Source organism: Heterocephalus glaber, unplaced genomic scaffold, assembly GCF_053883595.1.
Source record: "Heterocephalus glaber isolate CG9 unplaced genomic scaffold, H.glaber_assembly_v1.0 deba00001460, whole genome shotgun sequence".
NCBI lineage: Eukaryota > Metazoa > Chordata > Mammalia > Rodentia > Bathyergidae > Heterocephalus > Heterocephalus glaber.
The window spans coordinates 10137464-10209552 of NW_028258307.1; the positions used below are offsets into that span (position 1 = coordinate 10137464).

At 40.7% G+C, this 72089-nt stretch overlaps 1 long non-coding RNA gene and 1 pseudogene across 2 annotated transcripts; both read right to left on the reverse strand.

Annotated features, from left to right (window-relative positions):
• Positions 1-262: 262 nt before the first annotated feature.
• Positions 263-34813, reverse strand: LOC147826899 (uncharacterized). 2 transcript variants are annotated; one of them, XR_015453390.1, is made up of 4 exons: positions 34629-34813; positions 34263-34330; positions 15213-15281; positions 263-6333 (listed from the first exon to the last, which is right to left on the reverse strand). It is a non-coding gene; the product is annotated as an uncharacterized LOC147826899 (long non-coding RNA). The 2 variants fall into 2 exon arrangements; XR_015453391.1 differs by lacking the exon at positions 15213-15281.
• Positions 34814-64744: 29931 nt separating this feature from the next.
• On the reverse strand, positions 64745-67526 carry LOC101700044 (DDB1- and CUL4-associated factor 6 pseudogene; annotated as a pseudogene).
• Between the last annotated feature and the right edge of the window lie 4563 nt (positions 67527-72089).

A 72089-nucleotide genomic window follows, 5' to 3' on the forward strand; every position in this document is an offset into this window, starting at 1 on the left:
ACCCACTTTCTCTTCTCTTTCTTCCCTGGATTCTTAGGACTATTTCATCGTTGAGGAAGTAGAGAAGTTACTGAGATCTATTGTTTTAACTACCTCAGCTGTCAGCTTCTTCTCTTGGTTTAGAAATTTATTTTCTCTGTTCTAAGTTGCCTTGATTCTTGCACACAGCAGGTTGATTTGAACATGCAAAGCTATGACAAAAAGTGCATGGGGAAATATCTTTAAATTACCTAAAGAAAATGTCAGTAAACCCAAAGGCGGCTTTCTTTTTTTTTTTTTTTTTTTTTTGCTTAAATTCTTTTATTCGTACATTTTAGGTATACAATACGTTTACATTTATCATTGGGTGCTTTTATCTGTACATGATGTATCTTAGTTCTTATTTTTTCCCTATTCCCTGTCCTTCCTTCACCCCCTCCACCCTTCCCTATTTACAAAGACTTTGTTTCCGTTTTTTCCTTTTCTCATAATTTTTCCTTTCCCTTCTTTCCTTTCCCCTTCCCCTCCACTTCTCCTAACCCTTTGGACCTTTTCTTCCTATTTTAAATTATCAATTATTCATTTTAATCATTGTAATACTTATTTACACTTTCAGTTTCTCACACCAGAGAAACTATTCGGTATTTACACATGTGCATCCTATTTATTTCACTTAAGAGTATGGCCTCAATGTGCATCCATTTAGCTATAAATGTCTCTAGTTTCTCATTCTTTATGGCTGAGTAGTACTGCATTTTATAATAAAACCACATCTTCTTTATCCAGTCTCCAGTTGATGGGCATTTGATCTGTTTCCTAGCTTTAGCTATTACAATCTGTGCCACTATAAACATGGGTACACATAGATCACTGTGGTATGATCCTTTTAATTCTTTTGGAAAGATCCCCAGCAGGGTAATAGCTGGGTCAAATGGGACCTCTAGTCCTAGTTCTTTGATTTCCACAGTGGTTGCACCAGTCTGCACTCCTACCAACAATGGAGAAGGGTTCCCTTCTCCCCAAACCCCCACCAGCATTTGTTATTGGGTGATTTCTTGATAGCAGCCATTCTTTCTGGGGTGAGGTGGAATCTCAGCGTTGTTTTCATCTGGATCTCTTGAATGACCAGTGATGAACATTTTTTTCATATATTTATTTACTGCTTTTACTTCTTTGTCTGAGAAATGTCTGTTCATTTCAGATGCCCATTTTTGAATTGGGTCTTTAAATTTCGGAGGTCTGATTTTTTGGAGTTCTTTATATATTCTAGATAGTTGTCCCCAAAGGTGGCTTTCATCCTCAGGGATAGTTATGTCCTGAGGACTCTGAGAAAGACCTAGAGCTGGCTTCTTCCCAGGGGTCTGGGGCAGCATTGGGTTACCCCACTTAGGTCTTAGAATGGGACCTGATGGGACCTTACAGCCTTCAGGAATGAATTAGTGGATTACTCCATTCATAGATTAATGGGTTAGTGGGTTCGTGGACAAAGGAAAAGTGGTTTTGCTGTAAAATCAAGTTCTCTGTCACACTTCCTCTTTCTTGCCCTCCCACCATGTCATGACCCTTACTAGGTGCCAAGCAGTTTCTGGTGCCATGCTCTTGTACTTTTAGAAGCGTGAGTTAAATAAGCCTCTTTTCTTCATAAATTACCCAATGTGTGGGATTCAATTCTAGCCACAGGAAATGAACTATGACACCAATCCTTTCCTATCCACTATTATTAGAGCTGTGTTGTTACACATTGCAGAGAAAGAGTCAACGTCCCATGTCAGATAGAGGGGAGGAGTGGAAAATCAGCCTTTGGAAGTCTTGGGAGGCTTTTCTTCTTACCCACATAGCAATAGCAATAGGCATGCTCTAAAAAAGTGATAAAGCTGTTGCAAACTAGGAATTGATGAGTGAGTAGAACTTGTAAAGTACATGTGTTGTTAGACCTCATTAATTCTGGGCGAGCACAGTGGCTCTGATGAAGGATGGGCTAACATTTGCATGGTGATTATTGAAAAGGGCTCTTGCCATGAAGAAATGTGAACAAGATGGCAGGCTGGAGGTTCAAAGTACCTCAAAGGGATGAAACCTATTTTTAAGCATTGTTGAGACTAAGGGAAACCCAGGAAGATCCAACTACTAAGGGAATTGATGAATAATTCCTATTTATACAGTAAAGTCTCAAAAGGAGTTCTTTCAAACCATACTTGCAGGAAACATCACTCTAGGTAGAATACACTTTTCAAGTTAAAAAACTGGATTTCCTTAATTTCTTAAAAAATACATTCATAAATGTAGACAGGCCTTTCCTCTATTGGCTGAAAATGCTGAGTTGGGTTAAAGTGAGATTGATTCCTATCTGAGGGTCAAGTCACGCATACAATGGGGCAGCGGGTGTGACTGTGCTCTGTACGAGAGCAAACTATCCTGCTGGGAAGACAGGAAGTAAAACAAGAGAAAAGGAAGTTACTCAGCAAAAAATTTGAAATATTATCTTAGACAGCTCAGGAGGCCAGAGCAAAATACTACCGGTGGACAGCTTATTCAACAGCAATTAATTTTCTCACAGTTCCAGAGCCGGGAAGCCTGAGATCAAGGTACAACATGGTCAGGTTCTGGAGAGGGCCCTTTCCTGGCTTGCAGATGGCTGCTATGTCTTCATGCACTCACATGGCCTTTCTTCAGGGCAAGCTTGTAAAGAGAGAGAACGTGCAACAAGCTCTCTGTATCTTCATGTAAGGGATGAATCCTGTCAGAGCAGGAGTCTGCCCTCATGACCTCATTTACTTTTAATCTCCTCCTAAGTTCTCATTTTCAAATACCATCACAGCAAGTAATAAAGCTTCAACATGTGAACTGGGGTGTGGGGCATAAATTTTCAGTCCATAACAATACTGAAGATTATAATTTTAGGAGATGACTGAAGCGAAAATCACAGAAAACTTATGAAATAGTTCAAAGGAAGGTGAGATCCCTTGGAGTGTGGGATGGTACTGTGGAAGCCAGAGAGTCTGAGCTGGAATCCCAAGGAAGAGTTGGGTTTCACTGGGGAAAGAAGTTCAGGAATGCATCTTAGGCACAACAGATGCATATGCCTCCAGGGAAAGCCTGGTTTACTAGAGAGGTTTGGACCATGGACAGAGAAGAGTAGCGATGGCCAGGACAGCAATAGCAGTGAAGTAGGAAAGAAGCATCATGTTGTGCAGAGGTGGGAGCCAAGAAAGGAGAGACACCATGATCCTGAGTTATAAGGACCCTCAACGGCTAGGTTGGGTTAGGCTGTTTTTTCACTGGTCATAGGGAAGGGAGCTCATGAAGATGACTGTCCAGAGAAATGGCTTGGCCAGGGCTGTGCAGGGTAGATGAAGGGGGCCTCAGGAGACAAGCAGATTGGGAAGGAGGCTACAGCTGTGTTCCAGCCCCCAGGAAAACAGATCTGGAATCAGGGTCTTGGATATTGCCATTACTTTTGCCATGTTGGGGGCACAAATTTCTGGCTTCATTTTGTCTCTCAGAATTGAAGGTGTTCCACAATCTGGTGGAGTGTGCAGAAATCCAAAGGACTTTCAAAATCCTTGTCTTGTTTGGACTCAGGAAACGAGAGAACAGCAAGAGGAGCGCCAACAAGAAGCCTCAAGACCAGACAGACCATGAGCAAATGCCTTCAGGTGTTGGAGTCTTGAGTTCTGATAAGCTGTGATTGAATTAGAGTTTACCACGGAAGCACATGGAAAGCACCCATTAGTGGAAATCTGTTTTTTCCTAACTACTCGGAAGCATGAAGACATTGAATCCTCCTATGCCTTCTTCCCCACACAGGAGAAGTGACCAAGGGAGGACAAAGGGAATTAGGATGATTTTGTAAGATTCACTTTTTCACTGAAAAAAAAGAAATCCCAAACCCAAACAACAACAATGAAAAACAACACTCATTTTCTATCCAAACGAGATATCACTGGATAGTTCTCTGAAAATCGTTTCACAATTCACATTTTTGGGCAAATACTCCTAAAATATATGACAGTTCTGCCCTTGAGAGCCCTGGTAAAGGAATTGCATTATAGTTGGCAAAGAAAGCTAGACACATCCTTTTAGGTGAAAGAGGACCTGATAAAGTCAGATTAGCCAAGCCCTTCACACAGTCCAAATCAAGAAAAAAGTCCAATCCAATAGCAAGTGGTATCTACCTTGGTTTTTTCTGCTAAAGTCAAAGTCTGTTATTTCAGTGCCCTAGATATAGCAGCAACATCGACACTCCTGAGCCCAAATATGGTGACTCCTGGGCAGTGATCCATGGTCCAGTCAGCCACAGACAAGTGGCTGATAACCATCTGGCTCAGGACTTGGGTACTGCTCTCAACTTGGCTTATCAGAAAAATACCATGATGAATTACCCCGTTCTACTTTGTGTTACAATGTATTCAGACTGAGACTGAAAATACTCTTTCTGCTATCTCTACGAAAGGGTCTGGAAGCATATTCCATAGTGGGGAGGAGAACAGCGGTGCATCCTGTCTGTCACTTGTCTCCTCACGGGTCTAAAATAACACTTAATACCACAGAGAGAGTCTCCTCTGTCTTGAGAGAGGTGGAGATTTGGAATAGGATATGTAAGTGGAAGCCAGTGATGGGAAATAATCATATCATCTCAAATTTACATGGCACCTGTGGTGGTTAATTAATTAATGGTCAGCTGGGGAACACCAGCTGAATAGTTAGTGTGGTTCTGGGCATGCATGACCCATTTAAGGAGGGTTGTTGTTGGGATGCTATAAAAGAACAGATGGGAAGGATTTCATGCTGATTTCCCTCGGAGAAGCTCTGGCTGAGCTCTGCCTTTGCCAAGGATAGCTTTTGTTCTGGTCTTTGCCTTGGCCTTGACCATCGCCTCCTGACCTTCAGCACAGACAGTTCAGCTGGGGGCTCTCCCCTTGGCCTTTGCCTTGGGCATCATCTCCTGGTTCTCAGAGCAGATTCTTTGACTTCCATCCTCAGCCCTTCAGCCAGCCAGCCCTTGGACTTTCCAGTGCAGACTCTTCAGTCTTCCATGGCAGATTCTCGGCCTCCTGATATGGACTTGCATGGGACCTTGCTGTGGGCTCCAGGCCCCTGGCTGGATTCCTTGGCTCTTTATCTTGCAGACAGATCTCTTGCACTATTCTACATTTGACTCTGTGGGCAAATATTGTAAGCTACTCTTCTACATCTGACTCTAGTAAGATACAACATGTAGAAACCCCTTCACTTGATCCCATAGGGAAAGGGAGGTGTTATTCATTCCACTTTGTAGATGGAGACAAAGACATTCCCAAGGAGGTTCAGTGTTCTGCTCAGGTCACATAACTTGTGAGTGGCACAGCCAGATGCAAGCTGAGGTCTTCTGATTCCTGTCCACAGTCTTTCTGAACATTAAAAAGAAGGCTCTGTAAAAAGGAATCTAGTTCCTTCTCTGAGTAACTGTAGAAATGGTTGTTTTAACAGTCATATGTAAGACTGTTTTATCTGATTTTGATTCAGGTGACAATCATTATTTATAATTAAAGATTCCTAACTTTCTGCTACTTCCAGGGCAGGCCGAAGAGAAAAGGAGAGAAATTCTGAGCTGCATTATAGCCTGGCTCTTTCATTCCTTCACTGTTCTACTTTTTAGGATAAATTTCTCTTCAAGTCCTACTTCTCCCTCAGGTATGCAAAATATATGTGAAACTGTTTCTAAACAATTTACCTACGTGTCATATTTTAAAAATTAATTTTATTGGTACATTTTAGGCATACAATATAATGACATTCATCTTTGGAAATTTGCACCTTTACATAATCTGTCTTGGTTATTTTTTTCTCCATTCCCCTGCCCTCCCTTCAACCCCTCCACCCCTTCCTATTTACAAAGACTTTGTTTCCATTTTTTCATTTTCTCATATTAATTCCATTCCCTTCGTTCCTTTCCCCTACCCCTCCCACTTCCTCTTCCCCTTTGCCCTTTTTCTTCCTATTTCACATTATCTATTTTATCTTTTAGTCCTCATTTACACTCCTAAATGTCATATTTTAAAACCATTTACTAAGTGAATGCTCATTTATCATCCCCCGCCATTCTGAAGGAGGAAGGGGCAGGTGAGGAGAATGCGTAGCCAGACCTGTCATTCTCTTACCAAGTTCACAGAATTTGCTTCTCTTACAAGTTCTGTAGAGAGAGCTCTGCTTGCTCTCCAGCCAAGAGAAGAGTGGCAAGCATGAGCAGCAGGAGGACCTGCAGGATGCAGAACTGGAGAGGCAGTGGTGAGGGCTTTCTGGAAACTCCACTTCTCAGGTGAAGACCTCCATGAGGAGATAGGCTTAGGGGTGCATGAGCCCTCCTGGCACCATCTGGAAAGGTTCATAAGAAGTGACACTAGTGAAAGATTAGCAGATTCTATGAAGTGTTATTTATACCAGTGTTAACTGTCAATGTGATCATTGTACTGTGGTTATATGGAATATTAATGTTTGATGAATCTGGGTGAAAGAATTCTTTTACTAATTTTGCAATTTTATGTAAGTAGGAAATAATTTCAAAATGAAAGGTTTGAAAAAGGAAAAACTGTAATGTTAAAAACCTACAAATACTGTAAGATTCCCTAGGGTACAAGAAATAATTGGGGTAGGGTAAGGGAAGTGAGGACATCTTCATAGAGAATGGGATAATGAAAAAGTCCTACAGGCAGAAGCAGATACTTGATATTGCTGGGTAAATACAGCATGGGTTATCCACATGTGCTTTATATGGTTATTTTGAGTTTAAGTGGAGTTGTGCATATAAAATGGCTACAACAGTTTGGCCCATATTAGGGACATGAAAATGCTAGGCACTGTCATTGTCATCTACATTGTAGACATGGTTGTTGAAGCTGGGGAAGCAGAGAGGTGCTCTGGTTGTATAAACACATTCCACTTGGAAATCTTCACATCCGCCCATACTTTATCCCAGCGAAAGACCTCTCAGTGTGTCTTATACTCAGCTCCACCCCAGTTTGTTAGGAAATAAAAAAGAGGATTAAGAATACCAGAAAGAGTGAATGAATTTGAGTTTAGTAAATTTTGGATAGAAGAGGTGTTTGAGAGCAGAGAAGTAGCTGAATCACTAGCGAAAAGAGGAGAAATGTTTTGCATAGAACTGGAGTGGCTCAAAGAGCAGCTAATGATTTTCCCCAAATGGCGCTTCTCTGGAGAGAACAGCATTCACACCCAGGGTGGCCCCCTTATCTCGCAGCAGCTAGTCCTGCACTGCACTGCCTGCCTGCTGTCTAGAGTAGACCCAACAGGGAGGCTGCATAATTTAACTTTGAAAATACATGAGGTGCTAAAAAACAATTCACATGCATTAATTGCTCTAGGATAGCTACACACATAGAGTAGGAGAGATGGTGCAAAGCAGGATACACCACTGCCCTATCTGCAAAGGGTTGCAGTAGGGTTGGTTCTCTGCTGGTGCCCACTCAGCTGGTAGGCAGCTTCTCCCACACAGGCTTGGGAGTACGCACACAGCACAGGCAGAGCGACTGTTGCTCTGCACACCAGTTTCTCCCTCTGTGCAGCCTTGGCTCCCTGCGGGGGAGCGACCAGCCTTACAAGTCCCCGTCTGATTGTGCAACTCCATTTCCACTGCCCTTTGCACACCCAGCACTTTCTACCCTCAGTTCCTGCCTCTCCTTTGTGGCGGGGGATGGAATTGGTCCAGTGCCTCAGATACTTTCTGCTGACGGTGAGAGAGAGGTACCTCAATGCCCAGCACTCCCCTCCCCAACACTCCCCCCCTCCTTCATTTGCTGATCTTTGAAATTCCTTAGTAGAAGAAACAGACATGGGGTAGGCCAGACATTGAAAAAAGAACAATGAACTTGAAAGGCTTGGATTTTTGTTTTTCTCACTTACCCTGGAGAGTCATTTGACTCTCCCAGGGATAGGCTTTGCTTGTCTAGAAAAGAGACTGAAACTTTCTCTGAGTGTCCCAGGAACCTCTTTGATGATTGGATGACCTAACAATGTTTGGTGGCATCATTATCATGAGAGCCTTAATCGAAGTACTCATTCTTGGCACAGGAATATGCTGAAATTAAAAAGATTGAAATAAATCAATCTGATGGGACAGAGAATTGAATGCTGGCTCTATCACTCAGTGATACAGTTGAAATAAAAGTGAAAATGAGAAAAGACTGTAGTGTTTTTATGTTATCAAACAATTAATCTTTGGTGTTGCTTATTGCTGTGGCTTGGGTAAGTGTCTCCTAAAGGCCCATGCATTAAAGGCTTGGTCCTTGGCCTCTGGTGCCAGTGGGAAATGGTGGGTACTTTAAAAGGCAGGGCCTAGTGAGAGGTTTTAAGGTGACCAGAGCAAATCTGAGAAAGGAACTGGGGAACTCTGGCCCCTTCTTCTCTCTCTTTTGGGCCCTGGCCACAAGGCTTTGCCAAGACCTGCTGCCATTATACACGGCCTTGCCACAGTGACAAAAGCAATGGGGCCAACCATTCATAACCTAAAACCTTCAAAGTTGTGAGCCAGAATACACCCTTTCTTTTTATAAGCTGATTTTCTAATTATTTGTTACAGTACTGAAAAGCTGATTAACACACTTTTAAAAATTGGGTTATGATTGATCCTTTTTTCCTGCATCCCACAAACTCTATAAGAGAGACCAGGAAAATAAGATCAGAGCAGATGTCCCCCCAGTTCCTGGCTTCTGGAGTCTCTTGTTCACATTTATGGGAGGCCAGGTTATAGTCATGTCTTAATCCCTGCAATAAGAGGCTGAAAAGGAAGTGATATATATGAATCGGACTCACCACACAGATGTTTGAACATGGGAAGTTTACTATGAAGAGTTATTAACTAGAACAAGACATTGAAGCAAATGTGGAATTGGTTAGTACAGAGGAAAGAGAATCCTAAATAATATGGGATTTATAGGGAAAAGAGAGGCAGACCTGCAGCTGAGGTACCTAAGACAGTCTGCAACATTGCACAAGGAACAAGGGCTCCAGACCTGGCCCTGTGACTCACTAGACACAGACATCAGCAGGTCCTCAACCCTCACAGCTACATAGCAGAGAGGATTTTGAATGTTCCCAATACAAAGAAATGATAGCCATCTGAGGTGATGGATAGATATGAACTTACCCTGATCTGATTGTTACATGGTATGCATGTACTGGAATGTCACACTGTGCCTTCTACATGAGTAAATACTGTACACACACACACAAACTTCCATAGCTTCAAATTGAGATGTATGTGCTCCTCTCTCATAGGCCATTGTGAGATTCAAATAAAGAAGATGAGAATTGTGTGAATATCGGTAAGAGGAGCAGCAGCGTCAATACAGTGTCATGTTTAAAGCATGGGCTCTGGTGCGTGGCCTTGATTTTCCAGGTGTAATGAAAACAATTCATTACCCACCATTGTGAATAGTCAGTGAGAACCCCACTCTCCAAGTTCGGCCACGTATGCTAATTGTTGTCATTCACTCCTACTGCAAAGTGGCTTCAGATAAAACAGTTGAGTGTTTACTTCTCCGTGGCTGTGTCACTCACCTGTCTTTGGAATACTCACTACTCTCTGCTCACATGGTGTTAAGTGTGGCACTGGAGGCCTAGGGTGGAGATCACTCGGAGAAGCGGGGATATAATCCTTCCAGGGTGTGGTGCCTTGGAAGGAAATGCCCCTTTTTCCTCAAGAGCAGAAAAGCTGCCTGCATTCTGTCTGATTATGGCTGCTGTAAAGTCAGCCCAGTGTGCCTTCCACCCCTACATTTTATTGCTCATGCTTCTGAGTATTCACGTTCTGAAGAAAGTTTTACTTTTAAAGAAAACTTGACAGCCTGAATTTCTCAAGCATTTTTCTGGAGGAAAGGATTGAGGTTTTCTCTGTTTGCCTTAATACAACTAAGAAGTTTGCAAACCACTAATAACACTTTGTTCACAAGGAATGGGGATGGGAGCCAACCCAGGACCCAGTGGGCTTTGGTGGCTCCATCTGTGTTTGCATTGCAGACTACGGGGAGGAGACAGCAGCTGGAACCAGGGTATGGCTGGAGCCCACGGTGCCTGCAACAGCCTTTGGAATGCTTTGAGTATGGTCTCTGTGTCTTTAATCTTTCTCATTGAAGGATGATGCACCCTGGACTATTGACATCTGCTGGGTCATCTCTGAGTGGGGGCCTGTTCTTGCTTTGTAGGGTGTTTAGTAGCAATCCTAGCCAATACCCATTGGATGCCACCTCCCTCTCCATGGGTAAAAATGTCTCTAAAGTTGTCACATCTTTGGGGACAAAATTGGTCCTGGTTGAGAACTGAATTATAAACATTAAGAAACTTCCAGAAGTAAAACTCTCACCAATTTAAATGGAGCCCAATCTCTTGACCAGCACTCAAGACTCTTCACCAACATCACTCCTCTTCCAAGGCAAAGCCCAGTCCCATCAAATAGAAAAAGGAGCAATAAGCATGGACAAGAATTTCAGAAAGCAATAAAGTAAAAATATGAGCATGCTTTGGAAATCAGCCTATTAAGAAAGATAAATGAAAACAGTGATCTATTTTTATCAGAAAATTTAAAAGATCAAAATGTTAGTTATGAGAGCTATAAGTATAGGGAGGTAGTACACTATCTTTTTTTTTTTTTTTTGGTACCAGGGATCGAACTCAGGACCTTGCACTTGCAAGGCAGACACTGGAACCACTGAGCTAAATCCCCGGCCTACACTATCTCTTGCTACAAATTAAAGAAAGAACAACTTCACAACCTCTTTCTAAATTCTAAATGCATGTATTTGGCCACTCCATGTACAGGAATATGAAAATATCCTATAGATACACCCATAAGACGTGTAAGAAGAGGGGTGTGCAAAGATATTCACTAATGTGCTTAGTTAGCAAGACCTGAACCCTCACCCAACTCTCTATCAGCGTGAGGAATGGGCAATTAAATTGTGCAATTGTATGGAACACTCAATAATGGACTAAAATACAACATAGTTAACATATGTGGGCTAAAACAGATGGATTTATGAGATCTATGAAGAGAGAAAGGAAGATGTAGAGCCGTGTTTGTGGTACGTGTCTCTGAGTGTCTTTGTGTATATCCATGAGCATATTAGGATATTGCTGGAAAATGACATGCAGGCTTCGCTAAGTTGGCATCTGAGGGAGGAACGATTGGAACCTTAATTGCGAAGAGAATTTTCTTTGTCCTTGGACTTAAAAATGTACATAATATATATATAAATATAAGAAATTTTATTTATTAACTATATATAAAACAACACATGATATAGTTGTAAAATATTGTATCTTTATATATAGGACATCTAAACATACATATGATATATAACATATACATACCCGCAGATTTAAAAAATCACATGTGTTGTTTTTACTTAAACAAGACATTAAAAATAATCAGAAAGAAGCCTGGAGGAGGATTCTTGTGACTGTGTACAGGTTGCCACTGTCCTCTGGGTCCACCGTGTGCCTCACTAGTAGTCCCCACTTTTAATTATCAAATTAAAAATTATCAAATTACTCACCTCTTGTGAGTTCATGTTTAATTATTCATGTATCTCTATTCTTCCAACTAAATTCTTGAATGATTTAGACTTTTGCTTTCCATATAATTCTTTTGCAGTCTTAAAAATAGTAAAGGCTCATGTGATGTGTACATGGAATATGTCTTCTTAATAATGCTGATGTGCTGAGCAGAAATGATCAAATTCTCCACCATACCCGGCACCGAGAGACTGAGAGCTGAGAGGAAGATTATCAAGGGGAAGACTGGACAGCAGGAAGAGAGGCCACTTCCGGACTCTCTAGGGACAAAAGTGAGGCCCAGGGAGACAGAAGGAGTCACCTCCAGAGCTTGAACTCCTCAGCAGTAGGACTGGGACAAGAACCCAAGCCTCAAATAGCAACAGCAAAACAGTCTCTACCCTGAGGAGGGACAGAAAGAACAAGTAGATAAAATTATTGGAAAAGGGATGTTTTTGTACACTTGTCAGGTACTATCAGAAAGTGCAGATCTCATAGTCCTGTAACTTTCCCTAGCGTGTAAAGTGCATCTCCTTCTGTCATCTCTCATAAGAATTCCCAGTTTCCTGGGAGGCACAGGAATCTTAGCAGTTTGTATTTTTTTAAAAATAAGCAACTCAAGTAAATCTTATAATTAATTAATCTCACAAAATGCTGCTTCATCTTACTACAATCTCAAAACAAGCCATTGAGGTAAGTCAAATATACAGTATATTGTTTATCCTCATTGCACAGATGAGGAAACTGAGGCTCGCAGAGTTTAAGGGACTTTTTCTTAATAGTACAATATTATCAGTGAGCTTCCACATTCTTTTTATTAATGTAGCTCTCTCTCTTTTGGAGTCTAACAATAATAACTTTCAAAAATTAGAAAAATAATGCATGAATGCTAGAATATTTACATCTTAATTAAAATTGGGAAATGTACTCTTGGATGAAGTCCTGTTCTTTAGGTCATGAGGAATGAAGGTTACTGAGTGTGGAGATGAATAGGAACCTAATTGCTTACGTAGATTCCACCCAAGTCTTCCTGTTTAAGAATAAAAACAGAATGAAAAGGAGAAGGGAGAATTTTGCAAGTCAATAAACTCATCTTGATCTGCCACTAATTTATTTTTTCCTCAACTAACAGGCTTTTTCTAAGACATTGTAGGAGGAAGTAATTGTATGAGTCACTCATCTGAAAATAAAAAGGGCATTAATAATGAAAACAATTATTTAAGGAGAAAAGGGGAAGCAGTATTTTGAAACTACACATGCCCCCAAGGAATTAGGACAGAGATTGGAGGCTAAAAAGGATTACCAAGAGTAGAGGAAACTACCTTCAGTTCATCCCCAGGAAAACTTCTGTGGCTTTCCCTCTCTATCTTCAATGTAGAGTCAGATTTTGGATACTCAGAACCCTTCGGAAATTAGCTGTTTCTGAAGGGCTAGTTTTTTTACTGTAATAGCTGATGGTCTATGACTTTAAGCACCAAAATATGAACCCATGCCAGCCTTTTTGGATGGAAATCTAGTTAACATGCATCTTTTCAGCCTTGTGTATGGACTGTGTTTAGCAGAGTCTAACTTTTTCATAATGATGAGAGTCATTGCTAGAAACACCAGTCCTGGGGTCACTGCTATATAAACAATGATTTCCACCAAGATCTGAGGAAGTACCTTTGAAATTATGGAGATGATCTTGTTTCTCAACTAAAACTGAATGGTCTTACATTTATGTGCTATTTTTTAAAAGTGAGTTTTTAATTTAAAAAAATTTCCAGTATCCAATATCTTGAAGTGCTGGTAATTTTTTTCGTATCTCTTCTCCATAGCTAGGTTGGAAGCTCTTTGAAGGAGAGGACTGTACACTGCTTCTGAGTTACCCATTGCACACTGTCTTACATAGAGCACTACTTATGACACTGGCAAGAGGGAGATGTGTGAGCCAACTGGAAAGGCTTTAAATCCTTGAGGTGAGTGGCTTGAGAGGACACTGAATGAAGACTGAAGGGGTTTCCCACACTGAAGACCACAGAGGGCCAACTTGAGAAGATGCCAGGCTGGGGTACATTAAAGATAAGCAGAATAAATCACCAAAAAAGGTATACATTATGGGGAGACTTTTCACTTTTCAGGATAGGAATATTTTTGGTCAAATAGACACCCATTCTCTCCAGATGGAATTGCAGTCTGTAGATTGGACAAAACTATGACCAAAATCCCAAATGAGATTTTCAAGGGCCTTTTAAAAAATCAATTTGAAAATTGAAATAGGAAGGTACGGTCAAAGAATTTTCAAGACATTTCTGAATATGAAGAATAAGGAAAAGAGATGTAATCAAATTTATGAAACTGATGTGGTTATGAAAGTATAGTATTGAGACAGAGATAGACCAGATTGATAGAACAGAGAGCCATAAAATAGGTCCAGTGTGGAAAGCTGATTTATGACAGAAATGAATGAAAGATCAATGGCAAATAAATGGGCGTAAAAGAAAATAATTGCCCAAAGATGGGAGAGTGGACCTTGATCTAAATATAGGGTGATACCTTCCTGTTCATGGAAAAAAATAAGATTTCTTTTTAAAATTAATTATATTGGTGCACTGTAGATATACAGAATGATCACATTCATCATAAGGAATTTGTACCTGTACACAAAATATCTTGATTTTTCTCCAACCCTTTCCCCTCCTTTCAACCCCCTCTTCTCTTTATTTACAAAAACTTTGTTTCCATTTTTTCTTTCTATTCTCTTTTTTCTTTTCATTTCCTTCCTGAAAAATAGACACTGAAAAATATGAAAGTTTAACCAAATGAAGAAGTTATATCAGCAATGGATGCCTTAAAGCAGGAACAGAGACGTTATGCTAGTGAATATTTTAGACTTTGCAAGCCACAAGGTCTCTCTCACGTATTCTTCTTTGTCGTAGTGGTGTTGTTTTTACAACTGTTTGAGCATGTAAAAGCCATGCAAAGCCCAAAGGCCATGCAAAGTTGGATTTGGACAGCCAGCTGTAAGTTGCGGCCCTTTGCTTTAAAGAGAGTGAGAAGACACACACCGGGAAAAGACATTTTCAGCACATCTAACAGCTAACATCTAGGAGAGAATTAGTTCAGGTTAATACTATGTAAAGATTTCCTATTAATTTTTAAAAAAAGGACTAGTAGAAAAATGTGCAAAAATTATGCATTTTACAGAAGTGGAAGACATTTACCCAGAAAACATATGACAAAAATACTTTCCTCCATAGCAATCAATATTTAGGGTAGGAGTTATAACTCAGTGGTGAAGCACTTGCCCAGCCTGTTTGAGGCCTTGAATTTAAACTCAGCACCACACACACACACACACACACACACACACACACACACACACACAGAGGCTTTTCAAGTTAGATGGTCTCTGCTGAAGTTAGGTATAATTTTACACTTATTTGTTAGTTAAAAATTAAGGCATCAGACTTTACCAAGTGTTGGAGAAGATCTAACACACTGTTGGTCCTGCAGTAAATTGGTTCAACTACTTTGGAAAACAACTCGATAGACAATTCAGCTTTTATACATCTACGGACTCAGCCTGCTCACTCCCACTAAGTATACACCCAGGAGAGGGTCTTGCTCATGTAATATAGAGGACATGTACAAGAATATTCAGAGCAGTGTTGCTTGGGGTGGTTTTAAAAATGGAAACATCAGACCTGGGGATTTAGCTCAGTGGTTCTGCCGCCTGCCTCACAAGCGCAAGGTCCCGAGTTTGATCCCCAGTACTGAAAAACAAAAACAAAAACAAAAATGGAAGCATCGAAATACCCCTTGTATTGGTTTCCTCTTGTTTTTCTAACTAGTTACGGTAAACTTGGAAGCTTAAAACAACACAAATTTGTTATCCTTTAGTTCTAGAAGTCAGAATTCCAAAGGGGTCTCACTGAGCTATCTTAGGGTGCTGGCAGAGATGTATGTGAATCTGTCAAGGAAAATCTGTTTGCTTGCTTTTCCCAGCTTCTAAAACCACCCACGTCCCTTGGTTCATGGCCTGGTTCCAGTTTTGACACCAGCCACGGCTGATTCACAGTTTCTTGTGCTGGGTCACTCTGACACAGATTCTTCTGCTTTCTGCTTCCATATTTCAGGATCATTGTGATCACATTGGAGCTCCTGAGTAATCTGGAATAATCTCCTCATTCCTGGGTCAGCTGATTACCAATTTTAATTCCATCTGCAATTTTAGTTCCTCACTGTAATGCAACATAACGTATTTCCAGGTTCCAGGGGCAAGAAGATGGCATTTTTAGGGGCACTATTATTCTGCTTGCCCACACAGTTTGAGAGGAGAATGCATAAATAAATGTTGCAGGATATACAACAGAATATTATACAGTAATACTACAATAAAATATATCTTAAAGCAACAATATGAATTAACCTTCAAACTAGAATGTTCAAGAGAAAAGAAAGCATTTCACTAAACTATGGAAAGTGTTATATTGCTTTTGGGATTTTTTTAAGATTTGGATCCTAATTTTATTTATACATTAAAACCAAACAAAGATAATACCACAAAAAGACATTATATCCTTCTTAATACATCCCCAAATTATAAGAATTAAATAATATAGTTGCTCCGTATCCATTTTGGGTTCTCTGCTATCTACCTGATTACTTAGGCCCTAACTCCTTGACTCAGCTTCACATCTCACTACCATGCCTCCCAGTGCATTGGTAAATCTTTTTCATATGCCTTCAAAATATACCCTGAATTTGACCACCGGTCCTGTTTCTACTGCTGTACTATGGATTAACTTCATGGCCCTTAAACTCATTTTCCTGCTTTTACCCTTGACTATATAATAATTTACCCATTTGCACGGTGCCCTTTCTAATGCATGAGTCAGATCTCAACATCCTATTGCTTAAAGGTTTCAGTGACTTCTAATTATAACCAGGATAAAATCTTTAATCCTTACCAAGGCCTCTAGGGTTCCACAGAGTGTAGCCTCACCAACCTACCTCAATTCATTTCTCTCCAACCCACCTGCTTGGTTCCTCCCCGGCTACAATGGTCTCCTCTCCATTCCTAAAATTAGCTTTTTCACCTCTCATCCTTGAACTCTTCAATTACAGTACATGCCCCCAGATCTCCAGAAAGCTGCCTTTCAAATGTGAACACCACCACCACAGGCCCCCTTTCTAGCTCGGTTAAAGCAGCAGTTCCAATTGCTCTCCACACCACCTCATTTCATAAAATGGCTTCTGTGTCTGTCCATAGGTACATAGTAGTGGGTAAAAGTGTAGTCTCAGGACAGAGTCTTGCTGTATGACAATAGATACTTATAAACTAAATTAAACTTCCAAGGCTCCCCTTTCCTTATTTATAAAATGGGAAGAGTGGTGGGTATCTCATAATTCTCATTATGAGAATTAAATGAGTTCACACATAAAGTACCTAGGACAGAGTCCTGCACCTATTCATAGTAAGCCTTCCTATGAATGTTGACTCTTCATATTGACCATCATCTTTTCTTAGAGTGTGAGAATCCTGATAGCAGGAACTTTTGCTTTTTGCTACATATCTGGACCCTAGAATGCAGTAAACTGTTCATAAATATCCAGTGCCAGCCCACCCATCTGAAGTATGGGTCCAGCTAGTCAAACATGGCAGCTCGCTCTGCTCACTGCACCAGCCGTTCTGTTCCCAGGACACATTGGGCAAGCTCACACCTGGGGTCTTTTCTGGAGCTGCTCTTTGCTTCTTTCCGTATTCACAGTGATGACACTACAATCTCATCTGATACCCATGAATCTGACCACTCTAATCCTCTAACCTGCCCCCAGTGCTTCTTGACACCCTTGATTCCTTCACCATGCTCTAGTTGTTTCCCTTTCCCACAGCCCTTAGCACTGCCCAACACATTACATCATGAATTACACTTTTTGTGGCTGTTAGACAAACCCTAAGGTGACCTGACACTCTGTGCTTCTTGCCCTCTGGTATTCACTTCCTTGTCTGCCCCTCTGTCTTTGGATATCAGCAGGACCCATGACTTTTAATGAACAGAACTGGGCAAAGGGGATAGGGTGTCACTCCTCCAACTCCATTCTATTATATAAGACTCTGTCTTGCTATCAGATATTGCTACATTCTGACTCTCTGATGTTGGCTTTGAAGAAAGAGGTTGCCATGGATATTAGAGCCAGGAAGAAATGGATTCTGTCAAGAACTTGAATGAGACTGAAAGAGGACCTTGTCCTGTTCAAGGCTCCAGATGAGAACCCAGCCTGGGCTGGTACATTTACTGAAGCCTTTTAGAAGACTCAGCTAAGTCCTGCCCAGACTGCTGAGCTACAGATGCTGTGGGACAATAAATATGTCTTGTTTTAAGTTCCCAAGTTTGTTGAAATTTGTTATGCAGCATTGGAAAATGAATACATTTTTATTATATGTTTCTCCCTAATGAAATGTAAGCTCCATGAGGGAGAGATCTTTTCTTAGTCATCTTCACCAATTTAGCCCAATCTCCTAGAACAATTACACAGTAGGACTTCCATAGATACTTGTTGAACAGATACAAGAAGAAAAAAGGTTTAAGAACATTTAAACAATTTAGCAAAGAAAAATGGTCAGTAACCAGAAAAGTGCAAATGTTTAAGCTAATTTTCTTTAGTTTTTATTCCTATCAAATGCAAATACTACAGGTACAGTTGTGATTATATTTGTAGATTAGTCCCTTGAGTAAAGGAGCAACATACAGTTCTCAGAGGGGCTCAATTTATAACATGTAACTCTATAGAGAAATAAATGAAAATGATGGTATAAGTTGGATTACACAGTTGTAAGCTGCACAGACATGTTTCTAGGTATATACATGTGGTTATCTTGTATTTTCTAAAATTGCTATCATCTAATTGTAGGACTTTGAAAATCAGATGAAAATCAATAAGATTACGATTTTATGCAAAGATGTTTTAAAATCTCAAATTTGTTTGTTATGTGAATGTGTACATTTTTGTTTCTATTTCATCATGCTTTGTGTTCAGTCCTTTTTCAATTATGAATGATCTAGCTTTTAAAACTAAAGCAGGCCTCTGTACCACCACTCCAGAGCACGGCATGGGTGCCAGTACACCCCCACAGCTGTGCCAAGCCATTACCTGGATCCACACTGCAGAGTTGCAGGGGTCAAAAAGGACATTGTTCTGAGCTTGAGAAGACAGAGTAGAAGTGAACAACAGAAAGAGGGACTCTCTGAGGCCCCTTGATGAAAATTAAAACCCACTGGGAAAGTGAAGAAAATCTCTGCAATAAAGGCACACCAGACCACCTTAGTTGGGGGAGCAGCAATGGGGACCAGAGCAGCCTGACTGCAAGCAGATCCCAGCCAGGGCTTTGCCCCAATCCCAGAGGCTGGGGCACTTTGGCTCAAGCCAAGGGCCTGACTGGAAAAGAGCTACACAGGCACACAAGCAACAGCCAGAGGTTCACCCCAATACCATCAGTAAGTGCATGAGACCCTAGCGAGAAGCTTGCTCACAGAACAGGAACTGGGGTGCATGGCCCTCAGCCAAAGTCCCTCCCAGACAACAGCTACATAGGGGCCCTAGCCAGTGGCAAACCTAGATATCATCCCAAGTATGCACAGGCCCCAGCCAGAAGCCCGCCCAGACAACAGGTCAGCTCAGGGATCCAGAAGGCCACCTATCTGAACCCAGGAATTAGTGTACTGGTGAGCAGCAGAGAAAAGGCAGCTCTGTGGCTTGCTGAGAACTGAAGACCACTGAGTGAGCAAAAAGTTGCCTCAACAAAGGCACAGCAGGCTGCATCTGTTGAAATGATAATACATGTAAACAAGTCTCAAAACCAGACTTCCAGATCACCTAAAGCAACCCCAAAGGGAAATGAGATGGAACAATCTGATACTCATCTGGTTCTCATCTGAACTCATTGAACTGGCAACAAAAGAGGATCTGGAAAACATGAAAGAAATAATTTCTCAGATAACAGCAGAGATTGTGCCCATAGTGCAAGACATGATTGATAAATCTACAGAGGACACAGATGAAAAATGGAGGAGCTGAGAAACATGATGGAATCCCAACATAGGAAACAAATGTGATCCATGAAACAGATGCAAAGAGACTACCAGGAGATTAAAAACTCCATTGAAAGTCTATGCAGCACAATGAGCCAATGTGAGGACAGAATTTCAGATATAGAAGAAAAGATTGCAATTAGTGACGAGGAAGAGAAAAATTTCTTTAAAATAGTAAGGGACCATGAGAAATCAATCCAGCAGCTGCAAGTTGATACAGAGAAGAATAACATAAGACTGATTGGAGTCAAGGAAGAAACAGGAGAGAGTGCAGACCACATAAAAAAACTGTTCACGGAAGTGATGGCAGAAAACTTCCCAAGCAGGGGAAAAGAACTTGACATACAGATAAGTGAAGAATATAGGGCTCCAACTGAACTTGATCAAAAACAATCTACACATAGGTATATAATAGTTAAGATTCCAGACACCCAACAGAAGAACAAAATTCTACAAGCAGTTAGAGAAAAGAAACAAATCACATACAAAGGAAAGCCCATCGGAATCACAGAAGACTTCTCAATACAAACTCTCAAGGCAAGAAGAGCTTGAAATGAATTATTTCAAGCCCTAAAGGAAAACAGCCTCCAACCCAGACTAATGTACCCTGCAAAACTATCTTTCAAAATTGATGGAGAAATAAGATACTTTCATGACAAAGAGCACCTTAGGAACTTCATGAATACCAAACCAGCAAACCAAAAAATTTTAGACAATATCCTAGGAAAAGACAATGTGGATCACAACCCCAGGAAGTCCAGCAGAATGAATCCATTGGGCATGACCATAAAGTAAATGCAAAGGGGGAGAATCCAACAAAAAGAAAAAGTCATGACAATGGTAAGTCAATATTTATCAGTTATAACCATCAATGTTAATGGTCTCAATTCACCAATCAAAAGAAATAGACTGGAAGAATGGGTCAAGAAGAAAGATCCAACAATATTCTGCATACAAGAAGCACACTTAATTTCAAAAGAAACTCATAGATTGAAAGTTAAAGTGTGGAAAGCAATACTCAATGGGACAGGAACCTGAAAAAAATCAGGAGTAGCTATCCTCTTTGCAGATCAAGTGGATTTCAAACCAACACTGTTTAAGAGAGACAAAGAAGGACACTACATTCTTGTAAAGGGAAGAATCCAAGAGGAAGAGATGACAATCATAAATATATATTCACCAAACACTAGTGCACCCAATTGTATAAAACAAATACTAATAGACATGAAAAATCAAATAAGCACTAACACAATAGTAGTGGGAGACCTCAATACTCCACTGTCACAAATAGATAGATCAACTAGACAAAAAAATAAACAATGAAATACTAGAACTCAATCAAACTCTTGAACAAATGAACTTAACAGATGTCTGCAGAATGTTCCACTCAACAAAATCAGAACGCACAGTCTTTTCAGCTGCACACAGGTCTTTCTCCAACATCGACCACATGCTTGCTCATAGAACATGTTTAAGTAAGTGCAAAGGAATTGAAGTTATCCCCTGAATATTATCAGACCATAGTGAGATGAAATTGGAGATCAATAGCAAAAGAAACTGCAAAAATTTCATAAACACATGGAAATTGAACAATACACTTCTGAATAACAAATGGGTCACAGAGGAAATTAAAGAAGAAATGACAATGACAATACAACATATCAGAATCTATAGGACACAATGAAAGCAGTCCTACAAGGGAAATTCATAGCAGTGAATACTCATACTAGGAAATCAGAGCAAGTACAATTAAACAACCTGGGGCTGAACCTCAAGCTTCTAGAAAAAGAAGAGCAGGACAACCCCAAAGCTCATACAAGGGAGGAAATTATAAAGATCAGAGCAGAAATCAATGCAATGGAGATTAAGAGAATGATACAAAAAATCAATGAAGCCAAGAGTTGGTTCTTCAAAAGAATCAACAAAATTGACAAACCCTTAGCCAACCTTATCAGAAAAAGGAAAGAAAAGGCCCAAATCCATGCAGTTACAAATGAAAAGGATGATATTATAATGGGCTCAGCAGAAATCCAGAGGATCATCAACACCTACTTTGAGAACCTATACGCCAATAAGATGGAAAACACAGAAGGAATGGACATGGACAGCTTCCCAGATACATATGAATTACCAAAGTTGAAAGAAGAAGACCTAAAAACTCTGAACAACCCAATATCAATCAATGAAATTGAAAACATAATTAAAAACTTACCAACTAAGAAAACCCCAGTCCTGGTGGCTTCACTGTTGAATTCTACAAGACACTTAGAGAGGAACTAATGCCACTACTGTTTAAACTCTTCAAAGAAATTGAAAAGGATGCAATACTCCCAAATTCATTGCTGGAAGCTGTAGGGGACAGGGGAAGGGGACATTACCAGAACCTCTGCAGTGAGTCCTGGTCTCCTGCGAGCCACGGCAGCACACAGCGAATTACAGGAAAGGTAGAAAAATGAGACTGAGAAGAAGCTGAGCTTTGGGTTTGATCAGTGTTGCTCTGGGTGGCAAAGACAAAAGCCCCCAGTTTACCGCACCTTTTATTCAGTACATTGGGAGAAACAAACATAACAAATGACTTGCAGAGAGTTCAGTAGTTCACATTGGGATAAACAAAGTGTAACAAAAGGCTTGCAGAGAGTTCAGTACATCTTGGGTAAACAAGATGTTAACAGTCCAAGAACAATGAGGAACTGAGCAGATGTTTGTTCTCCCAGGATGTTTCTTGTCCTGGAGAATCACAGCATCACTGGATCACTAAAGTCTCAGTTGTGACCGGAGGCCAAACTGGAGTTATTCTGTAGCTAGGCTGTAGAACTAGGCTAACCAAATGATTTTTCCCTAGAATTATGTAGCATTGCTCCCAACAGGAAGCAAGCATCACCTTAATCCCTAAAGCAGAGAAAGATCCAACTGAAAAAAAGAACAATAGGCCAATCTCACTAATGAACATAGATGCACAACTTCTTAATAAGATACTGGCAAATAGAGTGCAAAAGATCATCAAGAAGATCATACACCCTGACCAAGTGGGATTCATCCCATGGATGCAGGGATTGTTCAACATACACAAATCAATGAATGCAACACACTATATAAATAGAGCCAAGGACAGAAACCATATGATCATCTCAATAGATGCAGAAAAAGCATTTGACAAAATCCAACACGCATTTATGATAAAACCCTACAAAAGGGGCCGGGCATTTAGCTCAGTGGTTCTGGCACCTGCCTTGTAAGTGCAAGGTCCTGAGTTCGATCCCCGGTACCAAAAAAAAAAAAAAAAACCCCTACAAAAAAGCCATCTATGAAAAACCAGCAGCCAGTATCATACTAAATGGTCAAAAACTGAAATCCTTCACACTAAAATCAGGGACAAGACGAGGATGTCCACTATCACCACTCCTGTTCATTATAGTTTTGGAAACATTAGCCATGGCAATTAGACAAGAGAAAGAAATAAAAGGAATAAAGATAGGAAATGAAGAAGTCAAATTGTCATTATTTGCAGATGACACAATACTCTATATATGGAAGACCCCAAGAACTCCATTAAAAGACCTCTAGGTGTTGTGCCCAGATAGCGAAGTCCCCAAAGACCACCAAGGAGCTGATTCTGATGCAAACGCACGAGGGTCATTTATTCAAGCTCGAGCAGGAACTCTCAATTGTCACCAATGCAGCGGATCAAGATCGAGAGCCCCGAATTTCAAATTAGCGGGGTTTTTATAGAGGTTACAGCAAGGTTTGGAGATTTTCCATTTAGCACTTACATGATTGGTTGACAATTAGCAAGCAGGAAGTGTACATTTTTGATTGGCCAGGTGCATGGGGGGGGTTGAGGGGCGGTTACATGTAGGTTTTACGAGGGAAATGAGGGGCAAAGGTTGGTGGTCGACTGTCACGTACTGATGGTCAGCAGACACACTGACTATTAGTCACGACCATTATGTACTGACAGTCAACACATCTACAGATTGTTCTATGGATAGGGGGCCTGGAATGTTCATTTCCTGGGCAAACAGATGGCTGAGTAATTAACTTAGGAACTTTGGTTTGTTATAGATTGTATCTTCTGTCCCAGAGCAAACACATTTTAACCATTAATTTGAGAGGCTAGGGGAATGGTAGATTTTAGCAAAATGGAGTCGCTTTGGTCTCACATAGGCTTAATAACCAAATTCAGGAAAATAGCTGGATATTAGGTCAACACACAAAAATCAATAGCTTTCCTCTACACAAACTACTGACTCACTGAGAGAGAAATAGGGCAAACAATTCCTTTCACAATAGCATCCAAAAACCTGTAATACCTAGAAATCAACCCAACAAAAGAAATCAAAGACCTCTTCTCTGAAAAGTATAGCACTCTGAAAAGAGAGATTGAAAATGATATCAGAAAATGGAAAGACATCCCCTGTTCCTGGATAGGAAGGATCAACCAAGTAAAAATGGCCATACTTCCAAAACTGCTATACAGATTCAATGCAATTCCAATTGAAATCCCAGCAGCATACTTCACAGATCTTAAGAAAACAATCCAAAAATTCATTTGGAACAAGAAGAGACCCAGAATAGCAAAAGCAATTCTAGGTAACAGGGACATGGCAGGGGGTATCACAACCCCCAACTTGAAACTATACTACTAACCTACTGTGATAAAACCAGCATGACACTGGCAAAGAAACAGACTTGAGGACCAGTGGAACAGATTAGAAGATGCAAAAACAACTTCAGACAAACTTAGCCACCTCATCTTTGACAAAGGAGCCAAACACCATCACTGGAGGAAATATAGCCTCTTTAATAAATGGTGCTGAAAAAATTGGATTTTAACTTGCCAAGGATTAAAACTAGACCTAAATCTTTCGCCATGCACTGAATTTAAATCAAAATGGATTAAAGATCTAAATATTAAAACAGAAATGCTGAACTGGGTGGAACACAAGTTAGGTAGAACTCTTGAAGACATGTATGTAGGAAAAGATTTTATGAAGAAAACCACAGTTGCCCATGAACTAGCACAAACAATCAACAAGTGGGATCTGTTTTTACTAAACAGCTTCTGCATAGCAAAAGAAACCACCAACAGAGTGAAGAGACAATCCACAATGTGGGAAAAAATTTTCACCTGCTGTTCTTCAGACAAAGGTCTACTATCTAGAGTATATAAAGAACTTAAAAAATCAGACCTCCCAAATTTAAAGACCCAATCGAAAAATGGGCATCTGAAATGAACAGACATTTCTCAGACAAAGAAGTAGAAATAGCAAATAAACATATGAAAAAATGTTCAGCATCGCTGGTCATTCAAGAGATGCAAATGAAGACAACACTAAGATTCCACCTCACCCCAGAAAGAATGGCTGCTATCATGAAATCAACCAATAACAAATCCTGGCGGGGCGGTGGGGAAAGAGGAACACTGCTCCACTGCTGGTGGGAGTGTAGACTGGTGCAACCACTGTGGAAATCAGTACGGAGATACCTCAAAGAAGTAGCACCTCTAGTGTGAGAAACCGAAAGTGTAAATAAGGATTAAAATGAATAATTGATAATTTAAAGTAGGGAGAAAAGGTCCAAGTTGTAGTGGAAATGGGAGGGGAAGGGGAAAGGAAAGAAAGGAAAGGAAAAATTATGAGAAAAGAAAAAATGGAAACAAAGTCCATGTAAATAGGGAAGGATGGGGGGGTGAAGGGCATACAGGTAATGGGGAAAAAATAAGAACCAAGACACATCATGTGCAGGTACAAGCACATGATAAATGTACATGATAAATGTAAATGTATTGTGTACCTAAAATGTACCAATAAAAGAATTTTAGCAAAAAAAAAAAAAAAAAAAAAGAAGTAGGACCGGAAGTCCCTACTGGAAGTCGACTCAGCTATTCCTGTGCTGGGTATCTTCCCCAAAGAATTAAAAGAATCATACCACAGTGATATATATGCACCCATGTTCATAGCAGCACTATTTGTAATACCTAAAACTTGAAAACAGCACAATTGCCCATCAATGGAGAATGGATAAAGAAAATGTGGGGTTTAAAAAAATAAAATGGAGTACTACTCAGGCAGAAAAAAGAGAAATTAGAGGTATTTATAGCTAAGTGGATGCAATTTAGGTGATACTCTTAAGTGAAATAAATAGGACACACATGTGTAAATACTGAATAGTTTCTCTAGTGTGAAAACTGAAAGTGTAAATGAAGACTAAAACGTATAATCGATAATGTGAAATAGGAAGAAAAGGGGTAGAGGGGAAGGGGAAGTGAGAGAGGTAGAGGAAAGGAAAGAAGGGAAAGTAATTAATATGAGAAAGTGAAAAAATGGAAACAAAGTCTTTGTAAATAGGGAGGGATGGAGGGGTTGAAGGGAGGGCAGGGGAAGGGAGAAAAATAAGAACCAAGAGAGATTATGTAAAGGTGCAAATTTCCAATGATGAATGTCAGTATATTGTATACCTAGAATGTACCGATAAAATTTTAAAAAACAGAGGAAAGATTTATTAGGTTTCAGAGGTTCCAGTGCACAGTTGAGTGGCTCCAAGGCAGAGCATCATGATGGAAGGATGTGATGGAGGGAAGCTGCTCACCTCATTGCAGCCAAGAAGCAGAGAGAGCAAGGAAGAGAGGAAGGAGCTAGTGATACGATCCCCTTCTTCCAACCAGGTCCCACCTTGAGTTTCCATCACCTGCCAAAAATGCCATTAAATTATGAGTTCATCAATTGATTAATCCAGTAATGAAGTCGGAGCCCTCATGATGCTATACTCTCCGGAAATGCCCACAAACACAGCCAGAAATGCGCTTTACTTATTCACTAGGGCTTTCTCAATCCAATCAAGTTGACAACCAAGATTAACCATCACAGATAGAATGGTATTTGAGCAGAGGCCTTAACGGAGGCTTGGAGGAGCCAAGTAGCTATTCAAGGGAAGAACATCTGAGCAGAGGGCAAAGGCAGAGGCTCCAGAGTGGTGGCTTGCTCGAAGTGGCCAAGAGTCATGCTAACATAACTTCATCCCTGTTCTCTCCAGTCACACTAAGCACAGCTATGACTGTATCTATCATAAGCTGGCAACCGCAGTGACTGCTTCTGTGTGAGCTGAGTGAGTGAGAGAAGGTGGACAGGGGCTAGGGGTGAAGGTAGCAAGGCCGTCAGGATATGAGCATGGACATCTGGAAGGCTGGTGGGATGGGCTTTGAATTTTATTTACAGTGAGATGGGGAGCAATTGGAGAATCTCCAAGGACATCTCACTCATGTTTTAAAAATTGAAATGTTTTGAATGTTTACTCTGGAGCCTTCTGAAGAATAAAACAAAGGAGTCTCCTCTTATTATTTCTTCCCAAAGCAGTTCTGGGATTCAACCTTACACTTTGAACAGGTTGAATGGGTCCTTTCACACTGAAACACGTCCACTGCCCAGGGTACATCAGAAAGAGAAAGCCACTTACTTTAAAGACCCTATGAAGTAGAGGAAGAGACATACATCCCAACTCTCCTGACAGTCAAGACACAAATACATAAAAATCATGAGAAGACAAGGCAACAAGATCCCTTCAAAAGTTCATCACTCTCCCACAGCTGATTGCACAATATTGAAGTGGATGAAATATCAGAAAAGGAACTTGTAAAATTGATAGAATGATCTATAAACTCAGATGAGATGCAAAGAAGCAGCTGAGTAAGTTGAGGAAGACAATGCAGGAGATAAGAGCATTTCAATAAAGAGGGGGAGAAAAAAGAAGGGGGAGAAAAAAGAAGGTCAGAAGCAGGGAGTCCATGTAAAAGGCCATTGGGGTAACTCAGTGGCATCTGATGATAGCTTGCACTAGTACATGGTAGTGGGAATAGGGAGAATCATTTGTCTTAACATATATGAATCCAGGGCCAACAGGATTTGCTGATTGAATGGACGTGAGATATGAGAGAAAGAGAAAAATGTAGCATCATTCCTGGGGACTTTTGTTTTTGCTTTTTAGTTTTAGTAGATGGAAGAATGGAGTTAGGGTTTCTGAATTGGGGAAGACTAGATGGGAAAAGGTGAACTGGGAGATTACTCAAGAATTCAGTCACACACATACTACATGTTAGATGCCTACTTGACATCCAAATGCAGATGCCAAGAGGACAGTTTCTTCTGTGAGTCTAGCATTCAGTGGAGTCATCGAGCCTAGTAAGGCAAAGTTGAAGGCACCAGTCTGAAGGTGGTATCTGAGGTTGTGGAATAGGATAAGATCATGTGGGAAGAGAGTGAAAGAGTAGCTGGCTGAGGAGTGATCTGAGGGCTGGAGGTCAGCAAGAAAAAGGGAAACCAGCAAAGAAGGCCAAGACAGAGCAGCTCCTGAGGAGAGAGGATAGCCCTGATGCCAAGTGAAAGGAAAATTAAGAAAGAGAGGGAGTGATCCATTCTCCTGAGAATTACTGAGGAAGCTGAGAACTGAGAGCCCCTGCACTTTGGATTTGGCACATGAAGGCAGTTGATGCATTTTGCCAGAGCAGTTTTTGTGGACTGGTGGAGCTGAAAGGCTGGTTGGAATAAATTTTTAAAAGAAAAGTTTAGTTGGGGTGGGGTGGCAATAGTGGTTTAAAGATACGGAGACAGCAAATGTAAGTGACTCTTTCACAGACTTTTATTGTAAAGAGGATAGAGAAATGGAGTACTGGTTATGGAGGGATGTCAAAAAAGGATTTCCTAAGTAACAGAACATTTGTGTGTGTTGATAATAATGATGTAGTAGTAGGAAAAAATAATGATGGCAAGAGAGAGGGAATAGCTACATGAATAACGCCCTTAAACAGAAGACAGGGGGGCAAAATCCAGGGTGCAGTGCAGAGCAAGCGTTGGAGGGAACATGGACAGTTCACCCGCTGCCACGGGCAGAGGAGGGTATATGTGCACCTACCTTGTAGATTTGGTGGTGGCAGCCAAGTTCTGTTTTTTGCAGTGGTTTTTGCAATTCTAGCTACACAACAAAGTCACATGGAGATATTAAAAGTACTAATGATAAATGTGAATTAAAGCCACCATAAGACACTACTATGGGGGCTGGGGATTTAGCTCAGTGGTTTTGCCACCTGCTCGGCAAGCGCAAGGACCTGAGTTTGATTCCCGGTACCAAAAAAAAAAGACACTACTATGAGTCTGCGCGTGGCCAAATGCGTGGCCAAATGGAAAAAGATGAACAGTACCAAGTTCTGGCAAAGAAGTGGAACAACTGAGTCTGCCTTCCACGGCTGATGGGGCTGTGAAATGATGCAGGCACTCTGGCTGACAGCTTGGCAGTTGCTCACCACACGACCCAACAATCCCACTCCAAAATATTGAGCCACCAGAAATGAAAACCTATATCTACACTGAAACCTAGAAGGAATGCCTGTAGCAGTCCTGTTACTACTAACCAAAGACCAGAAGCCCCCTAAACACTCTCCAGCAGATGAATGGACAAGTCAACCGGTACCTCCATGTAAGGAAACACTACTCCCTTTTAGTAAAAAGGAACAAAATGTTGATACATGTCACAGCATGGATTGGTCTCAAGGGCATTACACCCAGGGAAAGAATGCAGTCTCAGATGTTACACACTGTACAATTCCATTTATATCACATTGCTGAGAGGACAAACTCACAGTGATGGAGAGGAAATCAGTGGTTGCTGGGGAAACAGTGAGGAAGTGAGGGACAATGCAGGGGAGCTTGAAGGAGTTATTTGGGGACATGGAACTGTTCCGTGTTCATGTGTAAAAACTCATACAATTGTATAGCAGTAAAAAAAAAGTTGGTTGTATTATATGCTAATTTTTAAAAAAGCTTTCACTGGCAACAAAGGCCATGGAGGAGCTGCAGTGGGTACCCTAGGTTCTCAGTAGAGACACCCCCTTTGCAGAGCACCCTCGTGGAGTAAGGGATGAATATTGCTACTAACGGCCCTGCTGGCCCAGCCTGTCCCCTGACTCGTGGGGATGTTATACACAACCTAATGACCTTCAATAAACTCTTCTCTTGTTTGAAATTCTTAAAAACCTTAATGCCTAAGCTCCACCTCACCCCAATGTCTCTCCCTCCTCCTCCTCCTCCTCCTCCTCTTCCTCCTCCTGCTCCTGTTCCATAACTCATTTCATAGAATTCTGTAAGAGGATCACTGAATGGGCATGAGAGCAGGAAGCAGATGTATTCACCATTCACTCAGATGGGCATCTTGTTCAAGCTTCTTTTCAGGACTATGAGGCAAGATAAAGTTTATTTCTGCTTAAGAAATAATCCCAGGCATTTGCAGGTCCTTGCTCTGGGCTGGGCACCTTGGTACCTTGTTTTGCTTTCCTACCCTGTAATCTCATGCCTTTTGTGATAATCCTGGGAGGCAGGCTAGGTAGCAATGATTCTCTAAATGAAGAAGCTAAGGCTCAGAAAGAGACTGTCTGAGGCCACACAGCTAGTTAGTAGCCGAGCTGGGACTTGACATCCCCACCACCTCAACAGACTTCTCCTCTCCTGAGTTCTGTGACCCCCAGCCCTGCTCTGGAGCACAATGAGTCTCAGTGCAGTCAATGTCCTCACATCTCCTCCCAAGTGCTCGCTTCCTCTTGGAGCAGGTCATTTATGGGAGATGAACTGAAGTTCAATCTGCTCGAACTTCAGTTTGAATCTGCTGCCTCATTTATTTCCCAAGGCTACAGGGTCCCCAGGGTTTGGAAACACAATGTGGTGCCTCAGTTCACCCATATCCTTGCTCTTGGACTGTTCTGTCTCCGGGCTCCAGGGTCCCGAAGCAGCTGTTCTCTGATCCACATCTTCCTCTCTCCATCGCCAGGGCAGGAAGTGGGGACCTTTGACTTTAAAGGAATTATTGAGAAAAATAACAACAAGCAGAGGCAGGACGACTGCTCAGGAGATGATCATGCTACCTATGATGGGCTGCTTACTCTGGGAATGCAGTAATGGAGCTTTTGCCAGTGCATCTCTTGGGTAGGGTGCAGCTTCTCAATGGCTTATCTGTAGGCTCCTCAGGTGAATGACAAGAGGATTGCTTTGGAGGAGATGTTTAGGAATCAGATATGGAAGTGTGATACTCAAGGAGCCATCTTACACCATTCATCCAGGAAGACTAAGGGCGGGGGCTCGTGCAAGTGGGAAAGATCAGGCTAACAATTAAAGCCAGGTCTCTCCTTCCTTCCTTTGGTTCTCTTCCTGATAACAATGTAAGGGGCCATTTCTAGAAACGTTAAATTTCCATCTGGAAAGCAAAGTAAGGTTTTCTAATTAACAAGTAGAGACATTCATCCTTGTGCTATGAAGTTTCTGAAGCTGGGGTGAATTTTGAAGACTTAGGTATTTCCAGAGATATGATCCCTTTTATTTTCTCTAACCTTCTTGAGTCTTTTATTTTAAAGTACTTTAGTACTTCAAAATGTGTTAAGGGATTCAATTGTGTAAAGTTAATCATAATCACATTAAAGACATTGTTGGAAAACAATAACATTGGCTTGTAGCAGATGCTGACCCAAGGCTTTCTGTGGTTATCAGAATGCAAACTTCTCTTGGCTCTGAACCAAATTGCTAGCTGCCACTCCCATATTTCCTCCTGAGCATCTCAGTAGTCCGTGAAGTTCAACATGTCCCAAGGCCCCCCTCCTAGTGAGCCCCATCTCACAGAACAGCATCTCTCATGCACTCCCTAGACCTAGGAGCTAACCCTCGCCCCGACCCTGCACATGTGCCTGATTCCACATTAAATTCTGTAGATTTTTGTTTCCCAAAGTTTCTCTCAACTCTATCCCTATTTCTCCATCTCTACCAAACTACCCTGTTTCAAAATACCATCATTTCTCACTTAGATTCTGATAGTGGCCTCCTAACTGAACTGTGCATATCTATCCTTGTACCCCTTAAATTGTTTTCCAAATTGCATCCAGGGTAATGTCCTTAATAAGGCAAACATGAACACGTTTGCTTCCTAAACATACCCAAACAACTTCTTTTTGCTCTGAGGGTAAAGACAAGCAGGATGGTTGGCAAGGTTGTGCATGACCTGACTGTAGCCTCTCTCCTCAGACTCTAGAGAGTCACTCTCTCTCCTCAGTCTCTAGAGCATAGCCTGTCCACTCCAGAGATGATGTTCCTATTTTACATATCATGATCCTGGCAGCCACAGGACTTGCATGTGCCGCTTCTCCAGTTAAATCTCTCATCTTTCATTTATTTCTCAACCTTCCCAAAATATAAGGTTGGCTAAAATCTTTCCTGTTCTTTCTTTTCATAACACCCTGGGCCTCTCATTTGTAAGACTTATCATAATTACCATTTTAAAGTTCGTGTGATTGTTCCTCAGTAGACAGTAAAGTCCTTATGAACAAATACATCTATAGTTGCTAAAAAATGAACTGAATAAGTGGATTTTACCCAAAGAGGTAGAAATTTTACTGTGAAGTCACTACTATTTCAGTAAATTTTACACTGCTTGTAGAACAGCTACATGTAACAGGGTTACAAATTCAAGTACAGTAAAAAACCAGATAATCATCACCCAAAGGGACAGCCACTGGGGGCGAAAGCTCAGCAGCTTTCAATAGAAGTGGAACATGAGAATTTTAAAATATGCTTTTTTCAGGCAGAGAAAATAATTGTATGGCCAGAAAGATAAGGGAAAGAAATGAAGAGGTTTTATTAAATGTTGCTTATAAGGTGTGGTGGTTGGATAGTGTATCTCCAAAATTCATGTCCACCCGGAGCCTCAGACTATAACTTTATTTGGAAATAGGGTCTTTGCAGGTATAAGTAAAGAAGCATTGAGATGAGATCCTGTTGGATTCGCAGGGGCCCTAAATCCAATGGCTGGCCTTCCTGTAAGGAAATGGTAGCCCCAGAGAGAAGAAGAGAGATACAGAGAGGAGAGGAGAGGACACAGAAAGGAGAAGAAGGGAGAGGAGGGTAAACAAGAAAGTGCAGACAGGCAGGGGTTGCAGGGATGGATCCACAAGCCAAGCAATGCCAGGAATTTAGGTGGCGGCCAGAAGCTGGGAAAGAAGCCTGGGACAAATTATCCCGTGCAGCCCTTGGAAGGAATCCATGCTACAGACACTTCACTCCAGACCTCTGGCCCCATGCAGTGTGAAAGAATATATTTCTATTGTTTTCGGTTACCTACTTTGTTTTGGTAGCTACCAAACCCTAATACAGCAGATTAAAAAAGATCAGGACTGACAATCAGTTGGGTAAGACTTGGGCATGAGGTGGCCTTAGAGGCCTTAGCTGGGGGTATTCCAGAGGAGACACTTGAGAATGAAAAGGAAGTAGGAAAGTAGAAATCATTGATGTATTGCCGCCCTCACCCAACTGTCCCTGACGTCCATGTTGTGCAAGAAGGTTCCAGGGAAGACGGGTGCCCCGGGGCACCTGCCGGCTGCAGGTCTGTCTGGAGTACATGGAGGGGAGGGGCTCCCAGTCCTTGGCCATCTCCCCAGGAACACGTGAGCCTGGCTGGGCACAGGGCCAAGGAGGACTTTGGGTCTGCTCAGGCCAATAATGTGACACAGGTGAGGGAAGTGGGAGAACAAGTGGAGGCAGAGGCCCTCCACGGGAAGGAATTGGGGACAGCAAGCAGCCAGGGAAATGAAGGTGACTACAGAGGTCAGGACCAGCGCAGTCCAGAGAGCACCAGCTATTCTGATAGACGTCAAGGTCAGCCACAGCTCACAGAGGCACATCGGGAGCCCAGTCCAGCCAGCAGGGAAGTCGGCAAGAGGTCCAAGCAGTGAGTGATAAGGGCGTCATGTGGAAGTACCTTGTTGTTCTAAGAATTGCACCTATTCTTGGCAGGAACCTGGTTGCTGAAACAATGTGCACCCGGGTGGCTGGGCGTGTAGTGACCTGAGAGAGCGGAAGGGTGAGGTGAGCCTGGATCTAAGAGGGGCCATCGAGTGCCTCACTCTACAACACTTTTAATCAGATTCTGAACAGCTCATCTCCTGCTGCTTCCATCAGTTTTATTTGCTCCATCATCTACTCTCCTGCATTTTCATTTTAAAAATTTACTTCTATGCATTGCTTATAAAGGTGTTCAGATGTTATCACTTTATATGTTACTTCAGGATAACGGACTTTTTTTTCTCAGCCTACTACCTACAAACTCACTCAGTGTTTAGTAGGTTTTAAATTTCAACCAATTAACAGGATTAGTCATTATAGAAGAGTCAATTTGTTAGAAATAGCCATTTTTCACATCTTTGGATGGGAGGAAGTTAACAGAATTATCCTCAAGATGGTTTCGTTCTTGTCTTCATGGGAACAATGACAGTATTATGCCTTTCTAAGCAATGAACTGTTTGATTCTCACATCACAGCTCCTTCAACATAAGCCCAATTCTACACTTAAAAAGCAAATAAAGGCCGGGGATTCAGCTCTGTGATTCCACCACTGTCTCGAAAAGCACAAGGTCCTGAGTTTGATCCCTAGTACCAAAAAACAAAAAAAGCAAATAAAATCATAACATTATATTTCAATAAAATTAACTTTAAAAATGTGCACAATTATCCCTAAGATATAGATATTATTTTCATGTAGGCTTTTGTACAGATGTGGGGGAGCTACTAAGAACAATTTAGCAAATGCTAAGGTGACCCTGATTAGTGAAGACCTTACCAGAAAAATTAATAAATTACTTACTGAATTCATCTCTCTGTTTTTCCCAGCAGAAGTACTCTTTAAGTGTCAAATAGGTGCCAGGCATCCTTCTAGGCACAATATGGAGCAGAGAACAAAACAAATGCAGTCGAAGTAAGGCTCTGTCCTCAGGGAACAGATAACGAACAGATCTCCTCACACCATCGGAGTTACAAATAAGAGTTACAGGGTAGAGAACTGGGTTGGGTGTTACTTTAGAGAAGGTGTTTGGAGAAGGCTCCAGGAGGAAATAAAAACTGAGGGAGAAAAGTTCTGGATGAAGTGAAGGGAATGAACCAGGGAGGGGAGATCCAGGCTAGACAGGGGCCTTGCAACAGCTAATACTGCACACCATTAAGAGCTACTTACCAGGTCCTCCTGGAAATAACAGCTCTCAAAGTCCCTGAGCCTGGCACCCTTCACACCCATGAGCCCATTAAGCTTGGAGTGTGGAAACAACACCCAACAGCTCTGCATGGCTTCTAAGGCTGCTTTAATATATAATGAAACCAAACCTGCCCTCTGACATATTCCACCTGTGGGAAGGAACAGCCTCCTCTTTCCTCAGTCCCTTGCCAGATGCCCTGGTGCTGGAGGAGGTCACCCCTGCCCCAGACCTCTTGGCTACCAGGGGAGCCCCTTGGGGTTAAGTGGGTGAACAGCAATGGGAGTTTATACACTGTACAAATGGTACTGCCAACCATCAGAAATGTCAGAGCTTAGTGGAATATTGCTGTTTTCTGTCCTTTAGCCAAGATGTTGCCTATAAAGGAAAGGATCCAAGGAATAACATAAGCAGCCAAACCTCGGGCAGTCATCTTGGCACGGGAGCCCTTGAAACTCTTTATCTTGCCCCAGGCCTCAGTTTCTCTCAATCTAAGGCCCATTGGCTGACTGACATTGCATTCCAATTTAAAAACTTTCTCAGAACCTTTTCCTATATTTAAAGGGAGGTGTGTCTTGCCTCCACATATACAAAGACTCATTATATAAGAAACCCTTTAATAAAGTCACTCTTGCTTTATAATTTTTTAAAAAATATTGTCTTCATCTCATAAAGACTGGAGATAAAAGACACATAGCCTCCTGGGACCTATTATCTACAGATAGCCCATGGGCCAAGCAGCTACACATTTCATATGAGACTTTTTTGAGCATAAACTTGCCCTATACAAAAACAAAACAAAACAAAACTGTCAAGTGCAGCTGATCTCTATTCTACTGAATGTTGGCATTTTGACTGGATATTTTCATTGATTTATGATCAAGAGGCTCAAACTTTCCAAGTAAGACATTGTTTTCATCAAAGACTGCAAATGTGGAGGCCCACAAGCTATTGAGTTAGGTTAATACAAGCTCTACAATCCAGAGATCATCACTAACTGGCTGTGGTTTGAATAGGTTTCCAAAATTCAGGTACTAAAATGTAATGACCGAAGTGATGGTATAGAGAGAAGAAGCCTTTAAGAGGTGGTGAGGAGCCCTCCACTTGTCAGTGGGATTAAAGCCTTCTACTTTCTGCCATGGGACACAGCCATATGAGAACACAGCATTTCTCCCTGTGGGAGAACACAACCGCTAAGTACTATTTTGGAAGCAGAGAGAAAGCTTCACTAGAAAACTGAGCATGCCATCACCTTGAACTTGAACTTTCCCACGTGCAAAACTGAGAAAATACACTTCTATGCTTCATAAATTACTCAATCTGTGGTATTTTTTTGCAGCATAGATAGACTAAGACCCCAACCAAACCAAATGAGACAAAGGGCCCATGGTAATAGACCAGATTAGAGGGCCTGGCTTCAGGCTAATTCTGGAACTCCAATATCAGCCACACCTTTTCATTGGCCAACAACCTGACACCTTATTAACAATACACTGCTCCTCCCAGTACTAGCCAGTTCCTGGAGATGGTAAACAACTGGCCCTCAGCACATCTTTTAAAGGCAAAGTTATGCAAAACCCACATCCCAACCACCTACTCTACCACTGTCAGGGCTAGAAATCCCAGTCCTAGTCAACCGTGGCCAAGAGCCAGGCCGTACTGGCTTCCTACTACATTGGTGGTGCCTACTACATTGCCCAGATCAGCCCATCTAACTAAGCCTATTTACTCTGGTGAACCTGATCCTTCCAGTGGAAACCTTAACAATGGCTCTTGCCCACATTTCCCCTGCTCTTGACTGATCGTGGTGCCCCTGCCCCAGTGGTGGTGTGACATGGCCGCCTCCTCTTGGGATCTGTGTGTATGAGAAACTTTTCCATGGTAGTTTTCTCCATGTTGGTCTCACAGACGTAAATAATAATAAAGCTGCATTTAAAGTACCTGGCCTGTACATGCCCAGCCACTGTATATGGGAGCCACAACAACCCCTCCAGACTCATGGGAGGGACAGCCCCATGGCCATCTTTCCCAGGTGATAACGAGATGAGCTCTCTGATCTTCCTCCTGGTGGGGACCATTGTTGGCTCTGCTGCCTCTTCCCTGAGCCCATGGTGGCTTCCTGTCCATGTCAGCACTGTCCCAGCCCACCTGGAGTACTTACTGGGTCTGAAGATGGTGGTGGGGGCAGGGGAGAGGGGTGCACTCAACTGAGTGCTGCTTACTCGAAGCCCATGTTTCTTGCTCCCAGTAAACTGGGGGAAAAGGACCCTCAGAATCAGGATTTAATCTTTAATCAGAGGAAGACACCTGTACCATGTGCCATCTGTTCACCAATTTAGGAACTGGTGATCTAGCCATCTAAAGGGTTACCCAGCCATTCTTTGTATGTTAAAAGGTAGAGGTTGACTTTTTTTCTGCCATGAATGTCTGTCTCCTCCTGAATTCTCTTGAGATATTTGACTGCAGAATGAAGACTCACCACTAACATGAAGAAATCATCCTTATACAGGGCAGTCAAGGCATTACTCAGAGCCATGAAGTTATTTCCTTCCACTGTTAAGAGGTGAAAATTATATATGTGCCAGCTGCTTTATTCACTCACTGTTTCCTACAGGCTAATGGGATGAGGCAGTCAGTTTTTACTGAAAATAATTAAGTGTGTATTGGAAAAGAGATGACCACTCCACCAAGTGCCAACGACAGGCCATTTACACCACGAAGGGTATGGATTTCCCACTTCATGGTGCTGATTAGACTCCCTGAGGATGAGCTAACTTTGAAAACAATTCACAGATTATCTTTTTTATCTCATTATCTTATCATAACACTTAAAAACTCACAAAACTTAATTAGCTTTACACCATAGAAATTTTCAGTGTACTACATGGTTCAGCACTAAATTAAATCTATCTTATTACTGGTCACCATGGCTTCTACTGTACAAATTTTTATTTTTCTTTGAAAGTATGAATAAGCACTAGATGCTTTATATATTTTTAGGCATAAATTTTTAGACACGTGTGTAGTTTATCTCTTATCTACGCACAAGTAGAATTGGTTTCAATATCTGAGGTATCTGCAGGTTAAAATCATACAACATAATGTCAGTGGTAAAGGGTTTCTCAGTTCAGGTGGGAAGTTGGACTTAGTTGACAAAAACATGGGTTTTAGCACAGGATATTGATTGGAAGAAACAACACACAGGGTTGGCCAACGATTGTTCATTCTCTTTCCCTATGTGCAGCTTTGTGAAAATGTTGGATGTTAGAGCTGATCTCTCAAGGCCTCTGCTCAGAATGGCCTATGGGGAAAATGGCAACCGAGCCAGGCTCTCCCATTTCTCAACCTGTAACTGATGCAAACTCTCTGTTAGGCAATCAGATGAGAAAACTAGTCACAGACAACCCCAAAGCAAACCCATTAACCCCAAGGTAAATATGTCACAAGTTATCTGATACTTTCTGCTCAGGAGTCTTATTAACACCTTTGCCACTTGGTATCTAGGTTCATGCTACACCAAGTATGATCTATGGACGAGCAGCCTTGAGCTTCTCCAACAAGTGGTCACAAATGAAGAGTATCAACTCTCCCAATCTCAGACTCACTAAGTCAGAATCTGGATATTATTTTTCTTTCTCTCTCTCTCTCTTTCTTCTTTCTTTTCTTTCTTTCTCTTTCTTTTTGAGACAGGGTCTTACTATGTAGTTCAGGCTGGCCTTAAACTTACTATGTAGCACAGGCTAGCCTCAAACTCACAGAAATCCTCCTGCCTTAACTTCCTGAGTGCTGGGATTACAGGCCTACACCACCATGCCCAGCTCAATTTGCATTTTAAGAAGATCCCAAGGTGACATGAATACCTTTAGCTTGAGAACTACTAATCTAGGGGACATAAAATGAAGATCCCCATTCTCAATCTGTGCTGTTTTTGTTGTTTGGTGATTTTTTTTCCTTCCACTGAATAGAAAATGTAGAAAATATCAGGTATAACCTTAGAAAAAGCAATAGAACTTTTTTAGCCACTTGAATTGTCTATCTATCTATCTATCATCTATCTAGTTTTTGAGACATGGTCTTGCTATGTAGTTCAGGCTGGCCTTGAACTCACTATGTAGCCCAGGCTGGCCTCAGATTCACAGTGCTCTTCCTGCTTCCGCTTCCTGAGTGCTAGGATTACAGGCACACGTGACCACACCTGGCTAAATATAGCAAAATCAATAATAGCTTTCTTGTGTTTCCTAACTAAAAGAGAAATAAAAAGGATTCATTCTGTGCTCCAACCAATAACAGTGATACAACAAGCAAATGTTCAGTAAAGATGTCCAAGGATCCTAAGAGACAAGTGATGAGGAAGTCCTTTGCCACAATAAATCATGTACATGGTATTATCTCTTTCCATGTGAGTCAGCGAGCACTTAGTGAGAATCTGCTAAATTCTGCATGCCTAAGATTGTTAAATGCCTCCCAGTCTTGAGAGCCTCAGAATCTAGTTGAAATTCAAATAAATAGCTATGACACCTGTGCTGCCTCAAGAATACATGTGTCCACTCAGCTGTTGCAGAATCAAGGGAGGTCTTCCACAAACTGGGAGCTGTGGGACTGGCTTCTGGCTGAGTAGACTGCATCTCCCAGTCGGAGAGCTGATGGCAGCAGCAGGACCCTCTAAGGGGTTCAGTAGTGAAACCAGAGCTGATGCCCCATTGTGGCCACATTCTTCCTGCCGGCCAAATGAAGGAGCAAAAGGATAGGAGCACTTGAGAATGATGAATGCCTTTCCTCACTATATGTGGAAGGAGCATAATTCTATATGCGCCATTTGATTACAGCCTGATGTATCTGTTTCACATTCTGTCTGATGTGATAGTGATCAGTGGTTTATAGAACATGTCATCACTGGGAGAAGTTGGGAAAATGGCACATGGGAGCTCTTGGCATCATTTTGGATATTTGTACAAATCTTAAACTATGCCAAAAGGAAAAATATTCATTAAAGAATCCCATCTGATATTGATTTAGAATCCAAGACAACCCACTTTACTTTCTGATCCTTAATTTCCTACTCTGTAAAGTGGTTCTTGAGTTTGGATATGTCTCTCAAAGCTCCTGTGTTAGAAACTTATTTCTCCATGCAGTGCTGTTGAGAGGTGAAATCTTTAAGAGGTGATGAGTTTGTGGAGATTCTGCCTCATGAATAGATTGCTGCTGTTATTGAAGAAATAGATCAATTTTAAGGGAAGGGGGTTTCTGATGAAAGAATAAGTTCTCTCTCATCTGGATGTTTTTTCCTCATGCTATGCCTTCTGCTATATTATGACACAGCAAGAATATGTTCACTATATTCAACTCCTCAACACTGGACTTGCAAGCTCAGAACTGAGTGCCAAATAAACTTCTGTTCTTTATAAATTATCCATTGGAAGTATTCTGTTATAGTAGCACAAAACAGACTAAGATGAATGGTTACAGTATTAGATATCATACTGACTATAATAGTTATAGTGTAATTATATATACTAAAATTATTAAATACAATGTATACTAGGTCTAGTATGTAGTTGCTACTTTTTGGTCAGTGAGTATGTATTCTCCTTTCTTCAGGGAACTACAAATTCGTATTTCATCTTGATTGAATGATGAATCACTATTCACTGCTATTTCCTAGACAAGGACATGGGGTTGGCAGAAGATCTGACTCAAATTAGGCTAATCTAGCTGTATCAGTTATCCATTAGCAAAGAGCAGACCATACCTGAAGATGGTGGTTTTAACGACAGTTGTGTCTTTTCACCATTCTGTGCTGGATGTGTAGATCTGTTGGTCTCACTCAAGTTCCCTCATGAGGTTAGCTGTGGATTAGTTAGGTGGATTAGGCTAGGGTGATGGTTAATGTTGGACAACAGCAGTTGAGTGTCTGGGCTTCAGCTGAGCTGTGTGGGCTTCTCTCCCCTCTCATGGGATTTCTGCACTCAAGGGAGTCTGCTGGGTCTCTTCACAGCACGGTGGTCCCAGGTTGCAAGACCACAAGCAGCCTCACCCTGGAATTTGCACAGTGTCACCTTTACCATATTCATTTGTTGGAAACAAGTCCCAGCCCACTTTCAAAGGGTATATATGTAGTTTGACTTTTGAAAAGAGAATAAAGAAGGTGGCCGTTGTAATCTACCATATCAAGGTACTCTCTCCCGTGATTTGGAATCAGGGGCTGAGTAATGTAGAAAACAGTGGAAACATGCTGAGGTTGACTCACCTCATAGGGAAATACCACCAAGACAGAGTATTAAGTAGTTCCTGCTACCCAGACCCTAGACGCTCTTTTCCATCCATTTCAATCCTGTTTCTTCAGCTATTGCTTGGATTCTGGGAACTCCACTACATCTTTCTAATAAACTCCCATGGCGCTTGACTTGGGTAGATTGGTTTTTCTTGCTTATATTTAAAGAGCCCTGATATGAATAGCTCCTTCATGGCAGTGTTATGAGGATCAAACGAAATTAGCTAAATAAAGCACTCAGCTGGGTCTAGGCTACAGAAAGCAGTAAGTACATTTAGTTGTTATGATTAAAGTGATTGGAACTTTGAAGAGCTGACTAGAAGAGAAGGCGTGAGTAAAGAATGACATCAAAAAGATTCTTGCTCTCTCTTTTAGGGACATTTAGGAGCACTGGACTCAGAAGTCAGGCTGGCTCCATATATCAGGCTCTTTACAACTTCTATAAACAGGCACAAAGAGTTTCCATCCAGTCATTGGTAGACCTGAAAGTTATTTTTATGTGATTCCATGATAAATTTGCTCTAAAAAAAGGAGTAAGAACAAGTGCCTCCCCAGAGACACTGCTTCCTGTATCACAATTCCTCTGAAATGCTAAAGAAGATATTAAAGTAAACATCAGGCACACACTGGGGATAATGATCTGAATGGGTACCATGCTATTCTTGTTCCCCTGCCAATGACAGACACTCTCAGATGGAGTACTTGCTTGAAATTCTGGTCTTCAAAGACTTGAAATAGAATCATGGGAAAGTAGAATATGACAAAGAAGGTGCCTCAAAATTTGTGGGGAAAAATACTCCTCAATAAGTGACAATTGTGTGGTCATTGGAGAACAAATTCCTCAGCCACGCACTAGTATATATTCTATATAAATTCAATATCAAAATGATTTTTAAAAGATTAATCAAAGGACTAGAGCAAAACATGGAAGAATTATTTTTATGTCTCAGGAATAGAAAAGTGAGGAGAATAAATTAGTAAAACCCTTATAGAGGTCAGCTTATCAATAATATTAAAATTATAAATGCATAATCATTGCCAGGAAATTATATTTTTATGAATTTATACTAAAAATATATTCACATACATATGGAGTCATTGACAATTGCCAATTGTAAGTTAAATTTACATCAAAAGGAGACAGTTCATGATATATCATACAATAGAGCTCATTCAATGCTTAAAAAAAAGAAAAGGAAATGAGAAAGCTTTTTATATACTAATATGGGAATGTCTCTAAGTTAATTAAGGAAAAACACAAAATACAAACAACGGGCACAATGTGCTACCACTTGAGGTTAAAGAGGGGGGAGACAGGGAGAATGCGTTTTGAAGTGTGTGAATGTCTTCACCTACATATATTTTCAAATTATCTGCCAGCTCAGGGGAAACTACTAAGAGAAGGGTGGGCATTTGGAAAGATAGGGACATCTTTCATCTTTCTTGTATCTTTTGTTTTTTGAACTGCTTGTATGTGTTGCTTAGTCAAAACATAGTAAACATTAAAACAACTACCTCAAATGAATAAAGAATCATGAAGGTCTTGTCTTTTAAAGAAGACTCAGGAATTTAAGGACTTGTGTCTGGACTTGTAATGAGAAAGCTTATGGTTAATATTTGTAGAGTGTGTACCATTTACAAAGCGCTTACCTCCACTCCTTCTTATCTTCAACTGCACTATTGCTCTCCAATTCTTAAAACGACTTATGAACCTGGGTTTGTAATGCTCACTTAGCAGCTGGATTAGACCTCTCAGGATCAATCCCCAGATCTCGTGCATTAAGACAGAGCTGGAGCACAAACCAGTATCTCCCGGCTCCAAACTGATTTCTTCCTACCATGCCTTACTGCCCTGGGACACTTGGTCTGGACTCATGAGTAGGCAGCTACACTCCGCATGTTCCCATTGGCCAGGGGAATGCAAGTCTGCACTGATTCTCTAGGGAGACAGTACATGTTTGTGCCAATCTTGCTCTCAATCAAGGCTCCTGGAGTCTCCTTCCTGTACTGGAACATGAGGTTGTTTTCCTGAACATAATACAACTATGCTAAGACAAACACCTGGTTATTCAAACTGCAAATCCTAGCAGAAAACATTTGTGTCAATTATCTGAGCCAAGCAAGGCATGCTTGGATAGCGCTGTGGTTTCTGCCAAGGAGAGGTGTTGTGAAACTTGGGAGATGACTGAGGTAGGATGGATGGAGAAATTGTATGTGTGTGTGTGTGTGTGTGTCTGTGTGTGTCTGTGTGTGTGTGTGTGTGTGTGTGTGTGTGTGTGTGTGTATCAGTCACTTCAGGGAGAACCCTAAATGAGTCCCAAAGCAGTAGCTCCTCTAGGAACTTAAGAGCTAGCACAATTCTCAGCACAATGCTCACTTTATCGGTAATAATAGGGAGTTTTCATAGGCTTTGACCAGGCCACTGTTTTAAGCACTTCCCATCAAGAACTCATTTAATTTTCATATCAACTTTCTGAAATAGACACTACTGTAAATTTCCTGTTTACAAATGGATAAACTAAGGCAGAGAGTTAAGCAACTCACCTAAGATCATGCAGCTAGCAAGTCCTAGACACTGGTTCTGTGTTCACTGTTCATGTTGCTCTCCATTACTCTGGGGTGAGGGGATTTGTCCAGCTCAACTAGTGAGTGAGCCAAGCTGGAGCTACAGCCCTGGCTTTTTGCATCCAAGTCCAGAAGACATTTCATGCAGATCAAGAATAGGCATTGTATGGAGAGGAAAAGCTTGATGGAGATAGGAAGATGTATCAGGAAGGTAGGAGGGAGGGCTGAGAGAAGAGGGTGTTTTCCTCAGCATATGTTGCTCAGCTTCCCATTGGCCTTGAGCTCATCTGCAGATCCACAGCTCTGATGCTGACATGAGGATCCTATCATTTTGGCCAAAGTGCCACAAGATGACCGCACTGTCCTAATTACCCCCTTTTCCTGCCTTCTGCGTTCCCTCTTGACAATTAAGGGAACATTGCCCTGATCAACAAAACTAAGCTCTTGGGTTTTTGGAAGAATAATAATTACTGGCAAGAACAATTTTCTCGCTGTGTACATGCATTCTTTCATTCGATCATCATGGAAAACCTTGATGGATCTGTTATTGCCCCCATTTTAGAGAAGATATAGTTGACTCTCAGGCAGTTTAAGTAATTTGTTCATCATATAACTAGGAAGTAGAAAGACCAAGATCTGGACTTAGGACTATTGGATTCTAATGCCTGCTCATTAATATTGCTTCCCCAGAATGTGCTTTAAATCTTAAAAATATATATTTTTTATGGCACACACATTCAAGTCTTAACATTGCTGTATCTGCCATGGTGAGAAGACTAAGCTATGAGCACATAGGATCAAATGGCCAAGTGGTGGTCTCTTTTCTGGGCACTCTCCTATTTCCACAGGTCGGAATCTGACTTTGAACAGACCACAGTGAGGTAACTGTGTCTTTACGTAAAGACTGACCTAGTCGCAATCCACATGAGAACAATTTAGCATCAGATTCTAGGCCAAGAGAAAATAACTCAAAATAAGAACACTACCCCCAGAGGGAAATACTTTCTTATTGGCAGAACTCTCAATCTGCTCATAGTTCTCTAAGTCACTTGAGTCCAGACAGCGTGTTTAATAAAAAGAAGAAAAACCTTAAAGGAGAAGTCAGTGTGCTTTATTTTCTCTTTGCAATGACCAACATGGATGTTTTTGAATTCCTAGTGAGGATTCGGTTATCCAGAAGCGGGGAGTGGGCCCTACCTTTCTCCCCTCTGGGCCCCTAACCACCAGTTCCCTTCTGCCCCCAGCCTTCTTGGAAGCTCATCTCATCTCATCAGTAGTTGGGCAAACGTGAGGAACACCTTGCATTTCCAAATGCTTTTTCCTAGGCAGCAACCAATGGGAATAAGTTAAGATTTCAATAAAATATTCTGCAGTCTCAAAAGGAACCAGAGCAAAAGTCAAGACAGATAGCAAAGTGCTGACCAGACATTTTAATGGGCGAACCTGTTCCCATTGAAGGGCAAAGACATCTTGGAGAGGGGGTGAAGTGTCTTTCCACAGCTTCTCCCCTTTCGTGTGCATGATATTTTTCAAGTGCCTACCATTTTTCTTCTCAGCTTAGGATCCAAAATGGAGAAAAATCCCTGCCTCAGGAGCTTACATTCTGATAGTGGGGGACAGAACATAAGCAACTGCAAGCAAATTAAATTGGGCAAAGGAGAGGGATGTGTTTTGGAGGAAATAATCAGGTAGGGGATGGAGTTAGAGAATGCTAGGAGGCGGGCAGTTTTAAGTTGTATGTCACCAGGGAAAGCGTCACTGAGAGCTTCCCATTTGAATAAAAATGAGTAGAGCTCCAAGGTGGACCATGCCATGCTGAGCAGAGGAGAGAGGAGCCAGGAAAGCCATGGAATGGTGGGACAGGTGCTGGAGAAACAAGGCAGGGGCCAGTGTGGCTGGAGAAGGGAGAAGGAAGAGCTGGGAGAGGGTGAGTTCAGAGAGGTGGGGAAGGAGCCAGAGTGCTGGGGCTCTGGAGCCCAGGGAAGGGGTTGGTGTCCTGCTTAGACGTCTGCAGTATCCACTGTCATTCACAAAGCACACAGTGCTTCTCAGGATGCATGTTTATGCCTTTGATCAAATTTAATCCTACACTGTGAGGTAGCGAAGCACAGAAATTCTTATTGTCCCCATTTTACAGATGAATTGGACTTAGAAGAGAATATTAATAAATTACCAGTTTATAGAGAGTGATTGGATCTGGGGTTGAGCCCTTTCTTTTTACTACTAGACCTTGGATCTTTCCACTGTATTTCAGTTCCATTCTAGGGTGTTTGTGCCAATAAAAAGGAATCTCTTACTTTATTCTTAGCAATTATCGAGTGTCTTGATCTGTTTTCTGTTACTGTAACTGCATACCACAAGCTGGGTATTTTATAAAGAGTAAAGGTTTATTTAGCTCACAGTTCTGAGGGTTGGGCAGTCCAAAACCATGACACTAGTATCTGAGGAGGGCTTTGTTGCTGCACTGTCATGTGGAGGAGAGCATCACATGGCATAACAGGGTGAGTATGCCAGGGAAAGCTCTTTTATACCAAAGCCACTGGATAGTGAACTCACTTTCATGATATCAACATTAATCCACTCTTGAGGGCAGCAGGGTTAATTTTCAAACTCATGAACTTTTGGAGGACAAATTGCAGCCATAAATTCTTTCTGTACAAGAATTCTCTCATTTCCTGACTCATTCTCCTGTTCATTGGTGCAAAGGTGTGCAGGTTGTACATGGCCCAGCTGTCCTGGGGAGTTTTCATCACCCCTTTGGCATATGCTAGCCAAGCGAAGACACTGCCGTTATCTACTGTCTTTTCTCATGTTAACTTTGTCTCGGATTCTAGCCCCATGTTTGATCTCTGAAGTGAATGGCAGAATTCCCTCTCCCCAGTTTTGACTTTTGGCATCCTCAACATCAAATATGGTTTGCACTGATGACACTTTGGCAAATAACTGACTTTGAAACCACATCGGGCAATATTTGCCTGGAAAATGTTTTAGCTTTCCTTGCTCTCTTCAGGTCCGCAATCTATATACCCTTGAGGAACTCAGCTCTTATTTTTAGAAAGGTGATATTTATCTTTGATTCTTGTATTTATATCAAGTCCCTCCAAACTCTGGGTTGCAAGGTTTTTCTGTATGCTCTCTCTGTGGGGTGTGTGGAAGGATTTTCACAGACCACTAAGTCTGAGCCAGATGAAAGAAATCTTCAGAAATAGACATTCACTAAACAAACAGATCTGCTAAGCTAATAAACTTTGTGATGGGCTAGGCAAATTTCCTCTTATGTAATCTTTCCTTGTGGTGTCCATGCTTTGTCCAGGAGGGAAGCAGCTGCTTTCTCAAGGGCTTTTGTGTCCCCAGTCACTGCTGAGATTTACAGAGAGCTGACCACAAGCACACACTTTCTCACGCTCCACCTCCTGGCTCCTGCATTTGTGGGTGAATGTGAGAATTCCTGAAGTTGTAGCATTGAAACCTCAGGCAACAGATTGCTTGTGTCCCTACGATCACCATGCATGCTTGCTTCTGACATTCCATCTCAATTCTTCACTTGGCCTCAATTCTTCCTCTTCTCCTCCAATCCCAGACTCCCTTTGATAAAATAGTTCTCCTAACCCTCAGCCAGAAATCTGCAATTGGAGCAAACAGAAGCATCCTTTATGTCTTAACATATGAAACACGTGATATAAGGATACTGGCAGTGTTCCTCTTTCCCCACAGCCCACCAGCATTTGTTATTGGTTGATTTCATGATAGCAGCCATTCTTTCTGGAGTGAGGTGGAATCTCAGTATTGTTTCCATTTGCATCTCTCGAATGACCAGTGATGTTGAACGTTTTTTCATATGTTTATTTGCTATTTCTATTTCTTTGTCTGAGAAATGTCTGTTCATTTCAGATGCCATTTTTGGATTGGGTCTTTAAATTTGAGAGGTCTGATTTTTTTAAGTTCTTTATGAATTCTGGATAGTAGACCTTTGTCTGAAGAACAGCAGGTGAAAATTTTTTCCCACATTGTGAGTTGTCTCTTCACTCTTTGGGTAGTTTCTCTTGCTGTGCAGAAGCTGGTTAGTAAGAAGAGATCCCACTTGTTGATTGTTTGTGCTAGTTCACAGGAAACAGGTTTTGTTCATAAAATCTTTTCCTACACCAATGTCTCCAAGAGCTCTATCTAACCTCTGTTCCAGCTGGTTTAGCTTTTCTGTTTTAATATTTAGATCTTTAATCCATTTTGATTTTAGTTTAGTTCATGGTGAGAGATATAGGTCTAGTTTTAATCTTTGGCAAGTTGAAACCCAATTTTTCCAGCATCATTTATTAAAGAAGCTATCTTTCCTCCAGTGAGGGTGTTTGGTTCCTTTGTGCAAAATGAGGTGGCTGAGTGTGTCTGGAGTTGTTTCTGCATCTTCTAATCTGTTCCATTGGTCCTCAGGTCTGTTTCTCTGCAAGTACCATGCTGTTCTTATCACAGTAGCTTTGTAGTAGAGTTTTAAGTTGGGAATTGTGATACCTCCTGCCTTGTCTCTGTTACCTAGAATTGCTTTTGCTATTCTGGGTCTCTTCTTGTTCCAAATGAATTTTTGGATTGTTTTCTCAAAGTCCATGAAGTATGCTGCTGGGATTTCAATTGGGATTGCATTGAATCTATATAGCAGTTTTGGAAGTATGGCCATTTTCACTATGTTGATCCTTCCTACCCAGGAGCAAGAGATGTCTTTCCATTTTCTGGCATCCTCTTCAATCTCTCTTTTCAGAGTGCCATAGTTTTCAGAGAAGAGGTCTTTGATTTCTTTTGTTAGGTTGATTCCTAGGTATTTCAGTTTTTTGGATACTATTGTGAAAGGAATTGTTTGCTCTATTTCTTTCTCAGTGAGTCTGTTGTTCGTGAAGAGGAAAGCTATTAATTTTTGTGTGTTGACCTTGTAACCAGCTACTCTACTGAATTTGTTTATTAAGTCTAGAAGGCTTTTGGTGGAGTTCCTGGCGTCTTCTATATAGAGTATCATGTCATCTGCAAATAATGACAATTTGACTTCTTCCTTTCCTATCTTTATTCCTTTTATTTCTTTCTTTTGTCTAATTGCCATGGCTAATATTTCCAAGACTCTATTTAACAGGAGTGGTGATAGTGGACATCCTTGTCTAGTTCCTGATATTAGTGTGAAGGATTTCAGTTTTTGACCATTTAGTATGATACTGGCTGTTGGCTTTTCATAGATGGCTTTTATCAGATTGAGGCAAAGACCATCTATTCTGAATTTTTGTAGAGTTTTTATCATAAATGCATGTTGGATTTTGTCAAATGCTTTTTCTGCAACTATTGAGATAATCATATGGTTTTTGGCCTTGGCTCTATTTATATAGTGTATTACATTGATTGATTTTCGTGTGTTGAACCATCCCTGCATCCCTGGGATGAATCCCACTTGATTAGGGTGTATGATCTTCTTGACAATCTTCTGCATTCTGTTTGCCAGTATCTTATTAAGGAGTTTGTGCATCTGTGTTCATTAGTGAGATTGGCTTATAGTTCTCTTTTTCAGTTGGGTCTTTCTCTGCTTTGGGGATCAAGGTGATGCTTGCTTCCAGGAATGAATTTGGGAGTATTGCTTCCTTTTCAATTTCATTGAAGAGTTTAAACAGTAGTGGCAGCAGTTCCTCTCTAAATGTCTTGTAGAATTCAGCAGTGAAGCCATCAGGGCCTGGGCTTTTCTTAGTTAATAAGTTTTTAATTACATTTTCAATTTCATTGGTTGATATTGGGTTGTTCAGAGTTTTTAGGTCTTCTTCGTTCAACTTTGGTAATTCATATGTATCTAGGAATCTGTCCATTTCTTCCGTGTTGTATATCTTATTGGCGTATAGGTTCTGGAAGTAGGTATTGATGATCCTCTGGATTTCTGCTGGGTCTGTTGTAATTTCACCCTTTTCATTCCTAACTGCATGGATTTGGGCCTTTTCTTTCCTTTTTCTGACAAGGTTGGCTAAAAGTTTGTCAATTTTGTTGATTCTTTCAAAGAACCAACTCTTGGCTCCATTGATTTTTTTGTATCGTTCTTAGTCTCCATTGCATTGATTTCTCCTCTGATCTTTATAATTTCCTCCCTTGTATGAGCTTTGGGGTTGTCCTGCTCTTCTTTTTCTAGAAGCTTGAGGTTCAGCATCAGGTTGTTTAATTGGGCTCGTTCTGTTTTCCTAATATGCGTATTCACTGCTATGAGTTTCCCTCATAAGACTGCTTTCATTGTGTCCCATAGATTCCGATATGTTGTATTGTCATTGTCATTTAATTGAAGGAACTGTCTGATTTCTTCTTTAATTTCCTCTGTGACCCATTGGTTATTCGGAAGTGTGTTGTTCAATTTCCATGTATTTATGAAATTTTTGTGGTTTCTTTTGTTATGGATCTCCAATTTCATCACAGTATGGTCTAATAATATACAGGGGATAACTTCAGTTCCTTTGCAGTTACTTAAATATGTTCTATGAGCAAGTATGTGGTCTATTTTTGAGAACAACCTGTGTTCAGCTGAAAAGAATGTGTATTCTGATTTTGTGAGGTGGAAGACTCTGTAAACATCTGTTAAGTTCATTTGTTTAAGAGTTCGATTGAGTTCTAGTATTTCATTACTTATTTTTTATCTGGTTGATCTCTCTATTTGTGATAGTGGGGTATTGAGGTCCCCTACGACTATTGTATTAGTGCATATATGACTTTCCATGTCTGTTAGTATTTGTTTTATATAGTTGGGCACACTAGAGTTTGGTACATAGATATTTATGATTGTCATCTCTTCCTGTTGGATTGTTCCCTTTACAAGGACGTAGTGTCCTTTGTCTCTCTTAATCAGTGTTGGTTTGAAATCTACTTGATCTGCCAAGAGGATAGCTACTCCTGTTTTTTTGGCGGGGGTTCCTATTGCATGGAGTATTGTTTTCCACCCTTTAACTTTCAGTCTATGAGTTTCATTTTGAATTAAGTGTGTTTCTTGTATGCAGCATATTGTTGAATTTTGCTTCTTGACCCATTCTGCCAGTCTATTTCTTTTGATTGGTGAATTGAGACCATTAACATTGATGGTTATAACTGAAATGTATTGACTTATCATTGTCATGACTTTTTCTTTTTTGTTGGATTCCCCCCCTCTCAATTAATTTCTTGTTGCACCTGATGGGTTCATTTTGCTGTGCTTCCTGGGGTTGTGATCCTTATTGTCTGTTCCTAGGATATTGTCTAAAAGTTTTTGAAGTGCTGGTTTGGTATTCATGAAGTTCCTAAGGTGCTCTTTGTCATGAAAGTATCTTATTTCTCCATCAGTTTTGAAAGATAGCTTTTCAGGTTACATCAATCTGGTTTGGAGGCTGTTTTACTTTAGGGCTTGGAATACATCACTCCAAGATCTTCTTGCCTTGAAAGTTTGTTTTGAGAAGCCTGCTGTGATTCTGATGGGCTTTCCTTTGTATATGACTTGTTTCTTGCTTGTAGAACTTTGTTCTTCTGTTGGGTTTCTGAAATCTTAATAATCATATACCTCTGTGTAGATTTTTTTTGATCAAACCTATTTGGAGTCCTATATGCCTCACTTTTCTGTATGTCAAGTTCTTTTCCCCTGCTTGGGAAGTTTTCTGCCATTACTTCTATGAACAGTTTTTTTAAATGTCATCTGCACTCTCTCTAGTTTCTTCATTGATTCTGATCAGTCTTATGATATTCTTTGCATCATCTAGCACTTGCTGGATTGATTTTTCATGGTCCCTTAATATTTTAAAGAAATTTTTCTTTTCCTAGTCACTAATTGCAATCTTATCTTCTATATCTGAAATTCTTTCCTCACATTGGCTCATTCTGCTGCATAGACTTTCAGTGGAGTTTTTCATGTCCTGGAAATCTATTTGCATCTGTTTTATGGATTCCATTTGTTTCCTATGTTGGGATTCCATCATGTTTCTCAGCTCATCTCTAGATTTATTAATCATGTCTTGCACTCCTAGCACAATCTCTGCTGTTATCTGAGAAATTATTTCTGATTTCATTTTTTCCAGATCCTCTTTTGTTGCCAGTTCAGGGAGTCCACCAGGTGCTTGAGTATCAGAGTTTTCCATCTCATTTCCCTTTGGGGTTGCTGTTAGGTGATCTTGAAGTTTGGTTTTGAGACTTGTTTACGTGTCTTCTCATTTCGACTGGTGGGGGGGGCATGCTGTTGGTGTCTGTGGGGCTAACCTCCTCTGGGCTGGGAGCATTGGAACAGCAGCCCAGAAGCCCCTTCCTCTGGGCTGGGAATGATGGCATGGAGGCCCCGAAGCCCCTTCCTCTGTGATAGGAGCAGTGGAATGCTCTTTTCTTCCTATTTCACATTATCTATTATACATTTTGGTCCTCACTTGCACTTTCAGTTTCTCATGCTAGAGCAACTATTCGGTGTTTACATATGTGTGTCCTATTTATTTCACTTAAGTGCATGGCCTCAATGTACATCCATTTAACTATGTCTCTAGTTTCCAATTCTTTATGGCTGAGTAGTACTTCATTATATAAAACAAAAACACATCTTCTTTATCTAGTCTCCAGTTGATGGGCATTTGGGCTGTTTCCAAGTTGTAGCTATTACAAATTGTGCCACTATAAACATGGGTGCACATTTATCTCTGTAGTATGATGCTTTTAATTATTTTGGGAAGATACCCAGTAGGGGAGTAAGTGGGCCAAATGGGACCTCTAATCCTAGTTTTTTGAGGAATCTCCATTCTGACTCCCCCAGTGATTACACCAGCCTGTACTCCCACCAACAGTGGAGAAGGTTTCTTTTTCTTCACAACCTGCCAGCATTTGTTACGAGTTGATTTCTTGATAGTAGCCACTCTTTCTGGAGTAGGGTGGAATCTCAGCATTGTTTTCATTTGCATCTCTTGGATGACCAGCGATGTTGGACATTTTTTCATACTTTTATTTGCTATTTCTACTTCTTTGTCTGAGAAATGTCTGTTTATTTCAGATGCCCATTTTTGGACTGGGTCTTTAATTTTGAGGGAGTCTGATTTTTTTAAAGTTCTTTGTCTATTCTAAATAGTAGATCTTTGTCTGAGAAATAGCTGGAAAATTTTTTTTTCCACATTGTGGGTTGTCTCTTCACTCTGTTACACCTCATTTTCTTTATAAGGCATACCTCTGCCTTCTTGCATGTAAGAACACTAGACAATACTTTAGCACCTATGTTGGATGTAATTTTAAATAAGAAATCAACAAAAAGCACAAACAAACAAAAAATATGTCACCCAGTAGACCACTAGAGTAACACTGTCTACACTATTAGAGAAGAAACATGCAGGCAGGCTGTCATTTTGTTCAAGACAAGAACATGAATGTCAGGCAATGCAAATGCTTTGTTAGTTGATACATACCCACTAAGGTTGTGAATGTGCTCTGAGTATTGAGTTGGGGTTCACAAGTAAATTTCAGTGAGTAGGAAAATTGTAAATGTAGAATCTATGAGTAATGATGATGAACTCAATATGCATATCTCAGTCAGTATGTATCTGGTTCCTATTTACAGAATGTGGACATCAGTAAGTCCTTCCAGGCATCCTTCACAGACCTGAGGGCTGGGAAGCTTCATGCTGATGATTCAAATCAAAACACAAGCACCCAAGTGGAGAGAATATAATCAACAACCCTTTCTTGGGTCTGGGCACACTGCCCATTACTCATGTGCATTTGGCAGGAAGAGACCTCATCTGAAGAGAACTGAGTCTATGCAGTCAGATATGACAACTCATCTCCACGTGCTCCATACAACCCCAGTTGGCAGGGGTGGAGCATCGCCCTTTGCCATGGCCTAGATGGAATCTAGAGAAGTTGCAATCAGCTGTGCTTGTTTTTGAGCATTTCTTTTATGGCATTCGTAAGTCATCTTCCAGCACCAAAGCAATGAAAGCTGCTGGGTCACCCACCACCCGGGAAGCCACATGGATGAGCCTTCAGGCCCCTTTTCAAGCTGCCAAGGCCATGACAGCTGCTTCTCACTGGTGACCTCCAGGATACCTCTGTCCTCCAGCGCTGTGCATACAGGACTCTAGGAAACCAAAGCCAGTGATGTTTTGAGCAGAAGTAAAAAGACTCTGTATCAGTCATGAAGCTGCCATAACAAATCACTACAAACTTGGTGGCTTAAAACAACAGACATGTATTCTCTCATGGTTCTGGAGGCCAGAGTCTGAAATCTGGCAGGGTTGTACTTCTTTCTTGGCAAGGCTCTAGAAAATTATAATCTGATTTTGTTGCACCTCAGAAATTAGCACAAGTGGCAAACCAAGAAAATTTTGAACTGCTTAACACTTATCTTCCATTTTAGTTAAACTCAGTTCTTTTTCATTTTTGATTCTGTGGATTCCTTGTGCCTCATCCTGTTACCTAAATTATCCACTCTTCTCCAATTCATCACAGAAGACCCAGCTGAAATTCTTCCTTCCTCATGAAGACTTTTAGTGACATTGCTTTATCTCTTCACCATTTACCTGGACAGATTATTACATTTTCTCATTTAATTACTTTAGCATTAGATTGCATTGATCTTTATCTTTCCTCCTTCCTCTGCTCCCCACAAAGGATTGTAAATATGTAGAGGGAAGGGCAAACAACTTTAGGCAGCTGTCCATACCCACAGCACTGACACAGTGCTGGACATAGGCCACTATATTTAGTGCTTGCTTAATTCATTTGACTCATAGTGGTAATCAACATGTTTTGTCGGTCTCTAGTAATTGCCGACAGATTTCCTTATCTTCTATTCAGCTATCATGAAAAGTCTACATTTCTCACTTTGGTAGCATTATATTCTGGAAAAGGGCAAGTTAATATTCACAAATAAATATCAAAATCATACACCATTGTGGGTGCTGCAGAACCACAAGGTAAGAGCAATAGAGCATCATCATCCAACTACAGCATTGTTAGGACTTGGTAAATGTTTCTGATGGACAAAATGGTGTCCAGATTTTGTGTATATATATATATATATATATATATATATATAATATATATATAATATAGTAATATATAATATATATATTCAGGTAACTAGAAGAACTTGATAAATACTCAAGAAGTGTGTCTGGAATGAATAAATGAACTCTTAGGTTGTAATATATATACCCAAGTCTCTAATGCCATCTTGGACTATGCCAGGAGCATTCATTCTATGTGGTAGGTACTGTTTCTTTTCTTTTCTTTGCTTTGCTTTCCTTTTGGTACTAGGGATTGAACTCAGGACCTTGAGCTTGCAAAGCAGGTGCAGTGCCACTAAGCTAAATCCCCTAACCCAAGTACTCTTGTTTCTAAAGTGTGAGAACCCAGTTGATTCTGTAGCAGGAATTTGCCTTTGCAGAGAATGGTTCAGAAGCCTGCTCCTGAACAGGGAAGTTAGGATTGTGTTGTTGTGGTGACTACATCCCTCTGCCCTTGGGGAGTAAACCATGCATTCTGTATCATCTGATGACTATCACTCACCTGCTCAGCAAGCTTTGCATCCCTGGGGAGCAGAACTCATTAGTTCCCACGGGGGTCCTAAATTTGGTCTAGTAGAACTTAGCAAGTAGGTGGAGTTCCAGATGCTTCTGCTATCATGGCTTGCCAGTTCACCCCCACAGCGGTCTTCCTTCAAGCTCTGGGACTGTTGAGAAAATGGGGACTGAGCAAATCTCTTTGTGAACAGAAAGATGCCTCCCATCACCCAAGGGTTTGTTGCCTATTTAGAAGGGAATGATCTATTCACAGATTAGACAACTTTCTGGCATACTGGGAACAACACCAGGAGGGGAGCCAGGAGGTACTAGTTCTGATCTCTGTCTGATTATTTTGTGTGACTATGGGAGGATCACAGCATTGGTGGGCTTCAGTCTTCTCTCTAGAACAAATGGAACATCAAGCATATCCTTAAAAGCCTTCCAGTGTCAACATTCTATTATTTGTGATTTCACTGCAATCTTCCTCCTATTCAATATCAGTTTATAGGCATCAAAGAATGTGTTTTCCTGAAAGCATTATGTCTACCTTTCACACTTTTGTTATATTTATACTTTCATACTTGTTCAAGGTTTTGACTAATTTCTCATCATTTTCTGTAGCCATTTGGGATTGCTGGAAATTCTAACATATCAGTCCATGTCTGGTTTGCAAAGCATGCCACTAATCTTTAATTTACACTGTTTTGATTACTGTATTTTAGAACCAACCCCAATTCCCCCAACTATAAAATAAAGGCTCTAAACTATAAACAAAGGAATTTTTATGTTTTAAACCATCTTGTTATAGCTGGCCACTCACTGGAGTTTAGGAAGGTTGGTGTTATTGCAGTCTAAGTTACTCAGACCATGCAGTCTTCATGGCCATCTGGCCCAAAATGGTTAGTATTTTTAGACACTGGCATAGAGTTACTATTGAGAAATGTATGATAAAATTACTTGCCGCAGTATTTGTTGGCTGAACAAATAATCTTGAAGTCTGTTTTGTGTTCAGTGACAAGGTGGACAATGTGTAGGAGTGCAGGACCTGATACATTCAGGGACATCTTCCGTAAGCTTCTAGATGGACCTGAACTCAAACACCAAAAGAATGCTTTCCTCTTAGGGACTGTTTTAGCATCTTTGGTCATTTAAGGGTTTAAGCGTTAGAAAATATATTGTTCTTAATTCAAAATATCAGAAGGACCTTTCCCTATTCCACATTTGACATAATGGCAGCATAATGGGGGTGGCAGTGAGAGAAGGGAAAGAGGTTTTAGAGGAGTTACTGGGCTCAGAGTATGGAAGGCACCCAGTGAGGTCCGAGTGAGATGAGGCAGTGCAAGTCTAAAAGATCATGTTTAGATGTTCTTAGGTTCATCTACCAAGTTGTCTCCTAAGAAAATCTCAGAATATTTGCGAGACACTTCTTGGGGTATTGGAGTGGTTTATTTTTTCTTTGTTTCAGACCATCTTGGGTCAGAGAATCCAAATTTCCATTGTTAATTGTATCAGTGAGTATCATCTATTGATCTACCACAGTCTAAACCTGTGGTCTAATAAAGCAGCTTCATAAGACTACTCAAATTTAAAATAAATTCAGCTGAAAAATCAATTCCTCAGTCACACATTGCCAATACTCAGTTGCCGTGCATGGCTAGTAGCTACCGTATAAGATATGACAGACTAGGGAATTTCCATCATTGAAGAAAGTCCTATTACGCAGTGCTGTGGACATTCTCTAAATACCTGTGCCCATTATTCTTAATTCCTACCCACTCTATAGTAAGAATTGTTACCTCATTTTTGCTTTGAATGTTGAGTGTCCCCCAAATGTCCACATATTAAAGGATGGTGCTACAGGGACATGGTAGACCCTTTAGGGTCCTTAGGTCTTTGAGGACATGGCCTCAAGGGGATTGTGAGACCCCAGTCTGTCTCTCCTTTTTTGCTCCAGTTCAAGGTGTCCCCAGTTTCTCCCCCATGATGCATCACCATTGGCTGCCCTCCCTAGAGGCCAAATCAATGGAGCTGTCCAATCTTGAGTGCTAACCTCCCAAACTGTGAATTAAATAAGTCTCTCCTTACTTCATAGGTAACTCATGTCCTGTGTTTCATTATAGCGATGGAAGGCTGACCAACAACTGCTGAGGACACCACATTTCAGAGTGTTTCAGTGATTTGACAAGTTAAGTGTGACAGTGGCAGAAGTAGAATACAATTTTAAGTTGGTCTAGCTCCTAAGCCACTATACTTCATTTTTTTATTATGTTTCTCAGTTACAGCTTCTCATCACAAGATTTTCCTTTCCAAAAAGCATTTCAGAAGAACATTCTTCAAAGAAGAGAAATGTCATCAAAGTATTAAGATTTTAAGTAGACAGTTGAAACTGCCAAGGCAAAGAGATACATTTTGAAAGTAGCCCCATAAAGTTATTTAAGTTGTTGGAAAAATGACATGGGAGCTTCAGTATGGTTATGTGTACATATACTTTTATCATATTTAGTCATAAATAATGCAAATCAGACCTGAAAGCTGTTAGACTATACCTGATAGTTCATAGTCTATAAGAAATAAGCAGCAAATATGACTCTGTCCTGGGGAATTCCTATCCTTTTTTTTCTCTTAAATTCTTTTATTGGTACATTTTAGGTATACAATACAGTTACATTCATCATTGGGAACTTGTACCTTCACATGATGTGTCTTGGTTCTTATTTTTTCCCCATTACCTGTGCACCCTTCACCCCCTCCACTCTTCCCTATTTACAAAGGCTTTGTTTCCTTTTTTATTTTTCTCTCATATTTTTTCCTTTCCCTTAATTCCTTTCCCCTACCCCTCCCACTTCCCCTACCTCTTTTGACTTTTTGTTCCTATTTCACATTATCAATTATTCATTTTAATCCTTCTTTACACTTTCAGTTTCTCATACCAGAGAAATTATTTGGTATTTATTCATGTGTGTCCTACTTCTTTCATTTAAGAGTATCACCTCAATGTGTATCCATTTAGCTATAAATGTCTTTAATTTTTCATTCTTTATGGCTGAATAATACTCTGTTTTATTTTTTAAAACTCCACATTTTCTTTATCCAGTTTCCAGTTGATGGGCACTTGGGCTGTTTCCAAGCTTTAGCTATCACAAACTATAAACATGGGTGAGCATATATTGCTGTTGCATGATTCTTTTAATGCCTTTGGGAAGATACCCAGTACAGGAATAGCTGGGTCAAATGGGTCCTCTAATCCTAGTTCTTTGAGGTATCTCCATACTGATTTCCACAGTGGTTGCACCAGTCTACACTCCCATCAACAATGGAGAAGGGTTCCTTTCTCCCCACAACCCCGCCTACATTTGTTATTGGTTGATTTCTTTATAACAGCCATTCTTTCTGGGGTGAGGTGGAATCTCAGTGTTGTTTTCATCTGCATTTCTCAAATGACCAGTGATTTTGAACATTTTTTCATGTTTATTTGCTGCTTTTACTTCTTTGTCTGAGAAATGTCTGTTCATTCGAGATGCCCATTTTTGAATTGGGTCTTTAAATTTGGGAAGTCTGATTTTTTTTTAAGTTCTTTACATATTCTAGATAGTAGTCCTTTGTCTGAGGAACAGCTGATAAAAATTTTTTCCCGCATTGTAGGTTGTCTCTTAGCTCTGTTGGCAGTTTCTCTGGCAGTACACAAGCTTTTTAATAAGATGAGATCCAAGTTGTTGATTCTTTGTGCTAATTCCCATGCTACTGAGGTTTTGTTCATAAAGTCTTTTCCTATGGTGATGTCTTCAAGAGTTAGAAAATCCTGTTTTGTCTAAATAGTGAAGACCAAGTATCTTGTTTCAGGATGCACTTTAAGAAAGTCTTAACTGGATAGAAAAATTCCAGATATAGCAAACTAAAGTCATTAAAGCAATAGATAACTGATGCAGGGAGAGATAATATCAGAATTTCTGCCCATGAAATAATGAAGTTGGGCTTGTGGCTGGAGTAACTGGTCTTTATGTTTCTCAAGGACAGATCAGGCTATCTTTTTTGTCTTCTATTTCTAAAAAAAAGTACAACATTTTTTCTGTTGCTAGTATGTAGTTTCTGCTCATCAATTATTTCTTTCTTTCTTTTTTCTTTTTCTTTCTTTCTTTTTTTTTTTTTGCAGTACTGGGGATCGAACTCAGGACCTTGTGCTTGTGAGGCAGGTGTGGCACCACTGAGCTAAATCTCCAGCCCCCAATTGTTTCTTGAATTAAACCAAATGCAAGAACTTTCCACCTGCACAAATCCTGATGGAAGAGTTAGAATAATGGGGTAGACAATACAACTGAGATTTTTGTTGATTTTCTGATGAGCAGCTTCTCTCTCCTCTAGCATGCACATTTTTCCCTACAATACATTTATCATTGATATTGTGATCAGTTTATGTGGCTAACACTTATTATGATTTATCTTGAGAAGACAGGCTTTATTATATCCTTTGGACGTGCTGACCCTTCAAAGTCAGCAGAATTCAGCTGCTAGGAAGTCTTTGTGTCCCACCTCAGAAGCCCACAAGATGGTCTGAGTACATACTGTGAGTCCTTGAATCTTGGTCATCTGCCCTGGAAGGCAGTCTGGATAGAAATGACACCAGCTGCACTGAAAGGAGAGAGAGGACAAAGTGTTTATGACACAGGGAGTGGGAATCAAGCCACAGGGCAGTGGAGGAAATGGAGTGGCTACAGGGAAGCACTATCTGGCCAACATTTTTCTACCTCTAAGCAATTGATCATCCTCAAAGCTAGTTCCTCTTAAGGTTACAGTGAAAGGGAAGACAGGTCAGCCTTCCTCTCACATTCCAGGGATGTGGATACCTAATATTAATAAGAGATTATCAGACCAGGTGTCAGGTGGCTCTGAGATTCATAAGGAAGAAAATGCTGGCATGAGCTGGTTGGTTGCTAGCTTTCCAACAGCTCCAAATCTGAGGGGGTGTAAGTTCCTACTCTGAAAACAGGCAAGAAAGTTATCCTGAGCACTCTTTGTCAAGAAGACCTGTCTAAACTCACGCACCCCAAAATAATAAATAAATACATAAATGAATAAATAATCAAATAAATAAATAAATAAATACATCCTCCTGAAACGTGGTATTTCCCCAAGCCAGAGAACAAAGCCTGTGCCTGGCAATAGGTGCCTGAGTGATTTTGCGATTCCCTTTACCTTGGACTAGAAAGGCAGGACCAGGAAAGAGGAACTCTGTAAGGGTGAGAAGGAAGGAATGTACTCTTAGCAGCTCTTAGTCTCTGAGTTTGCCCATAGAGCACTTTTCTGCCAAATAAGTACATTTAGGAAGCTGCCCAATCATCCTGGGAACCATGCTGCGGTTCATTCATTCTGTACAGGGAGACTGTATTCAACAGTGTCCGGCCATGAGGGGGTCCCTGTGAAATCAGAGCAGGGCGCTGTGGGTGAGGACGAGGTAGAGAGGTTCCCCTAAGAGGAAGATGTACACAGTAAGTATCAATTATATAAAAGTACAAGGAGAAGGGTGTTCTGAGCAGTGGGAGCAGGCTGTGAAAGGCCCGGAGGCAAATGAGAACATAAATATTCAGGAAAAAGTTCACAATGATAGCAGCATAAAACATAAAGGGGGGGAATATAAATGCTGACGGAGAGGTGGGCAGGGCCTGCTAACGCACTGCAAACTGCATAAGCAGCAGCAGCAGCAGCTGTGTGCTGGCACCCCCCCACCCTTTGTCCCGCATGTGTTACTCTGTGTACTATTTGTGCTACTACTAGAAAGCGGTTACTGTTAACTTCCTCATTTTAAAGATAAGGAGACTGAGGCCTAGTGAATTTACACAACTTGTTTGTGATCTCTGCTCAGTGGTTAGCTAAGGAGAGCGTCAGAATTTTCACACACCTAGTCAATAATCACAGCAATCCTCCGGATTCAGTGGCAGGATGAAATGATGTGATCGAATCAGAGCTGCAGTATTCTTGGTCAAAGCCAGATCTTTTTTTTTCCCCCATTAAGTTTATTGGTGCATTTTAGGTATAAAATACAGTTACATTCATCATTGGGATCTTGTACCATTACATGAGTATCTTGGTTCTTATTTTTTTCCCCTTCCCTTGCCCTCCCTTCAACCCCTCCACCCTTCCCTATTTGCAAAGACTTTGTTTCCATTTTTTTCCTTTTCTCATATTTTTTCTTTTCCCTTTTTTCCTTTCCCCTTCCCCTCCCATTTCCCCTGCTCTTTTAGACGTTTTCTTCCTATTACACAATATCAATTATACATTTTTTAAATTACAATATCAAGATCTAGGAGACATTACTACAGATTTTACACAATTTAAAAGGATATAGAGAGTAGATTACAAAAATCTTTTTTGAAATAAATTTGACAACTTCTAAGAAGTAACTTGGAAGACAAATTAATGAAACTAACTCTGGAGGAAATATAAAATTTGAATAGCACCTATTAAAGAAAGTATATTCCTACCTTGAAAACCTACCTATATGACAACAGCAGGCTCATATACATTTTAACTGATAAATTATATCAACCAATTAAAGCAGAAAAAGGAAGAAACACTTCTCCCCTCATTTTAGGAACTCAACATTGTGCTAATCCTAAAACTGGATAAAGATAATAGAAGAAAAAAGTATGAACATAGATAGAAATTTTTTTAACAAAACAAACTATTAGAAGTCAGGTCTGGCAGGATGTAGAAAGTGGTTTTATTACAGGGCTGGCAGTGTTGGTTCAGCATTGGAAGATCCACCCCCAAAAGTCATCATTTTAACAGAGGAAAGGAAAAAGCCATATGATCCTGTCACTAGTTGGAGAAAAAGTATTGGACTAGATTCCACAGCTGTTCATGGTAAAAGCTATCAGGAGCCTAGAAGTAGAACATAACCTTCTCAACAGATTAAAGACATGTACTCCATACTTCCAGTGAGAATGATTTATATGAATGGAGAAGATAGAATGCTTTCTCCTTAAGGTGGGGAACAAGGGCAGATATGCTTACTCTTTATCTGTCCATTAAACTTTGAAACCTAGGCCCAACCAAAATAGTCTGGAAATAAAATGACCCAATTAAGATAGGATTGGCAAGGTAGAAGCAAAATCTTTATATGTAGATGAAATGATCATCTACAGAGAAAATACTAAGAAATCTCAAAGCCAGATCTTAACCGAGGCCATGGAGCCACCATGCCTTACAATTTAATTCAAAGGATTATTAACCAATATTTAGAATTTAACTATGTAACTCACTGAGTTATCCAGCTTCATTCATTCTTCCTTCAGTAATAAATTCAGCATTTATTTATTGGAAGCTTACTCTTGCTAGCATTGTATAGGGATTAGGAATAAACAAGTGAAAAAAACACACAGAAACCCTTGCCTTTATGGGGAGAACTAATGAGGATAACTAGATAACTAAAAACCATATCAGAAATACATAAATTATAAAGTATATGAGGAGATGAAAATATTTGGAAAAAATAGAACAGGATTAGGGTTTCATTTGATGAATAGAACTTCATTGTAATATAGTCAAATAATATTAATTTTTCTTATGTAATCATTATGCATGAGACTCTTTTTAAGAATATTTTCTTACCTCTCTCTTAAGCATATTTTAAGATATTCATGTATCTTTAGATTCATATATGCTTTCCCCAATATTTTATTTTGAAAAATTTTCACATCTACAGAAATATTTTAGTTAGTGCAAAGAACATCTGTATCCTCTTCTGTTGGATTCATCTGGACTCATGAATTGTTAATATTTTGTCATATACACACATTTTTATTACTGCTCCTACTATTAGTTTGCTAAGTTATTTGGGAATAAATTGCAGGCTTTGAACACTTTACCACCAAATATTTCAATATGTGCTTCCTACATTATCCTAGGTAACCATGTTATAATTTTCAAAGAAATGTGACATCGATCCTATTCTATCAGCCACTATGGTTTTTCATATTCTAATTTCTTATCAATAGTGCTTGATATATAATTTCTTTTAGATTCAGGGCCCAATCAAGGCTCACGCATTGCATTTAGGTGTCTGGATCCATTAGGATCCTTTAATCTTGTACCCAGTCTCTTTTTGTCTGTTGTGCTGCTGACATTAAAAACACCCAGTTGTTCTGCACAATGACCTTCTGTGCAGACTTTTCTGATGGTTCGCTCATGTTTAGATTCAAGCCAGTATGTCGGGTCTGCCTGGTAGTCACAGGTCCTTGACAAGTTCTCATTTCCTCTGGGGCCTCTATTGAAAACTCAATCTCATTTTAGTCATCGTATCAGTTAGGGCACAGGCTGAGCTACTGTAGCAGTGAGACCCACATCTCCAGAGCACACCGGGTGGGTTTTCATGTCCTCTCCCCGGACAGTCCCCAGGTATGCAGTCTGCAGTCTTGGAGTGGCTGTGCCTCAAGGTCTCCTGGGACCCAGGCTCCCTCTATCTTGTCACTCCACTGTGGTCCTCCTCAAGTACCTGTTCTTTACAAGCCCAAGCTGCCTCACTAGCAACATATCTGAATTTCAGCCTTCCGAAGTGGAAAAGAATATGCATACAATTTCCCATTTAAAATGTAAGATGTAGAAGTTGCTCTTATAATTTGCCCTTGCATCCTTGGTCAGATGCCACATCTAGCCATAAAGGAAGCTGAGAAAAAAATTAAGAAGCTGGGAAGCCATTTGCTCAGCAAAAATTTTGGTGGTCCTATTAATAAAAGGAGAGGATGGATTGATAGGGGTTATTAGTGGTCTATGCCTCAGCCCTCCAGTAAGTTGGTGGTTACTTCCTTCCCTGAAGGCTCAACACATGAACAGCAATTACCTTGCCATTTCCCTAGGTTATCGTCATGATACCCATCCAAATGTTTCCTTCTCTCTGTAGAGGTCTAGAGTTCTCTTATTGTAGGTTTAAAATATCAGCAAATACTCGAAAAATATCATGACACCTAATTTCTCCAAGTGGAGGGCTACCATGCCAGAAGGCTTTTACACAGTTCTATTTTCTCAATGGCAGTAGCAGTGATGGCAAAACTAATCAAACAACAGAAACAGAGTGCTTCCATTCCAGAAGCCAGTTGTCTCACTTTTCACTTATTATTGGAGACTCCTAGGAAATGGAAAAAATAATGTGTCTTTATTTGTTCATTGAAAGTATAAAAGGCACAACAGTACTAATAAGTAGCTATAGGATGTTAATGCCAAAAGTGACCCTCAAGACTAGTTGAACACATGCCTTCATTTACTAGTAAGAGAAAAGCCCTAAGAGTTGAAGAAATGGTAGATGCCTCACAGCCAGTTAACAGAGACTGGATGGAGAGTTTTGTGACTTTGATTGGATTCTCCCTCTGTGTCATAGAACCTACCTCGCTCATTGATTTGGGCCATGTCCTTTCCTTGCACTTCTGGTTCCGGTCCCTAAATGACCCAGGTAATATCTCTAGCTCTGTCAGGGTATCTGAAAACAAAGTGGATTTGAAAATCAAAACAACAAACTGATGTTGAAAGTATGTGTGCAAGTTTTGCCTTGGAGTCTCTTTCAGGGCAAGAGAGAAGAGCACATGGTATCCCAGGGCTGACACATCCAACCTCTCATGCTTAGGGATTATTCGTCCCATCTTTGCCAAATTCCCTCATTACTCATTGCCCAGATCCTGGTGCCCTTGATGATATCAACTCACGAATAGCTGCCAAGGCTTCACATAAAAGCAACAATCAAGCAGGAAGACATTATTCTACTTTTTTTTTTTTTTTTTTTTTAGGATATCTTAAAACCAACTTCTTTAATTAGAAAGCAACAAACATGCACATGGCAAGTGTAGAAATTTATTTTAACCAACATTTTCACTATAATGAAAATTACTCTTCAACATTGATCTAAGCTCCCACATCTGAAGGCGAGGGAAAATATTGCACTTTGCAATTTCAAGCACTCCTCATACACAGCAAAAAGTTTACAAATATTTTGCTAGATTTGTTTTTATACACTCTCCCAAATTCATGCATACACTCATTCCAAACCAATGTTAGGTTATCCCCAAAAAAGGGAAAGACTCCAAAAAACCATAACCTTAAAATTGCACGAAAGTTTTGTAAAGAAAAAGTATAATAAATGTCTTGTACAAATTTCAGAACAGTGAAGTGCTTGCCAAAAAGAGCTGATTATTCCTCATCTTCGTTTTCATTCTCCTGACCGGAGCCTTCTGATCTGGCACCCTCCAAGTGGTCAGCTCGGATATGATTCAGTGAAGCCAACATCCTCAACATGAAGGAGGCTGGAACTGTAATGGTGTTTCTAGTTTCCTCCAACATGAGTTCGTTTCGAGTTATAACTTCATCAGCAAGTTTTCAATTAAAACACCGTGACTCCTCTAGTGGTGACCAGATCTTTATGTCATAATCTATGCCAGATGAGGCTAGAATCGGGTCAAACGGGTGTGGCCGCAGACAGTTCACCACGTGGTTGTCTGCCTCCAGAAGCATCAGGTGCTCAGGAGTATGCCGATCCCAGATGAAGATGTGGCTGCCGTCAGACCTGCTCATCACAAAGTTAGCACCCCAGAAATTGGCTTCTTTTATGATTGTCCTGGAGTTGCGATGACCCTTATAAACCATCTTTACTCATGGCCTTCTAATGTTCAAGGAATCCAGCTCTTCCATTTCTTTCCTTTCTTTTCTCAGCCAGAAGAACTCCTGAATATGCGCAACAGCAGAGCATCTATCTCCAGGTCCTGCTCGGTACCTTGCCCCTGGGATCAGGACGGGGTCATCATCGCTGTCATCTGTGTCCTGCAGAGCAGGGTCCCTGGCTGATGACTCCTCAGGAGGTGAAGGCCCGATGGCTTCTGTCTGGGCCTGGGGCTCAGGACTAGTGGTGCCCTCAGTGCTCTTCCAAGCTGAAGGCTCCCGCTTCCTTGGCTCTTTCAGACAAAGTGGGCTCTGCCGGAATTCCGCAAGGGCTACCTGGAGTGAGAGCACTCCTTTCTCCTGAGGTGGGATCTGATGGCTCAGGTGGGAGGTTATCTAATTGTGCTGTGTCTATGCGATTCCGAACTTGGTTTTCTGCAGTTGTACCTTCCTGACCTTTTGTCACATCCTCTAATGATTCTTCAGGAGCTTTTGTCTCACCATCTCCTTCTAGCGTTTGTACTGAGCTCTGTGGGACCAAGGATTCCTCCTGATCCTCAGATTTGCAATGGCTTCCATTTCCTCTAGAACTCGAGGCAGTACTGCTCCATTCATTTGTAAAGTTCAGTTTTATTGTGCTTGTAGTTGTTCCTTCTGTGCTGTAGTGCAAACTTAAAACTGGTTCACCTGTCCCTGGTTTAGGGCTCAGCTTTTCATTATTGTTATCCTGTTGCTCGTCAAGTGACATGGATCCGAGCTGTTTGTTAACCACAGAAGAAGGAGAATCAGACTGATGATGCGCATGGTGTCCAGAAGCTTCCGCCGACTGCCTTTGCTCGCTGTCTGGAGAAGACAGCAAAGAAGTCGAGCAGGGGCTTCCGGTGGAAAAGCCTATTGAACGAGCCTGAGCAGACGTGGCAGAGGATGTAGCAGGCTGAAGAAACTGCTCGGCTGGGGCATCTACGTCCATTGCAGTTTCACCCGCTTCCAGATCAGGACTCGATGGGACCGCAGGAAGAGTGGAAACATCTGACTGACTTGTTCCACCTCTGGGGCGAGATCTTCCTCGTCCTCTATTGCTTTGTGCAACTTCACTTGCTTCTTCAAACCATCTTGATAACATATCAGACATTCTCTGCATCAATGATACATTGGGACTTTGCTCTCCATCTGGTTCTCGTTCACTCTCGGGCCTTGCTCTGGGTCCAGTATCTGACCAATCACCACGAAGTCGCAAACGCTTAACTGGAGGCTGCCGTAACTCTTCTCGCCTCTCTTCTGTAGAAGGAGTCTTCAGCTCTCGTGCTGTATCATCTTTTGAGTCGAAAAGATAGATGTAATCTGAAGAGTAAGTAACGAGAATCTCTTGTCCGTCTTCACTATAACACAGAGACGTCACTCTACAGGACTTATTGTTCAGATGGGAAGGGATAAAGCGGGCAACCATTCCAGTAGTTCCTCGACCTACATAATTCCCTGTAGCTCTTGTTCCCAGCATTCTCCGATCATATATTAGTACTGAGCTATCAGAACCACCAACAGTGAGATAATATGGTACTGGTGGACAAATAGCAACTGATGTGGCAGCACGTTGACAGTTAATTCAAATTTCATCTTTGCAATCTTCTTTTGTGCAGCTAGTTTTGATGCGCGCTTCAAACCACCTAACAGTTCCATCTTCGCTACAGGACAGGAAAGTGTAAGGATCTTTTGGTACAGTCATAATCTTTCTGCTGTAAGGATTACTAATTACTAATTTGGTGTCATCTGAGCCAGATAAAATATAATCTCCAGTGTCATTCCAACAGATTGTATTAACACAGCCATCATGCACATTTAGGGTTGCTTCAAGTTTCAATCTCTGGATAAACTCTTCTTCCCAGGTAGCGGCTCCGCAGCCTGGACGGATCCTCCAGCCCCAGCGACCGCCGCCTCACGTCCCACAACGGGTGCGGGCAGGAGCCACCCCAGACATGGCCGCTTTCCGGGGGCGGGGAGAACGGGGCGGCCATGTGGCCAGATCTACCCCCGCGCTCCTCCGGCACCATCCGGGAGCCAGGCCCCACGGGCGCAGCAGTTTAGACGGCGGCGGCTCCTTCCCCGGCGCCCCGTCCGAAGGCGCCTCATACTCTCCGCCTCTGACCCACATTACCCTACTTTTGAGCCTTATTTCTTGCATTGCTATCAAAGGGCTCCACTATATTTTATTTTTGCTTTTATTTTTCTGTTTTTACTATGAAACACTTCAGCTGTAAAAACAAGGTCAGAGTAGTAATATTTATATACCCAGCACTGAACTTAACATTCTGCCAAATTTGCTTCGAGGTTTTTTTTTTTGTACCGGGGATAGAACTTGGGTCCTTGCACTTGCACAGCAGGCGGTGAAACCACTGAACTAAATCCCCGGCCCTACTTCAGATTTTTTTAAAAAGATGCAAGATTTTACAAATACCTTTAAATCTTGATTCCATTCCTTTCACTTCCTAGTCTCCCCTTTCCTCCCTCTGTAGGGGTAACCACAGGTTTGAACTGAGTATTTATCATGTTCTTAGTGTTTTAGCATTTTTATTATTTGTTTATCCAATCATAGGCTATGTAAAGTATTGTTTAAAATATAAAGTAGGGGGCTGGGTATTTAGCTTAGTGGTTCCAGCGCCTGCCTCACAAGCGCAATGTCCCGAGTTCAATCCCTGATACCAAAACAAAGAAAGAAAGAAAGGAAGGAAGGAAGGAAGGAAGGAAGACAGTAGGTTTGGAATGGTGTGTTAATGGTGGTGCACTGGCTACAACCTTCTGATTCTGGCTGTTGTATTTATGTTTTTGTAATTATCCATGTTAATAAATGCTGCAAAGTATTCCTTTGGATAGTACAGTGTAATTTCTTTATCTATTTTCCTTTTACTATAGATTGCTTTCTATTTTTCATTACTCAAATCAGCAAGAAAAACCACACTTACATATCTCCAATTAAGATTTTTTTTTAGGATATAAATGTAGAAGTGGAACCCCAGATAAGAACAGGTGGAAAACTGCTAAATCTTTCCAAATCGCTCAAGAAATATTTTATACAGTTAAATTCTAACTTGGTTGTACTGCAGTTTCCATTTTCCTACATCATCTTCAAAATTGATAGCATCAGATTTCTTAATCTTTGCCAATATGTTAGAAATGTAATAGTATTTTAAAATTAATTTTATTGGAGTATTTTTTTGGTATGCAATATGACATTCATTATTGGAAATTTGTACCTTTACATAATCTCTCTTGATTCTTATTTTTTCCCCTTCCCCTGCCCTCCCTTCAACCCCTCCACCCCTCCTATCTACAAAGACTTTGTTTCCATTTTTCCATTTTCTTATGTTAATTCCATTCCCTTCTTTCTTTTCCCCTCCCCCTCCCATTTCCCCCTCCCCTTTGCACCTTTTCTTCCTATTTCACATTATCCATTATATCTTTTAGTCCTTGTTTATAAGTTTCTCAGACTAGAGAAACTATTTTGGTATTTACACGTGTGTTCTATTTATTTTACTTAAGAGTATCTCCTCAATGTGCATCCATTTAGCTATAAATGTCTCTAATTTCTCATCTTTTATGGCTGAGTAGTACTCCATTAAAAAAAAACACACATTTTCTTTAGCCAGTCTCCAGTTGATGGGCATTTGGGCTGTTTCTAAGTTTTAGCTATTACAAATTGCACTGCTATGAACATGGGTGTACATATACTACTGTGGTATGATTCTTTTAATTCTTTGGGGAAGATACCCAGCAGAGGAATAGCTGAGTCAAATGGGACATTCAGTCCTAGTTCTTTGAGGTATCTTCATACTGATTTCCACAGTGGTTACACCAGTCGACACTCCCAACCAGCAGTGGAGCAGTGTTCCCCTTTTCCCACAGCCCTGCCAGCATTTGTTATTGGTTAATTTCATGATAGCCATTCTTTCTGGGGTGAGGTGGAATCTCAGCATTGTTTTCATTTGCACCTCTCAAATGAGACTTTGAACATTTTTTCATATGTTTATTTACTATTTCTACCTCTTTGTCTGAGAAATGTCTGTTCATTTCAGATGCCATTTTTGGATTGGGACTTTAAATTTGGGAGGGAGGTCTGATGTTTTTAAGTTCTTTATAGATTCTAGATAGTAGACCTTTGTCTGAGGAACAGGTGGTGAAAATTTTTTCCCACATTGTGGGTTGTCTCTTCACTCTGTTGGTGGTTTCTCTTGCTGTGAAGAAGCTTTTTAATAAGAAGAGATCCCACTTGTTGATTGTTTGTGCTAGTTCATGGGCAACTGAGGTTTTGTTCATAAAATCTTTTCCTACACCAATGTTTTCAATAGTTCTACCTAACCTCGGTTCCCACCAGTTCAGTGTTTCTGTTTTAATATCATTTTACATAATATTTTAATCCATTTTGATTTTAGTTTTGTGCATGGTGAGAGATATAGGTCTAGTTTTAATCATTGGCAAGTTGAAACCCAATTTTTCCAGCACCATTTATTAAAGAGGCTATGTTTCCTCCAGTGAGGGTGTTTGGCTCCTTTGTCAAAGATGAAATTGTTGAGTGCGTCTGGACTCATTTATGCATCTTCTAATCTGTTCCATTGGTCTTCAGGTCTGTTTCTTTGCCAGTACCATGCTGTTTTTATCACAGTAGCTTTGTAGTATACTTTCAAGTTGGGAATTGTGATACCTCCTGCCTTGTTTCTGTTGCCTAGACTTGCTTTTGCTATTCTGGGTCTCTTCTTGTTTCAAATGAATTTTTGGATTGTTTTCTCAAGCTCCGTGAAGTATGCTGCTGGGATTTCAATTGGGATTACATTGAATCTATATAGCAGTTTTGGAAGAATGGCCATTTTCACTATGTTGATTCTTCATACCCAGGAGCAAGGGATGCCATTCCATCTTCTCATATCTTCTTCAATCTCTCTTTCCAGAGTGCTGCAGTTTTCAGAGAAGAGGTCCTTGATTTCTTTTGTTAGGTTGATTCCTAGGTATTTCAGGTTTTTGGATGCTATTGTGAAAGGAATTGTTTGCCTTATATCTCTCTCAGTGAGTCTGTTGTTCATGTACAGGAAAGCTATTGATTTTTGTGTGTTGACCTAATATCCAGCTATTTACTGAATTAGGTTATTAAGTCTAGAAGACTTTTGATGGAGTTCTTGGGGTCTTCTATATAGAGTACCATGTCATCTGCAAATAATGACAATTTGACTTCTTTGTTTCCTATCTTTTTTCCTTTTATTTATTTCTCTTGTCTAATTGCCTTGACTAATGTTTCCAAAACTATATTGAACAGGAGTGGTGATATTGGACATCCTTGTCTTGTTCCTGATTTTAGTGTGAAGGATTTCACTTTTTGACCATTTAGTATGACATTTGCTGCTGATTTTTCATAGATGGCTTTTATCATATTGAGGTAGAGACTGTCTATTCCAATTTTTGTAGGTTTTTTTAAAATCATAAATGCATGTTGGATTTTGTCAGATGCTTTTTCTGCATCTATTGAGATGATCGTATGGTTTTTGTCTTTGGCTCTATTGATACAGTGTATTACATTGATTGATTTGTGTATGTTGAACCATCCCTGCATCCCTGGGATGAATCTCACTTGGTCAGGGTATATGATCTTCTTGATGATCTTCTGCATTCTATTTGCCAGTATCTGTTTAAGGATTTTGCATCTATGTTCATTAGTGAGATTGGCCTATAGTTCTCTTTTTTGGGTGGGTCTTTCTCTGCTTTGGGGATCAAAGTGATGCTTCCTTCCAGGAATGAATTCAGGAGCATTGCTTCCTTTTCAATCACATTGAAGATTTTTTTTTCATTGAAGAGTTTAAACAGTACTGGCAGTAGTTCCTCTCTAGATGTCTTATATATTTCAGCAGTGAAGCCATCAGGAACGAGGATTTTCTTAGTTGGTAAGTTCTTAATTATGTTTTCAATTTCAGAGATTGATATTTGGTCATTTAGAATTTTTAGGTCTTCTTTGTTCAACTTTGGTAATTCATACATATCTGGGAATATGTCCATTTCTTCTGTGTTTTCCATCTTATTGGCATATAGGTTCTCAAAGTAGGTATTGATGATCCTCTGGATTTCTGCTGGGTCCATTTTAATTTCATTGTTTTCATTCCTAATTGCATGGATTTGGCCTTTTCTTTCCTTTTTCTTATAACATTAGCTAAGGGTTTGTCAATTTTGTTTATTCTTTAGAAGAACCAACTGCTGGCTTCACTCTTTTTTGTATCATCCTCTTAATCTCCATTGTATTGATTTCTGCTGTAATCTTTATAATTTTCTCCCTTGTATGAGCTTTGAGTTTGTCCTGCTCTTCTTTTTCTAGAAGCTTGAGGTTCAGCATCAGGTTGTTTAATTGGGCTCGCTCTGTTTTCCTAATATGTGTATTCACTGCTATGAATTTCCCTTGTAAGACTGCTTTCATTGTGTCCCATAGATTCTGATATGTTGTATTGTCATTG